This window comes from Cannabis sativa, chromosome 2 (assembly GCF_029168945.1).
Source record: "Cannabis sativa cultivar Pink pepper isolate KNU-18-1 chromosome 2, ASM2916894v1, whole genome shotgun sequence".
In the NCBI taxonomy this organism is placed as follows: Eukaryota; Viridiplantae; Streptophyta; class Magnoliopsida; order Rosales; family Cannabaceae; genus Cannabis; species Cannabis sativa.
Genome location: NC_083602.1, coordinates 23,618,376 through 23,690,464, shown reverse-complemented (window position 1 = coordinate 23,690,464; position 72,089 = coordinate 23,618,376). Strand labels below are relative to the sequence as shown.

General features: G+C 30.8%; 4 protein-coding genes and 1 non-coding gene across 5 annotated transcripts; 1 reads left to right on the top strand and 4 right to left on the bottom strand.

The window, feature by feature from the left end:
• Positions 1-28,945: 28,945 nt before the first annotated feature.
• On the top strand, positions 28,946-29,052 carry LOC133035237 (small nucleolar RNA R71). Its single transcript, XR_009686515.1, has one exon. It is a non-coding gene; the product is annotated as a small nucleolar RNA R71 (small nucleolar RNA).
• An 8,259-nt stretch (positions 29,053-37,311) lies between these two features.
• LOC115722726 (uncharacterized) lies at positions 37,312-46,398 on the bottom strand. Its single transcript, XM_061109253.1, has 13 exons — positions 45,906-46,398; positions 45,708-45,761; positions 45,332-45,419; positions 44,402-44,536; positions 40,532-40,646; positions 39,888-40,442; positions 39,604-39,810; positions 39,434-39,523; positions 39,240-39,350; positions 38,889-39,134; positions 38,682-38,735; positions 38,334-38,596; positions 37,312-37,655 (listed from the first exon to the last, which is right to left on the bottom strand). The coding sequence occupies exons 5-13, from the start codon at positions 40,619-40,621 to the stop codon at positions 37,649-37,651; spliced, it is 1,623 nt and encodes a 540-aa protein (XP_060965236.1). The 5' UTR covers positions 40,622-40,646; positions 44,402-44,536; positions 45,332-45,419; positions 45,708-45,761; positions 45,906-46,398; the 3' UTR covers positions 37,312-37,648.
• On the bottom strand, positions 40,752-41,810 carry LOC133034854 (uncharacterized). The gene is made up of 3 exons (XM_061110310.1): positions 41,717-41,810; positions 41,534-41,639; positions 40,752-41,458 (listed from the first exon to the last, which is right to left on the bottom strand). Exons 1-3 carry the CDS (start codon positions 41,788-41,790, stop codon positions 40,853-40,855), a joined length of 786 nt encoding a protein of 261 aa, XP_060966293.1. The 5' UTR covers positions 41,791-41,810; the 3' UTR covers positions 40,752-40,852.
• LOC133034209 (uncharacterized) lies at positions 41,848-46,484 on the bottom strand. The gene is made up of 8 exons (XM_061109252.1): positions 46,475-46,484; positions 46,187-46,354; positions 46,107-46,114; positions 45,708-45,761; positions 45,351-45,419; positions 44,593-44,630; positions 44,468-44,536; positions 41,848-44,011 (listed from the first exon to the last, which is right to left on the bottom strand). The coding sequence occupies exons 1-8, from the start codon at positions 46,482-46,484 to the stop codon at positions 41,848-41,850; spliced, it is 2,580 nt and encodes an 859-aa protein (XP_060965235.1).
• Positions 46,485-47,820: 1,336 nt separating this feature from the next.
• LOC133034853 (auxin efflux carrier component 5-like) lies at positions 47,821-51,089 on the bottom strand. The gene is made up of 5 exons (XM_061110309.1): positions 50,201-51,089; positions 49,692-49,777; positions 49,449-49,606; positions 48,163-48,239; positions 47,821-48,040 (listed from the first exon to the last, which is right to left on the bottom strand). Exons 1-5 carry the CDS (start codon positions 50,923-50,925, stop codon positions 47,956-47,958), a joined length of 1,131 nt encoding a protein of 376 aa, XP_060966292.1. The 5' UTR covers positions 50,926-51,089; the 3' UTR covers positions 47,821-47,955.
• Positions 51,090-72,089: the final 21,000 nt, after the last annotated feature.

The following is a 72,089-nucleotide window of genomic DNA, read 5'->3' as shown; positions in this document are numbered from 1 at the left end:
ACTAGAATGGGGACCATGGATCTATATGCTGAGCTTCCAATAAGTGAACCAAATTTACCAAGTAAATTCCTACTTATTAATTCTTCGTTGAATCCACTCTTAGAACTTAGAATTGCACTCTCAGACTTATATAGAGCATATTGTATGTTCCACGATATCAATATGCTATCTCATTTAACCATTGTTATAATCTTATTGTGATTTAAAGATCCTCTATATAGATGATCTACATCGAGATGGGATTTCTTTACCGTTCTCACCCCTCAATGTATTTTGCCCCTTAAAACACTTAGCTACCAGTAAATGGTGTTTAATGATCTAATAATTAGTTAGTTAAACAAGAGCTCATCCATTTACTTCTATTTGCTAAGCTCGAAGGGAATCATCACTTGACTTCTATACACCAGTAGAAGCTATAGATTCCATATTTATGTTCAGCACTCCCACTCAATCATACTATCATGTTCCCAAAATATACGTATCACCCTGACCCAAAAGTAAGCTTAACTAATAAATCTAAGAACATGAATAGCACTCCTGAGTTGAGCCTAAGCATATCAGGATTTAGATTCTTTTAATCTTAAGATCAACTACTGATATTGACTTGGAAAGATATGTATAACGGTAAGTTTGTAATATCTTAACTTAGTTGCAATATCGGTCCAGTCCAATGTATACTCCATACATTCGAAACTAGTATACTTTACTAATGTCCTGGAAAGAACATAACACTTACTCCAAGTGTAAGTACACATCATCGCTGATTATCACATTAGTGTAAATCCAATAACACTGATGAAACAGGGACCAAGTCTTTTGATTCATATGATCACAATCACATTCCACTGTGTTGACGATACTGTAATTGTGAATAAACATATGATCTGGATTTAACTGATTTTGTGTGTATGAATGTAATAAACATATCAAACATATTAAACCATTAGCATGTAAAATTCATGCAAACATCAATCACTTCAAATTTCTTATATTGATAACTAATCACATTGTAAAGAGTTTTATTGAGGGCATAAAACCCAACAAACTCCCACTTGCACTAATATGAAACAAACTGTGCAAATAGGTCAATCTGATGTCTTGATCTTCAGATCAAGTGTAGTATATTTGAATCCACCCAAACTTCTGGAAACTAGTTCATAAATACTCTTATGAAACATCCTTTACTATATGATTTACTTATCAAGGGATACTGAAATCTTTTACTGTTTTAAAAGTTCATCTGAATTAACAGAAGACATATCTCTCATATTTTAAAATATGTAATTGAGATAATACAGTGTAGACTTTTCTTCAGTGATATAACTTTCTGGTATTTTCGAATAGACCAAGTTACAATTCTTCTCTGGTAGAGCTTGAATTATTATTCAATAATTCCTCCACCCCCAAAGTAAGCACCATCTCATAGAAATCGAAATTAGATGGTGAGATACAAGGATAACTGATACACAGTTCCTTAATATCTAACATATAGATCACTTTCATAAATCTTTCTTGAATATCTTCTAATGTTCCCTATATGATTACATCTCAGATAGCTCCCACTCAATAGCAGATGTCTGGTTAAATAATACTTTTAACCTCTGATTGTTTAGAGAGTTACCTAGTTGTGACTTTTGTATTAGTCTGAAACTTTAAGTTAAGACTAAGTCATCAACAAAGCAGACTAGTATTTGAAGTGAAAAATACATGCCAGAGATAAAGTAATCAAAAATTAAGATACCATAAAATTTTATGAGGATTAAGAATTCTAAGTTCAAGTCATTCGAATGGACTGAACTAGAGTTCTTTATCTTATTCTCATAATTCTAATAAGCTATTCCTATCCATGTGAATGGTTAGATGTGATTTTCAGTAGTGTTCTTAAGTACCTATCACAAGTATCAACCTAATGAAGATGGGTATAGAACTTTAAAATTCTCCCACTCAATTAAGGTAGTGTGAAACTTTAACAAAGAACTTTCAAAGGTATCAAACTTTTACTTACAACAGTAAAATCGAAATGGAACACACAATCAAGATCAAGAATTTATATTGACAACAGCTAACTCATCATATTACTTCCATGTTTAAACAAGATATGTGTTTCATAGGGAATTGTGGAATGGACTCCACCCCTAAGAATATACATATAGGGTACTATGGATAACCTCCACCCCTAAGTATATAGAGATTATGATCCACCCCTAAAGGTTGTAAAGATCATGATTCTCTTAGTGTGATAGAGTTTATGTGGAGTTGAATACTATCCAGAGTTCATTAGATATAAAAGATCGTTGAACTGCATAGTTTTCTTAACTTTTCTCCACCCCTATCAGATCATAAGATCCTTTTATTAAACAAATTCTTAATAATTGTATTAGAATGAACAATTATTAATAAACATAGAAATAATTTCTAGTGTTTATTTAATATAACTCTATGAAGAGTTGTAAGTATTATAGAATTTGCATCAATAATAAAAACACTTACACATACAAACATACAAATATAATGTGGTAATAATTGATGAAGATAAATTAAATGAAGCTCAATCTCATAATTTGCAATGGTGATTTCGAAAATAAAGAATACTTTATTAATAATAAAATAAAAAAAAAATTTATTGCAACAATATGAGAAAAACAGGGATAAATATCCCTAACTAAAATTTGAAATCCAAATTGTCTTTAAACTAAAACAATTAATTCAAAAATAATTGAAGAACTTCATCTTCATCTGACGATTTCACCCTTTAGTCCAGCTTTTTGATCCAACTCAATTGAGTTCAAGTAGCTTGGCCTATAAGAAGAAGAAAACATATAAACAAAGTTAGTCCAGAATCATAAATCCAATTGGATAATAATTCACTAAAACTCTTAAAGTTTATAAATGGAAATACCTTGTTTCTTTGCAAGAAGTTTAGGACACTGGGGTTTCCAATGACCTTTCTCATTGCAGTAGAAACACTTTCCTTTAAGTGTAGCATCACCAGAAGGAACAACCTTTTTATTCTTCATGGCTTTTGTTCGCTTCTTGGTGTTGTTCTACTTCTTCTTCGATTTGGGTTTTGAAGCAGATGCACCATTTGCTTCGGGTTTGATCGTCCCATTACCATTCCCAGGATTGTGAGGTTTACTCCCTTTCTTCTTGGGTCCTCCAATCAAATTTTCATAAGTTTGAAGGTCATTGACTAATTCATGAAAGTCAATTTCCTTCTTATTCATGACATAATTTGAAGTGTATGGTAGAAATGCTGGAGTCAGGCTATTCAAGATAAGACTTACTTGAGTAGCACTATCCATTTCAGCACCATGATCCTGGGCTTCTTGGAAATAACTAGACATGAGGAGAACATGGTCACGACGTTTTGATGAGGTTCCATCCGTGCATTAATGTACTTCTTAGTCGCGTCAAAGCGTGACTGAAGTGGTGCCTTACCGAATAGCTCATTTAACTTCGTCATAACTTCAGCAGCCTTCTTGGTTTTAGAAAACCGAGTTTTGAGGGTGTCAACCATGCTAGAAAGCATAAAGTATAGAGCTTTGTCATTTGCTTTCTGCCAACGCTCATACTTTTCTTTCACAGCTTTGGAAGCATTGTCCCCAGGCACTTTAGGTGACGGCTCAGTTAAAACAAACAAGGCACTTTCTCCTATGAGAGCAATATTAATGTTCTCATTCCACTTATTAAAGTTAGATCCATTCAGCTTGTTTTCAGTCAACAGTGATAACATGGGATTCATTTTGATAATACAGGATACTACAAAATAATAGAAATCAACAAATAGAAATTAATAACGGTTTAACACAAAATCAATTCAGAAATTATAAGCACATAGCAAGTAGGAATGATATGAGAAAATACTTAAAAATTCAATCCTAAATAATTTCCAAGGTTTTTCAACAAACTGATATCATTGTCCCGTTTAGGCGAGAGTCAAAGCTATCATCCATTGAATAGAGTTGTCAGCTCATCTAAAATGTTAAACATTCTAGCAACCTTTTATTCGATCAAGATTGGAATCCAGCGTTGTCCCGTTTAGGCGAGAGTCAAGGCTATTCTATCTCATGAGCTTCTACCATTGTTTCGCAATTTGCAAGTCAAATATGGTCGCCACCATTAGGGTGATCTATACCATATAAAACACTTACAAACCACTTATCATGCGAGATTAAACGGTGCGAAATTGCTAATGAACGTTCCTCCATTAGGGAGGATTACTCACTAAAACAAACGCGGTGTAAAACCCACAATGGAGATCGAATATCTTAATAATAATAAAGCTCATTCTTTAAAATATATTTTCTTTATTATTCTAATAAATAAATTCGAAATTAAGAATTAAAATTCAAAAATGAGAATTTAATATAATATTTATAAAATTATACTTAGATGGTGATTGAAATAAAATAAATTATTTCCATCTTAGTAATAATCTTAAATATAAATATTAAGGAAATTAATTTAAGTTGAATTAAATTAAATAATTAGCAACTTAAAAATTTCCTTTGAGAATATATTTATTGTATTCGAAAATTGTATTTTTATACTTAATTTTCGAAAATAATAGAAATAGAAAAGAAATACTTCAAGCAAAAATATCACCTATCTAGATTTTCTTTTGACTAATTAATTCAATTTCTAATGTTATATATATATATATATATATATTTTAAATTCATTTATTTTAAATTAATCAATTAAATGAAAAAATCATTGATTGTAGTTGGTCCAAAAATTAATTAAAATAAATAATTAATTTACAACTCAATCTATTTTTCAAAATAAAAAAAATTCGAAAATATTGCATAAATAAAATGCAATTTTCGAAATTGATTAAGAAAATAAAGAAAAATATATATATTGAAAATTATTTAAATTTAAGTTGAAAAATTAAATTTCAACCTAAAAATAATTTTCTATTTAATTAAGTGTCATGAAAAATCAATAAATATTTAAGTATCATGATGAAAATCAACTTAGATATTTAGATTTTTCAAGTTAATTAAATGTATTAAATTCAAGAAATAATAATTAAGTGTAGAGAAGGCTTAATTATTTATTTCTAGTTTAATACTAGGAAAAATATACTTAATAAAATTGTACCAAAATTAATTATTTAAATAATTAATTTCTCAAAGTATAATATTTTCCTATTTAAATATTAGAAATAATAAGTAGTCTAGAAATTACTATCTAGAAAATATCTTATTTGACTAAGTATTTTTTCAACAAAAATTTGAAAAATATCTAATTTAAGTTATATATAGAAAAAATCTAAAACTTAAATAATTTCAAATTTAGATTTAATTAAATATCAAAATTAAGTTATAACCACTTAATTTGAAGATATCTTTTTAAGTTAATATTCGAAAAGATATTAACCTAAAAAATATCTAAAATATTCCATTTTAAGTTAATATTCGAAAAGATATTAACTTAAAAAATATCTTAAGAATCTTTAATAACTAATGCCTAGGATTCCTCAACTTGATTTAAAATTTAAATCAAATATTCAAATTTAAGTTAGATAAGAAAAATCAGTTGATACAACTAATTTATAACTTAAATATGAATATTTAATTAAATAAGCTCCAGAAAGAATCTAGTTAGTTAGAATTCTATATTTAATTAAATATAAGAAAAATACAAATAGTTTGTCTAGAAATAATATCTAAACTAAAGTGTTTTTCTTAAAATTAACTTTAAAATATTAAAATGAAAATAAATTTCATATATTTTAAAAGTTAATTATGTTGCTAATTCAATTTTATTAGGTCAAACTAATATAATTAACCTAGTACAGTTATTCAAATCAGGCAAATGGGCCTTCACAATTGGGGTAGTTCATGTGAGGGGGTGCTGGGTTCAGTATGTCGTACCCACTTCTATGGCTCCCAACTCTCACACAAGGCCCAAAAGAGAGGAATTTAACCTTAAAATAAATAACTGTTATTAATTGAATAGGTCCAATAACTAGATGGACCTAAATAAAATCTATCATGGTGTGACATTTTATTTAGTAACAACCTATATGCATCTATATTAAAACAAAATAAACATATAGGCTCACACAGGCACACTTTGGATGGATCCTATCATGTTGCTAGGTCATACACAGATGAAAGAAGATTGTAAAATTTACCTGTTACAAATTATTAACTTGACCAAGGGAGTCATCAAATCATTAGATCTGGCAAAAAGTAACCATGGCTATTTGCAATCAAGTAATAATAGGTTTTGAAAACTTACACACAAGCTAAAACCACATACTCCTGCAACAAGGTTAGCTGGATAGTTGGAAGTAGGATTTATTTAATTTTAAATAAATAAATTTCGAAAATAATAAATAATTAAATAAATAAATAAAATTTAAAAAATAATTTTTGAAAAATAAAATTTAAAAAAAAATATTTATTTTCGAAAATAAAAAAATATTTATTTAAATTTCGAAATTATAAAAAAAAAGTATTTAAAATTAAACTTACAATTTTGAAAAATTAGGTTTCAACCAACCTAAATATCATTTCAAAATTTGCTAACTACTTTTAAAAATTAAATGTTATTTTATAAATAAAAATTAAATATAAATTAGAAAAGATAAATTAAATATCTTTTTCAGATTTTAAATTTAATTTGAATAAATAAAATAATAAAATTTAAAAGTTAGCAAGATATCTTACATCTATTTAAAATTACTTGATTATAGTTATCTTATTTTAAATTTAAATAAGGTCAAAATATTTAAAGAGATTTAATTTAAAAATATTTAAAATCTGACCTTAAATTTAAAAATAAGATAAGATATAATCAAATTTAAAAATAAGATAGATAATTAAGCAATAAGATAGATATTTACTATTTTAAAATTCAAATTACACTAATATCTTGAATTAAATTTAAAAAATATTAAATTAATTCATAATGATAATTAGAATTGAATTAGGAATAGTAAATCTATTAATATAAAACTACACAAAAAATCGGAAGTTAATTCCATGAAAAAGCATGAAAAATCGAAGAAAAACGAAAAAATTGTGAGTTGTACGGACAGTTTTTCGCGATCGCAGGAAAATTTCAGCACAACTCCGATTTTGTCGAATCTTCAAAAAATCATAACTAATTCAAATTAAATCGAAATTGAGTTCTGTAAAAAAATAACTTGCTTAATTTTTTCCATACTATCCAATAAAAATGATTCCAGAAACAGAATCGCAATTATTTTTCACGAAAATTTACAAACATCAATCAATCATCAAATAACACTCAATACAACATGATACCATCCAAAAACAAACAAACAATCGTTTTAAAGTCCAAATTTCATGCAAGTAAATCAATTACCATGGCTCTGAGGCCAGTTGTTGGAAATTATTTTACCAGGATCTTAGATCTACTCACAAGTATGTTGTTTAAACACCCTAAATATGAACTTTCTAAAACGATAAATTAAACACATATAAAGTTAAGAAAACCTTACATTGATGCAGCGGAATTAATGTCTTCTTCCACTCAGATCTCTAACCCTTGTATCCTTTCTCAGAAAGGTAGTATAATCAAGATCTGAGCCCGAATGTCCTTCTTCTTCAAGTTTGATCCTTCACAGTCTTCCAATCTATGATTGAGTTACTGCTTGCTGTGTGTGGGCACTTACTCTCTCACTAGGGTCACGAAATTGATCAAGGAGAAAAGAAGAGAGAGGGTTTCGGCCAGGTATAGAAAGTAGGGAAGGCTCAATTTTTCTGAAGAGAGAAATTTCTGTCAGATTACTAATGAAAGCATGTGAAAGCATGTATTGTGACTGAGCCATCACTTTCTATTTATAGGCAACTACTAAGTTTAGGTTAGGAATTATTTGGCATTAAAATAATGAAAATATTAATTTGAAATCCCACATTAAGTGGCCGTCCATGGTGTTATAATGGGCCTTACTTGATTTTGCAGTTTTATCAAATTTTATTTCTATTTTCTCAAAAACGCTAATTTTCCAATTCTAACCTTTTAAATGCCAAAACTAATTATTTAATAACTAAAATAGATTATTAAATAATATTGTCATTTAATTTAATTATTAATTAGACATATAAAGTCCATTAATAAATAAATAAACCTAGAAAATCTTTTCTTTACAATTTCACCCCTGCTTAGTGAAAATTCATAAAATTAGAGATAGTCTAACTTTAGAATTATAATTGATCAATCACGAATCAATTAATGAGTCTTACAAGCAGAATGTTCTCAACTAGAATGGGGACCATGGATCTATATGCTGAGCTTCCAATAAGTGAACCAAATTTACCAAGTAAATTCCTACTTATTAATTCTTCGTTGAATCCACTCTTAGAACTTAGAATTGCACTCTCAGACTTATATAGAGCATATTGTATGTTCCACGATATCAATATGCTATCTCATTTAACCATTGTTATGATCTTATTGTGATTTAAAGATCCTCTATATAGATGATCTACATCGAGATGAGATTTCTTTACCGTTCTCACCCCTCAATGTATTTTGCCCCTTAAAACACTTAGCTACCTGTAAATGGTATTTAATGATCTAATAATTAGTCAGTTAAACAAGAGCTCATCCATTTACTTCTATTTGCTAAGCTCGAAGGGAATCATCACTTGACTTCTATACACTAGTAGAAGCTATAGATTCCATATTTATGTTCAGCACTCCCACTCAATCATACTATCATGTTCCCAAAATATACGTATCACCCTGACCCAAAAGTAGGCTTAACTAATAAATCTAAGAACATGAATAGCACTCCTGAGTTGAGCCTAAGCATATCAGGATTTAGATTCTTTTAATCTTAAGATCAACTACTGATATTGACTTGGAAAGATATGTATAACGGTAAGTTTGTAATATCTTAACTTAGTTGCAATATCGGTCCAGTCCAATGTATACTCCATACATTCGAAACTAGTATACTTTACTAATGTCCTGGAAAGAACATAACACTTACTCCAAGTGTAAGTACACATCATCGCTGATTACCACATTAGTGTAAATCCAATAACACTGATAAAACAGGGACCAAGTCTTTTGATTCATATGATCACAATCACATTCCACTGTGTTGACGATACTGTAATTTGGAATAAACATATGATCTGGATTTAACTGATTTTGTGTGTATGAATGTAATAAACATATCAAACATATTAAACCATTAGCATGTAAAATTCATACAAACATCAATCACTTCAAATTTCTTACATTGATAACTAATCAGATTGTAAAGAGTTTTATTTAGGGCATAAAACCCAACAGATGGTTACAATAAAAATGTAACCATTGAAACCTCTTCCATATACACTTATACACACATAAATATACATACACATACATACAAATCCATACATATATACATACGGCCACATACATATATATAAATATTTAAAAAAAAAAATTAAAAATTTAAAAATACCTTTAAGAAATTAGAGGAGGTGGGGGTTGGTGGTCCGCGGTAGTGGCCAGCGGTGGTGGCCAACGGTGGTATTTTTTTAAAAAAAAAAAAAAAAGTGAGAGAAATAGAGAGGGATTGAGACAGAATGAGATAGAGATTGAGAGAGAATGAGATAGAGAACGAGAGAGAGGGAGAAAGAAAATTTCAGAAAAAAAAATGGGGAAGAAAGTGTTGGAAATTATTTTACCAGGATCTTAGATCTACTCACAAGTATGTTTATTAACATCCTAAATAAGAACTTTCTAAAACGATAAATTAAACACATATAAAGTTTAAGAAACCTTACATTGGGTGCAGCGGAATATAATGACTCGTTCCGTTCAGATATCTAGCCCTTGATTCCTTTCTGTAGCAGAGCATTATCAATATCTGAACCTGGATCTCTTTCTCTGAATCTTTGATGCTGAAACTCCTTTGCTGATGATCTTTCTTCATGATCTTCCTCACTATGATTGAGGTATCACTTGATGTGTGTGGGCACTACTCTAATCACTAAGGATTTCGAAATTCAAAGGAAGAAGAGAGAGAGTGGTCAGCTAAAGATAGGGAGAGAGAGAGGCTCAAATTTTCTGAATCAGAAGAAGTGTTTTTCCTGAAGCCTTCACTATCTATTTATAGCATTCCACTAGGGTTAGATTTGAATTATATGGCATTAAAATAATGAAAAAAAATCAATTTAAAATAGCTACAAAGGTGGCCGACCATGCCTTTAATGGATTGGGCCTTGGGCTTTGCAATTTTGCAATTTTAACACCTTTTGTATCTGATTTTCTCAAAAATACCAATTTCCTAATTCAAACATTTAAATGCCAATTCTAACTATTTAATAACTATAAATAATTATTAAATAATATTGTCATTTATCATATTTATTAATTGAACCATACAAAGTATCATAATTAACAAATATGCCCCTATAAACTCTTTCTTTACAATTTCGCCCTTACTTAGTGAAAAATTCACAAAAAGACATAGTCTAATTTGAGAATTATAATTGATTAATCAAAACCAATTACATGAGTCTTACAAGCAATATTATCTCAACTAGTGGGGGGACCATGGGTCTATATAACCGAGCTTCCAATAAGTAGATCAAGAATTTAGCACTAAAATTCACTAACTTATTAATTCTTCGTTGAATCCACGCATAGAACTTAGAATTGCACTCTCAGTTATATAGAATGCTCTATATGTTCCACCATATAGACACATCATTAGTTATCCATTGTTATAATCCTAATGTGATCAATGATCCTCTATATGAATGATCTACACTGTAAAGGGATTAAATTACCGTTACACCCTACAATGTATTTATTCCTTAAAACACTTGACCCCGTATAAATGATATTTCAGCTTATGTGAAATGAGTACTCCACCATTTATGTTCGATTGGTCAAGCTCGAAGGAGATCATCCTTTGCTTACTATTCGCCAGATAGAAGCTATAGATTCCATGTTTATGATAGCGCTCCCACTCAATTGCACTACCGTGTTCCCAAAATGTACGTATCACCCTGACCTAAAAGTAGGCTTAACTAACAAATCAAAGAACACGAATAGCCTTTCAAGATTGAGCCTAATCATAACAGGATTAAGATCATTTGATCTAGGATCAACTAGGCGATATTGACTTGAATAGATTTTACGGTAAGTTTAATTAAATCTAAGTCAAAGTTCAATATCGGTCCCTTCCGATGCATACTCCATGCATCCAACCTGAGCTTTACTTTAACCAATGTTCTGGAAAGAACATAGTATTTCTCCAAATACAAGTAAACTCTTGTTGTAGATTATCATATCAGTAAAACCCTGTGTCTGATAAATCTAGGAAACTTTATTCACATAGTCATGTTTACTTTCCAATGTGTTGACGGCACAATAAACAGGATCAAGTATGTGAAAAGGGTTTCAGATGAATTTATACATTATGTACATATAATCATGAAATAAATCATGTGAACCATGCAACATTAAATGTTATTTCTGATCTATATTAATAAGCAAATCTGATTATATTGAAATGAGTTTTATTTAGGGCATAAAACCCAACAAACTCCCACTTGCACTAATATAAAACAAAAAGTGCGTTTCAAATAATCTCAACACCTTGATATACAAATCAAGTGTAGTAGTAGTAAACTCCTCGTAATAGGATCTGAAAGGTTGAATTAACCACAACCTTTTCTCCACCATTACTCTTCCTTAATCACAAAATCATTAATAATGTGAAATTCCTCTCTATATGTCCACTCTCTTGGGATACTGGATTCTATATCTTTGGCAACTACTTTTGGTTAATCAGGAAATTAACACTAGTAGTTTAAGGCAATTTGGAATGGTGCCAAAGATGTATAGAACTTTCCTTAGACTGAATAAGTACCTTTCCTGCAGCTTTAACATTCAGTCCCTTTCTGGTAGACCTAGAGACTTCAGATAGGTTTTTACACTTCTCCAAAATCACTATTCCACCCCCAGAGTAACCACCATCTTATCAGAAAGATTTACTAGCACAATGGCAAAGTTCGAAATCTGATATGGTGTAGTCTAAGAGTTATAAACACACCCTTATAGACTAACATATAGTTCCTCTTCTTAATCTTAGGATTTACTTGATTGTCTTCCAATGTTCTTCTTCTGGATTAATCTGATACCTACTCATTACTCCCACTCAAGAGCAGGTGTCTGGTCTAAGGCATACAAAAGCATATCTAAGACCTCTCACTGTTGATGTAAGAAATTCTTTCATGGCTTTATCTTTTTTGGAATAGTTAAGACTTTTCCTTAGATAAATAAAATCTATACCTAAGAAGTTGTGAAGCTTCTATAGATTGCCATTAGAAAGAAAATGCTTCAGCATCTTACTAAAGTAAGTTGCTTGCATTAGAGTAAGTAATTACCATGTATACCGCAAGCCATAGGTTTAGATAAACTCAAACCTATAATACTAGGAACAAGAAGTTTGTTAAGTCCATTGAATGGACTTATAAACGAAATTTCCTTTTATGTCCTTGTAATAGAAAGCTTTAGGTTATTCCATGTGAATGGATTAAACCATAGTTCTATTGGCTTTCTTCTTAGTTTCTTATCTTGACAATCCATTACTTGTTTAAACTCACAATGGATTTTAATCACTAGTGTCTCCCAAGTCATAAGAAGGTGAGTTCCTAGAAACTCTCCCACTACGACAAGGTACCGTGAATTATGTCGAAGAAAACTAAATGGTATTAACCTCTTTGGTTGTGACAAGACAACAGAGGTAGTGGGATCATCATATGTTATATAAGATGATAGAACACTTTTTGGAATCAAGAAAAAATATCTCCTTTATTTGCTACTTGTTTTTCAGACTTAGTCATTTTCTTAGAAAAGTAGTATTTGCTTGAACAAACACTTTCTTATCTATTGACAATGGGATTGTCCACCCCTAATCACTTAGAAAAGCTAACAAACCATGGTTAACAGTTCTAGCTTTTCTTAAGATTTTGATTAGGTCATCCATGAATCTAGTAATGATTTACATTAAGTATACAACCATTACATCATTCTGAAATTGTATTACCATAGAAGGAATTAGGCAACGACTAGTAACTAATCATCAACATGCAACTCGAAATTTCTGGGGAGGTAAGTTTGGATATAATTCAAAAATCAATTTAATGATCTTTGAACTGCATATCAACTAACTATTTCTCCACCCCTATCAGTTCGCAAGATCTTTAACCACTTACCTTAATGGTTTTAACCATTGCTAGAAATTTAAGAAATTTTTCAAACATTTCAAATTTCTTTGCATAAGGTATAATCTAGAGTGATCGTTTTAAGAATACAACGGAAAACTCATATCCACCCCTGAATGTACATCCATCTGCGAATGAGATGAACTACTTTCAGTGGATATAGGCATATTAACTCTTTGCAGAGATTGATCTTGTCAAATCCACTATGAACAAGATACAAATGCCATAGATTAAGAAAAATGGTAGTGTCTATTGATGACATAGGTTTAGTTACATCAAAGAGTTCTTAGAATACTGCAAGTGGATCCTGGTCACAGAATACCTAACTCATATTCCATACAGTTTTAATCCATTAATAGAAGATGGATATTAAACACTTGAGAAAGTGTAACTGTATTGTATTCTGGAATTAGAAATATAAGAAAATTTCTATTTGGAATCTAAAATTAAAGTCAAAGACTTAAATTTATACCAAATATTACGAGTAATTCTATCTTGGACCACGACTACTAATACAAACTGTGAGTCAGATTTGCCCATACAAGTAGGAGATTTCTAAGATTGAGGATTTATATCAATTGGGAATAGAATTTCGGGATTATAATCATATGCGTCATATAAAATGACATGTAATGATTTATAGACCATTCATCCAATGATATGTTTTTAAAGCTAATTCGAAATGAATAAGCTAAGAGGAATTAGGATAATTTCGTTTAAAATAAGAATCCAACGATGCTTCGATTAGCGAAAGACAAAGTAATCTTATTTATGTAATCTTCTTGTTTCATATTGTAAAAATACTAGTCTAAGGTGTCATCAATTGATGAACAGTTAGATGTCGCATATACAATACTTATCTTTCGAGATCTTACACTATTATGTATGTCTAATGGTGAAAATCCACTAGGGATTTATCTCATTAGATAAACAAACATGTTGGACCAACAATGAAGATTCGAAATTAAACTACAACTTAATAACAGAAAATAACATGGTTCAATATAAATTCATACACAATTCAGAAATTATAAACATATAGCAAGTAGGAATGACTAGTGAAAATACTAAAACATACAATCCTATATAATTTCCAAGGTTTTCAACAAACTGATACAGTGTCCCGGTAGGCGAGAGTCAAAGCATCATTTATTGAATAGAGTTGTCAGCTCATCTAAAATAGAAACCATTCTAGCAACCTTTTATTCGATCAAAATAAGAATCCAACGTTGTCCCGGTAGGCGAGAGTCAAGGTTATTCTCATTTTATGAGCTTCCACCATTGTTTCATGTTTCATAAGTTTATCTCTAAGTAGTCACCGTAGGGGAGAGTCTAATAGAGACGAAAACTTACAAAACACTTATCAAATGAAATCTTACGGTGTTAAATGCGTTCAACGAATAACCATCCATAGGGGGACGAAGTCTAGCGTCTCGAGGTTATATTGAAAACATTTAACTTTTGTAAGACCAACAATGGAGATCGAATATCTTAATAATAATGAAGCTCATTATTTAAAGTGAGTTGTATTTTCTTTGATTCTCTTTATTTAATTTATTTATTTTAAATATATATTTATTTAAAATTTCCAATTTAGAATGAAAAATTCTAAATATAAATTTTAATTTAATATTTATAAATTTTACTTAGATGAATTATTTCCATCTTAGTAATAATTTCCAATAAATATTTAGAAAAATATTCAATTTAAGTTGTTACAAAATTAATATAAATTAATTTACAACTCAAATTTAATTTTCTATAAATATATATTGCATTTCGAAAAATTAAAGTATTTAAGAATACAATTTTCGAAAATGCATGTTAAAATAAAAAAATTAATCCTGGAAAAATTATTCTAATTTAATGTTGGCCCAAAATTAATTAATAAAATTAATTTACAACAAAAAATATAATTTTCCTATTTAATTAAATATATAAGAAAAATTTCAAATATTTAAGTATGATGATGAAAATCAACTTAAATATTAATTTTCTATTTAATTAAATACACTAGAAAAATACTTCAAGCAAAAATATCACCTATCTAGATTTTCCTTTGACTAATTAATTCAATTTCTAATAATATACTTTAATTCAATTTATTTTAAATTAATCAATAAATGAAAAAAATCATTGATTTAAGTTGATCCAAGAATTAATTAAAATAAATAATTAATTTACAACTTAATCTATTTTTCAAAATAAAATTCGAAATTCTAGCATTTAAGAAATGAAATTTCGAAAATTGATTAATAAAATAAAGAAAAAATATATTTTGAAAATTATTTAAATTTAGTTGAAAAAATAAATTTCAACTAAAAATAATTTTCTATTTAATTAAATGTCATGAAAAAGAAATATTTAAGTATGATGATAAAAATCAACTTAGATATTTAATTTTCAAATTAATTAAATGTATTAAATTCAAGAAATAAATAATTAAGTGTAGAGAAGGCTTAATTATTAATCTCTAGTTTAATACTGGGAAAAATATACTTAAAATAAATTGTACCAAAATTAATTAATAAATAATTAATTTGACAATGTATAATATTTCCTATTTAATATTAGAAATAATAAGTAGTCTAGAAATAACTATCTAGAAAATATCTTATTTGACTAAGTATCTTTTCCACAAAATTTGAAAAAATATCTAATTTAAGTTGTATTAGAAAAAATCTAGAACTTAAATATTTTCAAATTTAAATTTAATTAAATATCAAAAATTAAGTTGTAACCACTTAATTCAAAAATATTCCATTTTAAGTTAATATTCGAAAAGATATTAACTTAAAAAATATCTAAAGAATCTTAATAACCAATGCCTAAAATTCCTCAACTTAATTTTGAAATTTGAAATTCAAAAGATATTCAGATTTAAGTTGGTTAGTTGTAGATAACTAAATATCAACTTAAATAAGAATATTTAATGAAAAATTTAAATTAAGTTCCAGAAAGAATCTAGATGGTTATAATTCTATATTTAATTAAATACAAGAAAATACATATAGTTTAGCTTAGAATAAAAATTCTTTAAACTATAATTTTCTTAAATTAATTTCAAAATAAATGAAATTAATTATGTTGCTAATCAATTTTATTAGGTTAAACTAGTGTAATTAACCTAGTACAGTTGTTCAAATCAGGCAAATGGGCCTTCACAATTGGGGTAGTTTGTGTGAGGGGGTGCTGGGTTCAGTATGTCGTACCCACTTCTATGGCTCCCAACTCTCACACAAGGCCCAAAAGAGAGGAATTTAACCTTAATAAGAACAACTGTTATTAATTAAATAGGCCCAAAAACTAAATGGGCCTAAATAAATTCTATCAAGAACTATGATAATTTATTTTAGCAACAACAACCTATATGTATCTATAATCAAATTAAACACATAGGCTCACACAGGCACACTTTGGATGGGTCCTATCATGTTGCTAGGTCATACACAGATGAAAGAAGATTGTAAATAATACCTGTTACAAATTATTATCTTGACCAAGGGAGCCATCAGATCATTAGATCTGGCAAAAAGTAACCATGGCTATTTGCAATCAAGTAATAATAGGTTTTAAAAACTTGCACATAAGCTAAAACACATACTCCTGCAACAAGGTTAGCTGGATAGTTGGATGTAGGATTTATTTAATTTTAAATTAAATATTTAATTTCGAAAATAATTAATTAAATAAAAAAAATTTTGAAAAATTTTAAAAAAAAATTTGAAAATTCGAAATTTTAAAAAAAATAAAATTTAAAATTAAACCTACAATTTTGAAAAATTAGGTTTCAACCAACCTAAATACAAAACTATACAAAAAATTGGAAGTTAATTCCATGAAAAAGCATGAAAAATTGAAGAAAAACAAAAAATTTCGAAACTGTACGGACAGATTTGCGATCGCAGGAAAATATCAGCACAGCCCCAATTTTTTCAAATCTTCAAAAAATCATAACTAATTCAAATAAAATCCAAATTAAGTTCTGTAAAAGGCTAACTTGCTTAATTTTTTCCATACTATCCAATAAAAATAATTCCAGAGATAAAATCGCAATTATTTTTCACAAAAATTTCACAAACATCAATCAATCATCAAATAACAGTCAATACAACATGATACCATCCAAAGAACATACAAACAATCGTTTTAAAGTCCAAATTTCTTGCAAGTAAATCAATTACCATGACTCTGATACCAGTTGTTGGAAATTATTTTACCAGGATCTTAGATCTACTCACAAGTATGTTTATTAACATCTTAAATAAGAACTTTCTAAAACGATAAATTAAACACATATAAAGTTTAAGAAACCTTACATTGGGTGCAGCGGAATATAATGACTCCTTCCGTTCAGATATCTAGCCCTTGGTTCCTTTCTGTAGCAGAGCATTATCAATATCTGAACCTGGATCTCTTTCTCTGAATCTTTGATGCTGAAACTCCTTTGCTGATGATCTTTCTTCATGATCTTCCTCACTATGATTGAGGTATCACTTGATGTGTGTGGGCACTACTCTAATCACTAAGGATTTCGAAATTCAAAGGAAGAAGAGAGAGAGTGGTCAGCTAAAGATAGGGAGAGAGAGAGGCTCAAATTTTCTGAATCAGAAGAAGTGTTTTTCCTGAAGCCTTCACTATCTATTTATAGCATTCCACTAGGGTTAGATTTGAATTATATGGCATTAAAATAATGAAAAAAAATCAATTTAAAATAGCTACAAAGGTGGCCGGCCATGCCTTTAATGGATTGGGCCTTGGGCTTTGCAATTTTGTAATTTTAACACCTTTTGTATCTGATTTTCTCAAAAATGCCAATTTCCTAATTCAAACATTTAAATGCCAATTCTAACTATTTAATAACTATAAATAATTATTAAATAATATTGTCATTTATCATATTTATTAATTGAACCATACAAAGTATCATAATTAACAAATATGCCCCTATAAACTCTTTCTTTACAATTTCGCCCTTACTTAGTGAAAAATTCACAAAAAGACATAGTCTAATTTGAGAATTATAATTGATCAATCAAAACCAATTACATGAGTCTTACAAGCAATATTATCTCAACTAGTGGGGGGACCATGGGTCTATATAACCGAGCTTCCAATAAGTAGATCAAGAATTTAGCACTAAAATTCACTAACTTATTAATTCTTCGTTGAATCCACGCATAGAACTTAGAATTGCACTCTCAGTTATATAGAATGCTCTATATGTTCCACCATATAGACACATCATTAGTTATCCATTGTTATAATCCTAATGTGATCAATGATCCTCTATATGAATGATCTACACTGTAAAGGGATTAAATTACCGTTACACCCTACAATGTATTTATTCCTTAAAACACTTGACCCCGTATAAATGATATTTCAGCTTATGTGAAATGAGTACTCCACCATTTATGTTCGTTTGGTCAAGCTCGAAGGAGATCATCCTTTGCTTACTATTCGCCAGATAGAAGCTATATATTCCATGTTTATGATAGCGCTCCCACTCAATTGCACTACCGTGTTCCCAAAATGTACGTATCACCCTGACCTAAAAGTAGGCTTAACTAACAAATCAAAGAAGACGAATAGCCTTTCAAGATTGAGCCTAATCATAGCAGGATTAAGATCATTTGATCTAGGATCAACTAGGCGATATTGACTTGAATAGATTTTACGGTAAGTTTAGTTAAATCTAAGTCAAAGTTCAATATCGGTCCCTTCCGATGCATACTCCATGCATCCAACCTGAGCTTTACTTTAACCAATGTTCTGGAAAGAACATAGTATTTCTCCAAATACAAGTAAACTCTTGTTGTAGATTATCATATCAGTAAAACCCTGTGTCTGATAAATCTAGGAAACTTTATTCACATAGTCATGTTTACTTTCCAATGTGTTGATGGCACAATAAACAGGATCAAGTATGTGAAAAGGGTTTCAGATGAATTTATACATTATGTACATATAATCATGAAATAAATCATGTGAACCATGCAACATTAAATGTTATTTCTGATCTATATTAATAAGCAAATCTGATTATATTGAAATGAGTTTTATTTAGGGCATAAAACCCAACAGAAAGGAGCTGCTTCGTGGCCAATGTAATATATACTTTTACCGGTGGAAAATTGAGTTCATGTCTTCAAAATTAATTGACTTGTATGATTTCTAATATGATAGAATTATAATGTGCACCTATTTTGACTTGTTGGAATACATTTCCTTAATGAAATTCACACAAGTTCTAAATAAAGTTAGTAAAATTAAGTGTAATATCCCCACCATTTACTAACATTTATTCTATTTATGGAGATATGTTCCATAATCTTTTGTGCTATAATATAGAAGAATGCTTATTAATAACACATTTCTTATTGTCAGATTGAACTTGCATATCTTTATGAGTGACATCATTTTGTAGTAAAGACCTCTAAATGTGTCTAAATCAAGTTTCAATATAATCTTGGAACATAAAGGTCCTTGCCAATTTTAAAACAAAGCCACTACTATATTGCTTGTTCCTTAAACTTCTAAATGTGAGAACTCATCTTGTCTGTGGATAAGATTTCCTCACAGTTACTGACTTTCTTAGGTTTATTTATAAACCTTGCAAGAAATTATGAATGTGGAATAACAATCTAAAATAATCCACTATGTGTTAATAATCATATTAACTATATTAGAATAAATTCATACACAATAAATTAAAATTTATTGGTGATTATAAAGTGTGGTTGAATTTTCTTAATTATAGAGTAAAAACTGTATATTCTAGACGAAGTTATCAGAATAAATTTTAGAAATTTTTACTTGTATGGTAGAAATTTATAAATAGCGATGTAATAAAATTTTTGCTTGCAAGAAATTTAGACTTTAAAATGATTGTTTGATGTTTTGGATGGTATCATGTTGTATTGAGTGTTATATGATGATTGATTGATGTTTGTGAATTTTCGTGAACAATAATTGAATATCTGTTTCTGGAATTATTTTTATTGGATAGTATGAAAAAAATTAAGCAAGTTACTTTTTTACAGAACTCAGTTTTGATTTAATTTGAATTAGTTATGATTTTTTGAAGTTTCAAAAAAATCGGGGTTGAGCAGCAGGGCTCCTGCGCGCGCGGAAATCATGCAGATTTCCCCTGCGCCGAGAAACCACGCCCAAACAACCCTTGTGCGCGCGTGGACGAGTATGCACAGCATACCGTCCGTAGAGCTCGCATTTTTTTTGTTTTTCTTCGATTTTTCATGCTTTTTCATGGATTTAACTTCCGATTTTTTGTGTAGTTCTGTATTTATACATTTACTATTCCTAATTCAATTCTAATTATCATAATTAAATTAATTAATATTTTTTTAAATTTAATTCATGATATTAGTGTAATTTGAATTTGAAAATAGTAAATATCTATCTTTTTGTTTAATTATCTATCTTATTTTTAAATTTGATTATATCTTATCTTATTTTTAAATTTAAGGTGAGATATTAAATTTTTTAAATTAAATTTTTTAACCTTATTTAAATTTAAAATAAGATAACTATAATCATGTAATTTTAAATAGATGTAAGATATTTTGCTAACTTTTAAATTTTGTTATTTTATTTATTTAAATTACATTTAAAATCTGAAAAAGATATTCATTTATCTTTTTTAATTTTTTATTTAATTTTTATTTATAAAATAACATTAAATTTTTAAAAGTAGTTAGCAAATTTTGAAATGATATGTAGGTTGGTTGAAACCTAATTTTTCAAAATTGTAGGTTTAATTTTAAATGTTTTTTCTTTAATTTCGTTTTTAATTTTTTTTTTAAATTTTCGAAAATATTTTTTTTTATTTAATTAATTATTTTTCGAAATTATTTATTTAAAATTAAATAAATCCTACATCCAACTATCCAGCTAACCTTGTTCCAGGAGTATGTGTTTTAGCTTGTTTGTAAGTTTTCAAAACTTATTATTGCTTTATTGCAAATAGTCATGGTTAACTTGTTGACATATCCAATGATCTGATTTTAATTCATGGCTCCCTTGGTCAAGTATATAATTTGTACAGGTATATTTACAATCTTCTTTCATCTGTGTATGACCTAGCAACATGATAGGATCCATCCAAATTCTGTGCCTGTGTGAGCCTATGTGTTTAATTTCATTATAGATGCATATAGGTTGTTGTTGCTAAATAAAATATCATAATTCTTGATAGATTTTATTTAGGCCCATTTAGTTTTTGGGCCTATTCAATTAATAACAGTTGTTCATTTTAAGGTTAAATTCCTCTCTTTTGGGCATTGTGTGAGAGTTGGGAGCCATAGTAGTGGGTACGACATACTGAACCCAGCACCCCCTCACATGAACCACCCCAATTGTGAAGGCCCATTTGCCTGATTTGAATAACTGTACTAGGTTAATTAAACTAGTTTAACCTAATAAAATTGATTAGCAACATAATTAATTTCATTTATTTTGAAATTAATTTAAGAAAATCATAGTTTAAAGAATTTTATTCTAAGCTAAACTATATGTATTTTCTTGTATTTAATTAAATATAGAATTATAACCATCTAGATTCTTTCTAAAGCTTAATTTAAATTTTTCATTAAATATTCCTATTTAAGTTGATATTTAGTTATCTCTAACTAATCAACTTAAATATGAATATCTTTTGGATTTAAAATTTCAAAATTAAGTTGAGGAATTTTAGGAATTGGTTATTAAGATTCTTTAGATATTTTTTAAGTTGATATCTTTTCGAATATTAACTTAAAATGGAATATTTTCAAATTAAGTGGTTACAACTTAATTTTTGATATTTAATTAAATCTAATTTGAAAGACATTTAAGTTGATCTTTTAGATTCTTCTAAAACAACTTAAATTAGATATTTTTTCAAATTTTGTGGAAAAGATACTTAGTCAAATAAGATATTTTCTAGATAGTTATTTCTAATATTAAATAAGAAAATATTATACATTGTGAAATTAATTATTTAAATAATTAATTTTGGTACAATTTATTTTAAGTATATTTTTCCCAGTATTAAACTAGAGATTAATAATTAAGCCTTCTCTACACTTAATTATTTATTTCTTGAATTTAATACATTTAATTAAATTGAAAATTAAATATCTAAGTTGATTTTCATCATAATACTTAAATATTTCTTTTTCATGACACTTAATTAAATAGAAAATTATTTTAGTTGAAATTTATTTTTTCAACTAAATTTAAATAATTTTCAATATATATTTTTTCTTTATTTCATTAATCAAATTTTGAAATTGTATTTCTTAAATGCTGGAATTTCGAATTTTATTTGACAAATAGATTAAAGTTGTAAATTATTTATTTTAATTTTGGACCAACTTAAATCAATGATTTTTTTCATTTGATGATTAATTAAAATAAATGAAGTAAAATATATTTAATTAGAAAATGAATTAATTAGTCAATGAAAATCTAGATAGATATTATGTGTTTTTTGCTCGAAGTATTTTTCTAGTGTATTTAATTAAATAGAAAATTAATATTTAATTTGATTTTCGTCATCATACTTAAATATTTGAAATTTTTCTTATATATTTAATTAAATATGAAAATTGTATTTTTTGTTGTAAATTAATTTTATTAATTAATTTTGGGCCAACATTAAATTAGAATAATTTTTCTAGGATTTATTTTTTATTTTAACATGCATTTTTCGAAAATTGTATTCTTAAATACTTTAATTTTTCAAAATGCAATATATATTTATAGAAAATTAAATTTGAGTTGTAAATTAATTTTGTAACAACTTAAATTGATTATTTTTCTAAATATTTATTGGAAATTATTACTAAGATGGAAGAAATTCATGTTATTTTCATATCCATCTAAGTTAAATTTATAAATATTAAATTAAAATTTATATTTAGAATTTTTCATTCTAAATTGGAAATTTTAATTAAATAAATATATATTTAAAATAAATAGATTAAAATAAGTATCAATGAAAATACAACTTTTTTTTTAAATAATGAGCTTTATTATTATTATTAGGACATTCGATCTCCATTGTTGGTCTTACAATAGTTAAATGTTTTCATATAACCTCGAGACGCTAGACTTCGTCCCCCTATGGATGGTTATTCGTTGAACGCATTTAACACCGTAAGATCTCATTTGATAAGTGTTTTGTAAGTTTTCGTCTCTATTAGACTCTCCCCTACGGTGACTACTTAGAGATAAACTTATAAAACATGAAACAATAGTGGAAGCTCATAAAATGAGAATAACCTTGACTCTCGACTACCGGGACAACGTCGGATTCTTGTTTTGATCGAATAAAAGGTTGCTAGAATGGTTTCTATTTTAGATGAGCTGACAACTCTATTCAATGAATGATACTTTGACTCTCGCCTACCGGGACACTGTATCAGTTTGTTGGAAACCTTGGAAATTATTTAGGATTGTATGTTTTAGTATTTTCACTTGTCATTCCTACTTGCTATATGTTTAATAATTTCTGAATTGTGTATGAATTTATAATGAACCATGTTATTTTCTGTTATTAAATTGTAGTTTAATTTCGAATCTTCATTGTTGGTCTAACATGTTTGTTTTTCTAATGAGAAAAATCCCTAATGGATTTTTACCATTAGACATACATAATAGTGTAAGATCTCGAAAGATAAATATTGTATATGCAACATCTAGCTGTTCATCAATTGATGACACCTTAGACTAGTATTTTTACAATATGAAACAAGAAGATTGTATAAATAAGATTACTTTGACTCTCGCTAATCGAAGCATCATTGGATTCTTATTTATAAACGAAATTATCCTAATTCCTCTTAGCTTATTCATTTCGAATTAGCTCAATAACATATCATTGGATGAATGGTCTATATATCATTTAATGTCATTATATTTTCTCTTAAGAAATTAAATGACGCATATGATTATAATCCCGAAATTCTATTCCCAATTGATATAAATCCTCAATCTTAGATATCTCCTACTTGTATGGGCAAATCAGACTTAGAGTTAAATTAGTAGTGGTGGTCCAAGATAGAATTACTCATTTTATTTGGTATAAATTAAGTCTTTGACTTTAATTTTAGATTCCAAACAGAAATTTTCTTATATTTCTAATTCCAGAATACAAAACAGTTACACTTTCAAGTGTTTAATATCCATCTTCTATTAATGGTTTCAAACTGTATGGAATATGAGGTTAGTATTCTGTGACCAGGATCCACTTGCAGTATTCTAAGAACTCTTTGATGTAACTATACCTAAGTCATCAAAAGACTCAACCACATTTTTTTTATTAATCTATGGCATTTGTATCTTGATCATAGTGGATTTGACAAGATCAATGCCTATATCCACTGAAAGTAGTTCATCATTCGTAGATGGATGTACATTCAGGGGTGGATATGAGTTTTTCGTTGTATTCTTAAAACGATCACTCTAGATTATACCTTATGCAAAGAAATTTGAAATGGTTGAAAAATTTCATTAATTTGTAGCAGTGGTTAAAACCATTAAGGTAAGTGGTTAAAGATCTTGCGAACGGATAGGGGTGGAGAAATAGTTAGTAGATATGCAGTTCAAAGATCATTAATTTGATTTTTGAATTATATCCAAACTTACCTCCCCAGAAATTTCGAGTTGCATATTGATGATTAGTTACTAGTCGTTGCCTAAATCCTTCTATGGTAATACAATTTCAGAATGATGTAATGGTTGTATATTTCATGTAAATCATTACTAGATTCATGGATGACCTAATCAAAATCTTAAGAAAAGCTAGAACTGTTAACCATGGTTTATTAGCTATTCTAAGTGATTAGGGGTGGACCATCCCATTGTCAATAGATAAGAAAGTGTTTGTTTAAACAAATACTACTTTTCTAAGAAAGTGATCTGAAAATAAAGTAGCAAATAAAGGAGATATTTATTGATTCCAAAAGTGTTCTATCATCTTATTTGACATATGATGATCCCACAGCCTCTGTTGTCTTGTCACAACCAAAGAGGTTAATACCATTTAGTTTTCTTAGACATAATTCACGGTACCTTGTCGTAGTGGGAGAGTTTCTAGGAACTCACCTTCTTGGAAGACACTAGTGATTAAAATCCATTGTGAGTTTAAACAAGTAATGGATTGTCAAGATAAGAAACTAAGAAGAAAAGCCAATAGAACTATGGTTTAATCCATTCACATGGAATAACCTAAAGTTTTCTATTACAAGGACATAAAAGGAAATTTTAGTTAATAAGTCTATTCTATGGACTTAACAAACTTCCTGTTCCTAGTATTATAGGTTTGAGTTTATCTAAACCTATGGCTTGTGGTATACCTGGTAATTACTTACTCTAATGCAAGCAACTTACTTTAGTAAGATGCTGAAGCATTTTCTTTCTAATGGCAATCTATAGAAGCTTCACAACTTCTTAGACATAGATTTTATTTATCTAAGGAAAAGTCTCAACTATTCCAGAAAAGATAAAGCCATGAAAGAATTTCTTATATCAACAGTGAGAGGTCTCAGATATGCTTTAGTATGCCTTAGACCAGACACCTGCTGTTGAGTGGGAGTAATGAGTAGGTATCAGATTAATCCAGGAGAAGAACATTGGAAGACAATCAAGTAAATCTTAAGATTAAGAAGAGGAACTATATGTTAGTCTATATGGGTGTGTTTAAAACTCTTAGACTACACCACATCAGATTTCGAAATTTACCTTTGTGCTAGAAAATCTTTCTGATAAGATGGTGATTACTCTGGGGGTGGAATAGTGATTTTGGAGAAGTGTAAAAACCTATCTGAAGTCTCTAGGTCTACCAGAAAGGGACTGAATGTTAAAGTTGCAGGAAAGGTACTTATTCAGTCTAAGGAAAGTTCTATACATCTTTGGCACCATTCCAAATTGCCTTAACTACTAGTGTTACTTCCTGAATAACCAAGAAGTAGTTGCCAAAGGTATAGAATCCAGTATCCCAAGAGAATAGACATATAGAGAGGAATTTCACATTATCAATGATTTTGTGATTAAGGAAGAGTAATAGTGGAGGAAAGGTTGTGGTTAATTCAACCTTTCAGATCCTATTACAAGGAGTTTACTACTACTACACTTGATTTGTATATCAAGGTGTTGAGATTATTTGAAACGTACTTTTTTGTTTTATATTAGTGCAAGTGGGAGTTTGTTGGGATTTATGCCCTAAATAAAACTCATTTCAATATAATCAGATTTACTTATTAATATAGATCAGAAATAACATTTAATGTTGCATGGTTCACATGATTTATTTCATGATTATATGTACATAATGTATAAATTTATCTGAAACCCTTTTCACATACTTGATCCTATTTATTGTGTTGTCAACACATTGGAAAGTAAACATGACTATGTGAATAAAGTTTCCTAGATTTATCAGACACAGGGTTTTACTGATATGATAATCTACAACAGAGTTTACTTGCATTTGGAGAAGTGCTATGTTCTTTCCAGAGCATTGGTTAAAGTAAAGCTCAGGTTGGATGCATGGAGTATGCATCGGAAGGGACCGATATTGAACTTTGACTTAGATTTATTAAACTTACCGTAATATCTATTCAAGTCAATATCGCCTAGTTGATCCTAGATCAAATGATCTTAATCCTGTTATGATTAGGCTCGATCTCGAGAGGCTATTCGTGTTCTTTGATTTTTTAGTTAAGCCTACTTTTAGGTCAGGGTGATACGTACATTTTGGGAACACGGTAGTGCAATTGAGTGGGAGCGCTATCATAAACATGGAATCTATAGCTTCTATCTGGCAAATAGTAAGTAAAGGATGATCACCTTCGAGCTTGACCAAACGAAAATAAATGGTGGAGATCTCATTTCACATAAGCTGAAATTTTTAAGTCTCTCCCCCCAAACTAAATATTACATTGTCCCCAATGTATATAGTAATATGCAGAGAGAAGAAACTTACCTGAGACCCTCTCAAAAAGGGTTGGGTGGACCCTTTTCATCCAAAAGAGCCCTCGTACTAAATGAAGAAAATTGACCACCAATAGTGTTGATTTCAGATTTTTGCACAAGAGTAAGCTCACCTTCAGAACTACCACACATCAATCTTTTCCAACGACGATGAATCGTTCGAAGTCGCTCTTTAGGCTTTGCTTTCTTCTTATCAGCTTTAACAAAAGAACCCTTCACCATCTCAATCTTGCAACAGGTAGGAATGTCAGTTGGGGCAAAAACATTAAAATTGACCTCTTCATCTTGCACTCTCAACTTTAACTCTCCCTTTTGAACATCTATTACTGCTCGGCCCGTGGCTAAGAATGGTCTTCCCAAAATAATGGGAATAGTTGAATCTTCCTCCATATCAAGAATTAGGAAATCAGCAGGGAAGATAAACTTACCAACCTTCACCAGTACATCTTCAATTATCCCACGAGGATGAGTCAAAGAACGATCTGCCAGTTGTAAAGTCACTGTTGTAGGCTTTACTTTTCCCAATCCTAGCCTCTTGAAGACAGACAAAGGCATTAGATTAATGCTTGCTCCTAGATCACATAGAGCTTTAGTTTCCATCGAACCCCCTATAGAGCATGGAATATTGAAACTACCCGGATCTTTAAGCTTGGGCGGTAGTTTCATAAATTAATGCTTGCTCCTCAGTTAATGCCACTGTTTCATAGTCCTCCAATTTTCTCCTCTTAGACAATATCTCCTTCATGAACTTCACATAACGGGGCATTTGTTCCAAGGCTTCAGCAAAAGGAATGTTGATGTGTAGTCTTTTGAAGACCTCTAGGAATTTGGTGAACTGCTTGTCTAGACTTGACTTTCTGAGCCTCTGAGGATAGGGTATTTTCACATGGTGATCAATGCTAATTGGTGGAGACTGTTGTGTTGGGCTGTCAGTAGCCTTCTCTGATGTTGGTGTTGGGGTTGGCTTTGGTTGAGCTTCATTCTCCTTTTCTCCATTCACTAGTTGTGGCATTTCAGGACCATCATAATTTTTACCGCTTCTCAGGGTAATTGCCTTGCAGTTTTCCTTGGGGTTTACTTCAGTTGTGCTAGGCAAATTCCCTTGAGGACGGGTTGCTACTTGAGTTGCTAGTTGGCCCATCTGTGTCTGCAGGTCTTTGATTGAAGATCTAGTTTCAGTCATGAATTGAAGCAGTAAATCTGTCTGCAAACTAGAATTTCCACCAGAGGTTTGTTGCTGATTAAACTGTTGATTCTGATTCTGGTTCTGATTTCGTTGTTGATAGAACCCACTGTTTCTTCGGTTATTACCCTGGTTGAACCCATAGTTGTTGTTGTTGTTGTTCTGTGAATAATTCCCAATGGCTTTAGCTTCATCCATTGGCAAATCATCCACTTCAGCTTGACATTCTGAAAAGTGATGGCTTCCCCCGCATAATTCACACACAACTTGGGCTTGTTTAGCTTGCCCTGCAATTATCTTTGTCAATGCCTCAACCTGTGCTGTCAACTTTGTGATGGCATCAACCTCTAACACACCAGCTACCTTCTTTGATTGACTCCTCTCAGTTGGCCACTGTTGATTGTTTAGAGCCATCTCCTCCAATAGATCATAAGCCTCATTAGCACTCTTCCTCATAAAGGCTCCTCCAGCTGCTGCATCTATTAAAGTTCTTGTGTTTCCTACCAACCCATTGTAGAAGTTGTGGACCAGCATCCACTTCTCTATACCATGGTGAGGGCACTTTCTGATCAGATCTTTAAACCTCTCCCAAGCCTCATGGAGAGATTCATTATCTTGTTGGCAGAAGTTATTGATTTCTCCTCTCAGCTTTGCAGACTTGGCTAGAGGAAAGAACTTTGACAAGAATTTCGTTGTTAGATCATTCCAGGTGGCGATAGAGTTGGGTGGCAAGGAGTTTAGCCAACTCTTGGCTCGTTCTCTAAGAGAGAATGGGAACAGTCTCAGTCGAATAGCATCGTCACTAACTCCATTAACTTTAAAAGTTTCACAAAGTTCCATGAAGTTAGAGAGATGCAGGTTAGGATCTTCAGAAGGGAGGCCACCAAACTGAACTGAAGACTGCACCATTTGAAGTATGACAGGTTTAATCTCAAAGTTATTTGCATCCACTGCCGGTGGCCTGATACACGACTGCACTCCGGTCAGAGTAGGGAGAATGTAATCTCTCAAGCTGCGGCCATTAGCTTGATCTTCTACTGCGCCACCATTGTTACCGTTATTGCCTCCATTGTTTGCAGCATTAGCAGCCATGATGTCTGAAGTTTTAGCGATTCTTTGAAACTCCCTCTTGCCTCTTGTTCTTTCGGTTTCTCCTACAAGTTTTCTCGATTTCGGGATCAACTGGTAATATCACAGCTTGTCCTTGACGGCGCATACACTTACGATTCCTGAAATAGATCACGAAAATATTGCAAGAAAAAGGTTAGAAAAATCAGCAAGAGAAAATATACCAAAGTAGAAGTTAGTATAATTTTGTGTAATATTAATCTTTAAACAATTCCCCGGCAACGGCGCCAAATACTTGTTACGAAAATTATGTTTATTACGCAAGTGTACGTATCAAGTAGTATCTCACGCAAGTGAGGTCGAACCACAGGGAATTGGATTAAGTACTACTCAACTATACTTATGATTCTATTCGGTAAAATAATAAGTTTGCAATTTAAAAGTAAATAACTCAGAAAATTAAAGAGAAAATAGACGACGATTAATCAAGATGAGAGATTAGGGAGGTGAATCCTGTTGATAAGCTACCTATGTTAATACCTAATTGCTATCCTTATCTCAATGTGAATGACAGATTATAAATTAACCTAACTCTTTTCAGATCTTTTAGGTTCTAAATCTTATGTTCTCTAATTAACTTCTTAACTAGATCAACACAAAATCAGCATTAAGCAATAATCTATTAGTCACTGAGGCTATGTAAATACTTTCGTTTTACATCAGAACCTAGACTATCCAAATTTTAGCATTCTCAATTCTCACTTTTCAGATTTCGAATTGAGATCATTAAACATGTAAAAGGTGATCAAGCTTGCACATGGAATTAAACACAAATAAAGATAGTCTTCACACATAAGATGAAGGAATGGCAATTATTTATTAACTAGGCATAAACTTAAACAACAATCATCATCCTCCCTTATTGGGAAATTTAGTTCATAATAACTCTAAAAACATCCATGATTAATTCAGAAATAAAAACAAACATAAAGAAGAATAAAAAGGGTAAAAGAAAGAAACTAGAAGGTGGTATTGCTCCGGGTCTTCAAGATAGCTTCCTCTCCACTTGCCTCCACTATTAGGTCTGTTTTTACTTTTCTCTGACCTTCAATGTCGTATTCCTTATATAGGGATAAGTGGTGTGCCTCAAATTGAGAGAAAAATCAAAATTAGGTCAAATCTGCGATTTCCGTACCTAGTCGCGACTAGCATTTAAGCTGGTCGCGACTACAGGCAAAACTCGAAAAACCGCGTTTCTGCCAAACTCTCGAAGTCGCGACCAGGGTCGCGACCAGGAAAAAGGGTCGCGAGCTGGCTCTCTGGAGGTCGCGACTACTGATGCGTCTGGAGCCGAATTTTCCAATTTTTTCCAAGTTTGTCCCAGTTTTTCGCCATTTGACTGAATTCGAACTTTAACACCCCGGGAACCTAAAATAATGAAAATCAAGCGTAAAACTGCTCCAAAAGACACCAATAGACGAGATAATGCTAACTTTAAAGACCCAAAATATAGGTTAATTATAACCTAACATATGCATCGGAAGGGACCGATATTGAACTTTGACTTAGATTTATTAAACTTACCGTAATATCTATTCAAGTCAATATCGCCTAGTTGATCCTAGATCAAATGATCTTAATCCTGTTATGATTAGGCTCGATCTCGAGAGGCTATTCGTGTTCTTTGATTTTTTAGTTAAGCCTACTTTTAGGTCAGGGTGATACGTACATTTTGGGAACACGGTAGTGCAATTGAGTGGGAGCGCTATCATAAACATGGAATCTATAGCTTCTATCTGGCAAATAGTAAGTAAAGGATGATCACCTTCGAGCTTGACCAAACGAAAATAAATGGTGGAGATCTCATTTCACATAAGCTGAAATATCATTTATACGGGGTTAAGCGTTTTAAGGATTAAATACATTGTAGGGTGTAACGGTAATCTAATCCCTTTACAGTGTAGATCATTCATATAGAGGATCATTGATCAAATTAGGATTATAACAATGGATAACTAATGATGTGTCTATATGGTGGAACATATAGAGCATTCTATATACTGAGAGTGTAATTCTAAGTTCTATGCGTGGATTCAACGAAGAATTAATAAGTCAGTGAATTTAGGTTGTAAATTCTTGATCTGCTGATTGGAAGCTCGGTTATATAGACCCATGGTCCCCGCGCTAGTTGAGATAATATTACTTGGAAGACTCATATAATTGGTTTTGATTAATCAATTATAATTCTCAAATTAGACTATGTCTATTTGTGAATTTTTCACTAAGTAAGGGCGAAATTGTAAAGAAAGAGTTTTAGGGGCATATTTGTTAATTATGATACTTTGTATGATTCAATTAATAAATATTATAAGTGACAATATTATTTAATAATTATTTATAGTTATTAAATAGTTAGAATTGGCATTTAAATGGTTGAATTTGAAAATTTGCGTTTTTTGAGAAAATCAGATGCAGAAAAGATAAAACTGCAAAATTGTAAAAAGTGAGACCCAAATCCACTATGCATGGCCGGCTACTTTTGTAGGGTTTTCCCTCTGATATTTTCATTATTTTAATGCCAAATAATTCAAACCTAACCCTAGTGGAATGCTATAAATAGATAGTGAAGGCTTCAGGAAATTTACACTTAAATTTTCTACTTTTTCCTTCAGAGAAAAATCTGAGCCTTTCTCTCTCCCTATCTTTAGCCGCCACTTCTTCTCTCTCTTTCCTCTTGAATTTCGAAATTCTTAGTGTTAGAGTAGTGCCCACACACAGCAAGTGATACCTCAATCATAGTGAGGAAGATCGTGAAGAAAGACTTTCAGCAAGAAGGAGTTTCAACAATGAAGAATCAGAGAAAGAGATCCAGGGTCAGATATTGATAATGCTCTGCTGCAGAAAGGAATCAAGGGCTAGATATCTGAACGGAAGGAGTCATTTAATTCCGCTGCACCCAATGTAAGGTTTCCTAAACTTTATACGTGTTTATTTCATCGTTTTAGAAAGTTCATATTTAGGGTGTTAATCAATATACTTGTGAGTAGATCTAAGATCCTGGTAAAATAATTTCCAACAATACACATATGCATACATATATACATATATACATATATACATATATACACTTATACACACATAAATTTACATACACATACATACAAATCCATACATATATACATACGGCCACATACATATATATATAAATATTTAAAAAAAATTAAAAATTTAAAAATACCTTTAAGAAATTAGAGGAGGTGGGGGTTGGTGGTCCGCGGTGGTGGCCAGCGGTGGTGGCCAACGGTGGTATTTTTTTTAAAGAAAAAAGTGAGAGAAATAGAGAGGGATTGAGAGAGAATGAGATAGAGATTGAGAGAGAATGAGATAGAGATTGAGGGAGAGGGAGAAAGAAAATTTCTAAAAAAAAAAAGTGGGGAAGAAAGGAGCTGCTTCGTCGCCAATGTAATATATACTTTTACCGGTGGAAAATTGAGTTCATGTCTTCAAAATTAATTGACTTGTATGATTTCTAATATGATAGAATTCTAATGTGCACCTATTTTGACTTGTTGGAATACATTTTCTTAATGAAATTCACACAAGTTCTAAATAAAGTTAGTAAAATCAAGTGTAATGAATATTCCCACCATTTACTAATATTTATTCTATTTATGGAGATATGTTCCATAATCTTTGGTGCTATAATATAGAAGAATGCTTATTAATAACACATTTCTTATTGTCAGATTGAACTTGCATATCTTTATGAGTGACATCATTTTGTAGTAAAGACCTCTAAATGTGTCTAAATCAAGTTTCAATAGAATCTTGAAACATAAAGGTCCTTGCTAATTTTAAAACAAAGCCACTACTATATTGCTTGTTCCTTAAACTTCTAAATGTGAGAACTCATCTTGTCTGTGGATAAGATTTGCTCACAGTTACTGACTTTCTTAGGTTTATTTATAAACCTTGCAAGAAATTATGAATGTGGAATAGCAATCTAAAATAATCCACTATGTGTTAATAATCACATTAACTATACTAGAATGAATTCATACACAGTAAATTAAAATTTATTGGTGATAATAAAGTGTGGTTGAATTTTCTTAATTATATAGTAAAAACTGTATATTCTAGACGAAGTTATCAGAATAAATTTTAGAAATTTTTACTTGTATGGTAAAAATTTATGAATAGCGATGTAATAAAATTACATATATGGTTTTGAGGTTTAAATGAATCATGTTTTTACCAATGAATAAACATGCTTAAATATGAAATCTTATTAAACAAAAATTGCCTGTGGGCTAAATTTTTAATTTAATAAGATTAGATTTAGATGTAGATTATGATAGATTTACACAATTTATAAAAAACTTAAAGTTTAATATTTCTATCTCAATGAAAGGTATGAAACACTTAATTATTATATTTTATGATAAAATTATTAAATTAAATCTACATAATTCCCTGTGCGATAAATTAAGAGAATTTAATTTAACATATTAATTATGTAAATATAATAAAATCCCTGTAGGGTAAGATTATTATGTTCACATAATTCATGTCCATTATGTGATCTTGATCCACTTAATATATATAATTTTATATAATTAAGGATGCTGTGGCTACTCCCTAATTATTTAAAATTATGTGGTTCACTAGACACCAAATTATAAACCGAAGATTAAAATTTCACTAAATCTAAAAATTTGCCTGAGGGCTAAATTTTAAATTTAATAAAATTAGATGAACCTTATGATAGATTTAATTAAACAATTAGTTTAGAAAAATAAAGGTTTATTATCTATCTTAATTAAATTTGTGATAATACTATTAAATTAAATCCCCATAACTCCCTGTGGGGTAAATTAAGAGAATTTAATTTAACATATTATTCTAATTAATTATACTAATATAATAAAATCCCTGTGGGGTAAAATTATTATACCTATATAATTAATTACAAGTTATGTCTATTAAGGTGAATTTTAATTAATATATAACTTTATATAAATAAGGATGCTGTGGCTACTCCCTAGTTATATAAAATTTTATTTTCACTTTGACATTAGGTATTGGGCTCTACCTAAAAGTAAATTCGTTATTAACATAAAAGACAATCACCGAGATTAGTGCTCTTAGTGTGGTCGTCTGAAGATCATTAAAAACCGTTCTAGATATGAGCATTATCCCAAGTTCATGTTTTCTTATGTCAAACCACAAGATTACTTATATTTTATTCATATTTTATTCATTTTATGAATGTTTTATGAATATTTTATGAATAATATTATAAAATTTTATGAAACTTAATGTGCTATATAAAATATTCAACTTATTTTAATGTTTGAATATTTCTAAATATATCTAGCACTATAAAATGAATTTATGTATAACATTTAAATCATACAAATCTAAATTAATTGTATTAAAAATAAATTTACTAAATAAATACAAATTAATACAATAATTGTATGATAATAAATTAAATGTTTAATTCCATAATATGTAATTAATTATGCATTTATAACCATATAATATCTTAAATATTTGTACTAATAATAAATTTGTATAAAATATACAAATTAGTACAATTTAATTATATGAAATGAATTAAATGCAAAAATTCAAGAATATATACTTAATGGCAGATTTTTCAAAATTTATTAATTTAGACAATAAATTACATATATTTGGTAATAAATAATTAAATGCACAATTATACAAATGACACAATTATTACATGCCTAAATAAATCATGTAATAAATTACCAAATTAAAACAAATTTCTATTTTCAATTTATACTAAATAACATATTAATTCTAAATATATGTATTAAATTAAAAATAGAAATTGAATGAATGTAATTTATTGACCAAATTAACACAAAATAGGAAAATAATTAATATTCCAAATAAATAAAAATTTGGATTTTCCACTTTTTTTTTGAAAATTACTGCCCCAAAAACGACATGTCATTTTTTCTACATAGAAGGCTGCCCACAATGACGTAAAATGACACGTCGTTTTCAATGCAGGCTGGCTGCTCACACGGGAAAACGACACGTCATTTTCCACAAGAGGAAAAACGACACGTCGTTTTATGAATCTGAAGGTTGCTCACAAGACGAAAAACGACATGTCGTTTTCCACAGGGGAAAACGACATGTTGTTTGAACAAACTACAGCAGCCACAAAACCTGAAAAACGACACGTCGTTTTCTACAAGGGAAAAACGACATGTCCTTTGGCTGTATCTTCAACCTCTAGCCGGGTAATTTTTGACCCGTTTCCAGCCACGCGGGTTCGACGGAGCCGACCCAAACCTGAACAGGAAAACGAATTCCGATGATAAAAATTCATGGAATCAATCCTATTTGAATGTCCATGCATAAATAAAGAGATTCATGTAGGTTTTAGGCAATTAAAACACGTAAAAATTGGACATTAATTTTAATAAAAAAATTTCTAGTCCGTATGAGTTCTTAAAAAATAAATTTTCAAATTTTCAATAGTTTTTCACATGTTTAGATCGATCTACGATACTATTTGAATATAATGATGTATATAGAATTCAAAATAAACACCGAAAAAGAAAAATGAAATAAAACAACCAACGGATCAAAAACTCTAATTTTTCATGTTTATATATACACATATATAATGTATATACCGCATAAAAATATCATAAAGGTATGAAAAAGAGTATCACATACAATTTTTATGCAATAAAATTATATATTGAACGTATAATATATATAAACATATATAAAAAAAAATGTATATACGTATATATATACAACAATACTTACAATACTTACGTATATATATAATATATATAAATAAAATTAAAATATGAATATATGTATATGTATATACGTAGATTGAATTAAAATGTATATATATATGATCGGAATTATATGAATATGAATATATATATAAAATATATATAAATTAAGAACCGATCATATAAGTATATATATTATATATGAAGATGAATATGAATATAAATATATATGTATATATATGAAGATGAATATGAATATGAATATGAATATGACTATATATATGTATAAAAAAAATTGAGTACGAATGTATATATATAATCAGAATTATATAATATGAAAGTATATATATAATTTATATAATTTATATTATAAATGAAGAACCCCGTAAAAGTATATATATATAAAACTCAAAATAAATCAAGACAGAGATATATAATCCGCTCTGATACCAACTGTTAGATATTTATTTGTACAAACTGAAACATATGTATGTGTATATAACATGCGGAATAAATGAACATATACACTATATCACTACAAGAAAAAACATTTACGATAACACTGAAAAAATGTAATTAAATGTATTTTATAACATTTTAGCAACTGTTAAGACAGCCCATGTAATTAAAAGTATTGACATTTAATTACATTTTTTCAGTGTTATTAAATAGCATATTATAACATTATATTAGTGTTATATGTTATAATAGTTAACATTAATTTAGTGTTATGGTTCATTATGTTACATTTATTAATAACATTTGTGAAATGTAATTGTATAGATTTTAATTACATTATTATTATGTTATATATAAAGAAATATTACATTTTAATATTGTTATAATTTTTTAATAATAACTATTTTTTAATGTTATCGTTTCTCTTATGTTATATTTATTTAATAACATTTTAAAAATGTAATCATATAATTTTTAATTACATTATTATTATGTTACATATTAAGAAATGTTACATTTTAATGTTATAATTTTTTAACAATAACTATTTATTAATGTTATAATTTCTTAATGATAACACTTTGTTAGTGTTAACTTTTGTATGTTCTTTTAATTAACATTTCTAGAATGAAATTATTAAATCAAATAATGCTTATTATTTTACAAATAAAATCTAATATAATTCTTATATTAACCAAAATATCTATGTCACAAATGAAATTGTAACATAATAAAAACTCCTTACTAAAAAAATATAATAAAAACTTATTATGTAATGTCTATTAGGTTCTTCCAAGCAAACACCACATTAATCTTCTTGAAGTTAAATTGCACCATTGTTGCGGAATCCCCATCGTTCATTATCTTGACAATGTAAAATCCTTTCCAAACTGCTTGTTTACACCTCATCAACATAAGAGACCAATTCAAGTTCTGAAACCCAAATAAATAAAATGTAAACATTTAATACATGATACTCTAAATTTAAGACTTGAAATAATTCATTTTTCTCTTATGGAGAATTGGGTTTCTAAACCAAAGACACCCTGATGCATTAGAAAACGAAACAGGAACCCAAGTTCAAGGTACAACAATAAACAACAAACTCTGCATATCAACAAGAGTAAACCAGCTAAAGGGAAAAAAAGATATCAACTCAATCAAGTAATTCATAAAACCAGTATTTAAACACCATAAAGATATCAGAATTCTCACACAGCAAAAGAATATCAACAGAATGGTAGTAAATGAAGAGAAATAGGAAGCTACCTCCTTCCTGCATTAGGGAAGCTATCAACAGAACAGTATAAGTAATTCATAAAACCAGAGCTTTTCACACATAAAACCAGAACAGTATAAGCTATCAAAAGAATATCAACAGAACAGTAAATGAAGAGAAATAGGAAGCTACCTCCTTCCTGCACAAGTGGTCAACCATGATAAAATAAAATAAAGCTATAATTTTTATTTTTTAAGACACTTCATTGAAAAGAAAGAAAGCAGGCATGAATTATGGTAAGTAGAAGAAACACAACAAAAACAACTAAACAACTAAAGCAACCAAAAAATAAACAGAACCAAATATCCCATACAGCAGTTTAAGTAATTTACCTCATTATAACTTTGTCAGCCGGCCAAGCAATAATATTTCCAACGCTTTCTTCAATGCAAGTTAATCCTGAAGTAGGCCTCCATAGAAATGCATTAGGTTCCCTTACAAAATCAACACCAACCTTCATGGCAAATGGTCCAAGAGGAACACCAAGAACTGAATCTTGTGGATCATCTGAAATGAAATATCCAACAGCAACAATATTCCCAGAACCAGTCCAATCCAAAAGGTCGCACTTTTGGCCTTGAATTCCAACATCACCCTATAATTATGCAAATATTACAATAGTTTGGCAACAATAAATCAACTTAGAAATATATAAATAAATGATAATACTAAAATCTTACCCGTGTAGGACGATTATGTGCATTGGACTGCTCTCCGCTCAAGTTAGAATGAGACTAAACATCACAAACAAAAGTTTAGATACAATAAGTTAGAATGGGACAACAAAAATCAACCCATTAATCAATTCTCAGCACCAAAAGAAACAAATAACCTAGCATTGTTTAATCAATCTAACAATAGATAAAAGTAAAAATATTTTAATTTACCTTGGAATTTATGAAAGAGTTAATCAATTGCTCCATAACAGCCACTTTTTCTTTTAACTCTTTATACTCATTTTCAATTCTACATATATGTTCTTCTTTTTCCGATGCAATTGCTAACTTAGTTTTGGTAACTCCTTTACCATAACCTCTCACATAGGAACCCTTTTCAGGACCTAATATATTTGAAAGAAGATCTCCTTTTTCCTTTGGAGTCTTAGAAGGTAATGAAGAATCACCTAATATATCCTAACAAAATAATCAGATTTGAAAAATATATAAGTAAATTCATATTTCAAAAAATAATTAAATATAATCGAAAATAAAATATAAGCTGAAATTGATGATTCATACGAAAGTTTCAAAGCAACATAGGAATTGACGGAGTTCTCCATTTTTTTTTGTGTGTGCCTTAGTCCACACATCAACTCTCGAAGGTTCTTCATTTTTTGCACTACTATTCATCTACATGGAGAAGAAAACATGTTATAAATATAGTATATTAGCTACGATTAATATTAAATGATACAAGAAAATTAATTATTTACCATATCATCGATTAATCGAGCATATCCTTTGCGGCTACAAGTATGGGGAAGTCGTTTATTTCTTATCTCTTTGAACTTGTCACTTTTGGCCTAAAAATTAAAACAATTATGATTTTATCTCAATCTTAAACAATTATAATAACCCATTTATTGATTAAGCTACTATTAACCTGAAATTCCAAACTGGTTTTCTCTTTGATGAACGCCCTCCACTCAATTACAGTTTTGATGTTGTCAGGCTTTAATTTCAGCCTTTCGTGTTCATTTGGCGCTTTTTTGACTTTAGCAACCAACCTTGATTTAGAAGCTCTCCAAAGATCACCCATGGACTGAAATATATAGTTTTTCTTCCATTCTTTGTCAACTATATATCGTGCCTAAGAAATTGAAACATGTTAAAAATATATTAAAATAAGTAAATAATTTTTAAATCAATTAAGCACAAGCAACATACCTGAATTGATCTCCACAAAACCTCCTTCATTCCAAGAGTAATCTTTCTCCAATCAGGTAAAGTTACTGGTACGACTTCCCTCACAAGTGGTCCCAAAAATGAGGATAAGCTAATTGATGCTTTTCCAATTGGTTGGCCCAATGCGTTGAATTTGACCGGTAATCGACCCTCACTACTTGTAGCAACTGATTTCATTTTAGTTTCACCTCTTTTTTTCTTTTCCATAGGCTCTTCTAAAGGGGGAGCAACATCATCAAGAACAGGTGACGAGCCTATGGACCTCCTTCTTAAAGAGCCCCTAGTGTTTAGTGCAGGGGAGTCTATGGTAGGCATTGTAATAGAAATTTGAGGTGTTTTGGACCTAGTATTTACTGTTGGAGAATTTGAGATGGGAGTAAGAGATATTGGAATGGGTGTTTTGGACCGAGAGGCTTTCTTCCTAAGAGATCTCTTTCTCTTAGTGGAACATATCTCTTTCTCTTGTCCGGGTGTTTCCTCATCTTCAGAAGAGTCTCTCACTATCATTTTTCGACGTGTCTTCCTTTGTAGCAATACCTGTTGAATATTATTTAAGCAATATAAAAAATATACATATTATTAAAACAAGAAGACTGAAAGTATTTACATATGGAAAAGAAACTTACAGAGTTTTTAGCTTTGAGAAGTTCATCTTTTTGTGTCTCTTGTATCTTGCTCTCTTTATTCTTCTTGACGTTTTTCAGCTTCATGGTCATCTTCTCTTGTAGCAAAACTCCAAACCTTTACATATGAAGTACGCTTCGAACAATATAAATATAAAACAAACAAAAATATCTTATAATAATATAAATACAAAAGAAACAATGCATAAACAAAAAAGAGGCATCAATATAAACATTAATAGCATTATGAAAATGTCTGAGAAAACAAAACTCCTAAAAGAACAGTACAAAAGACATCACACGAGACAAAAACAACAACATTATTCAAACTAAGGTGCCTTCACAATCCACTCTCACATATTGGTCTTCTTCAACTACATCATCCAACCTAGTTTCAATATTATTTTCTAAAATGATGGGCATATACTCATGCCTATCATAATATTCCAATTCATAAAATCCTCTTGGGCGTGCCATCATTACTACATGCCAACTAGAATCACGTTCTCTAGAGTAGAAAACTTGTTTAGCTTGTGAAGCTAAAATGAAAGGGTCTTTAACAAATTGTGATTGACTTTCCTCTAAGTTAACTAATGTGAGGCCATCTTCGATCCTAATACCATTAGGAACATTAGCCCATAGACATCTAAAAAGTGGAATTTGAAATGTGTGATAATCTAACAAGATTATCTCTTTTAGGACTCCATAGTAGGAAACCACATCTGCAACTTGTGATTGATCTTTAGCACTGGATCTACACATGGTTGTTGCATCAATAGAAACACCACTATTCTGTGTTGTCTTTTTATCATCTTCTACATTGAATCTTTGACCATTGATGATGAATCCTGTGCAAGATATTGCTTGTTTCCTAGGTCCATATGCTAACCATTTCAACAAATCATTTTCTTCACCCTTATCAATAGGAACCTGTGAGAAATAGTTTTCAATTAGTTATATTAATCAAAACTATAAGAAATATTGGTTAGGAAATAACCAATTTACCTTTTCCTTCAGCCATTTTGGAAATGTCTCTACATGCCTTTTCCAAAGCAAGCCACTATTTCTTGCATAAATTTGGTTGGTTTTCCTTAACTCGTCCTTATGCATCCTAATTAATTTGATAAAATGATTAAAAATTACTATTTTAACATAAAGATAAACAATTATAATCCTTCAGGGACATACTCTAGAAAAGGCTCCACAATAGATGTATTCAGTAGAACGTATCGGTGTGCAATTTCTAACCACTCATCTGTCATTGTAAATTATTAAAATATATCATAAATAATATTGAAAATATAAACTTTCATAATGATTTACCTCTCAAAGGGATACATCCATCGAAATTGAACAGGTCCACATAATCGTGCTTCTCGGCCAATATGAATAACCAAATGAATCATAACATCAAAAAAGGACGGTGGAAAGAATCTCTCAAGCAAGCATAATGTTTCAGCAACTTCATTTTCAATAGCAATTAAGCTCTCTCTATCAATAACTCGTTGACAGATTTGATTAAAGAATTTACATAATCTTAATATAGCATCCCTTGGACCTTTAGGCATCAATCCTCTTATTGCCATAGGTAGTAATTGTTGCATCAATATGTGACAATCATGTGACTTAAGGCCCGTAAGCTTGCATTCTTCCAATGAAACACAATTTTGAATATTTGAACTATACCCATCGGGTACTTTTAACAAGGACAAACGTTCACAAAATAAGTGTTTCTCGTCCTTTGATAGTGTATGTATGGCTGGAGGAAGATACTTCTTAGTCCCTCGCTCTTGAGGGTGTAGTCCACTCCTAATACCCATTTCTTGTAAATCTAACCGAGCTTTTAGTCCATCTTTTGTCTTACCAGCCACATTTAGCAGTGTATTAATGATGCTTTCACACACATTCTTCTCTATGTGCATCACATCCAAATTGTGACGAACATGTAACTCTTTCCAATAAGGTAACTCAAAAAAGATTGATCGTTTTTTCCACCTTTCTTGATCATCACTACTCCTTTTTCTTTTCTTTGACTTGGATTTACCCCATACATTTGCAAAATTTTTGAGATGTTCAAAAATTGTGCTCCCATTCATTATCCTTGGTGCATGGCTATGCTCTTCTTTTCCATCAAACCAATTCTTTTTAGTTCGAAAATGATGGTTTGTTGGAAGAAATTTTCGATGGCCTCGAAATGAAAACTTTGAGCTATGCTTAAGCCACTCTAAATGTGTATCGTTACCACATAAAGGACAACTACAATACCCTTTAGTTTTACATCCAGCAAGGTTCCCATAGGCTGGAAAATCTTGGATGGTCCACATCAAAATTGCTCTCAATGTAAAAGTTTTGTTTACAAAAGCATCATGGAGCTCAACTCCCTCATTCCATAATGTATTCAAGTCCTCGATGAGTGGTTCTAAATATACATCAATGTCATTCCCAGGTTGCTTCGGTCCTGGAATTAACAATGACAATAAAATATTTTCTTTTTTCATGCATAACCATGGGGGTAAGTTATACATAACGATCATCACAGGCCAAACACTATGTTTACTACTCAAATTACTAAAAGGATTAAAACCATCGGTAGAAAGTCCAAGTCTGAGATTTCGTTCTTCTTTGGAAAAAGCAGGCCATCTCTCATTCACTAATTCCCAAGCAACAGAATCTACCGGGTGACGCATTTTCCCATCGTTACTCTTATTATTGTGATGCCATCGTAAATCCTTAGCCATTCTTTCAGATTTAAACATTCGTTTGAACCTTGGAATTATAGGAAAATACCTCAAAACTTTTGCTGGAATACCTTTTCGAACCTTGTTAGTAAGTTTATCTGTCGCCCAACGAGAAGTTCCACATGTTGGACATTCTTCTAACTTCTCCTTATCTTTTCTAAACAAACAACAATTATTTACACAAGCATGAATCTTTTCATATCCTAAGTCAAATGTTTGAAGATATTTCCTAACTGAGTACGTGGACTTGAGAAGCACGTTATCACATGGAAGCATATCATGAAAAAGATTGAGAATCTCATCAAAACTCTTGTCAGACCATCCATTAGTTGTCTTAACCTTATATAAAGCAATAATAGCTGACAACTTAGTGTAATTTGTGCACTGTGGATATAATGCGATTTGTGCATCTTCTAATTTTTTGATGAAGTTGTCATCAGGGCCTTCTACAGGTTCTTCAGAATCACAAACATCAATATTTGTAGCACTAAACAAATTAAAAGCATCAAAAGAATTCATTTCCTCAATATCATCACTTCTAGGTGCTTCTTCCCCGTGATGAAACCAAATTGTGTATGTAGGATCAATTCCATTTATGACCAAGTGCTCATAAAGCAAATTGACCTTTTGGTGACTTAAGTTTCGACAAAATTTACATGGACATAATAACTTTTCTGGATAATTAGCCTCTTTCTCTATTGTCTCTACAAAACTCCTAGCACCTTCCTTATACTCATTTGAGGCTCTACAATTGAATGAAATATATAAATATATATATTAAAAAATATTAGAGAAATGCATAATCTAGTTGAATCTATACATTTAATAAGTTGATATTAACTAAACCCTTAATTCTTATTACCTGTTGAAGCGTAACCAACTTTTATCAAACATGATGTCCAAATTATTTAACTATTTTTTCTCTGAGAAAAGACAACAAAAACTAACATATATAAAATAAAAATTATGGAGAACTTAGTATCTCAACCAAAGTGAGATAGGAATAGCATATAATTTTCTCACATAAGCATTTTAATTGAAAAAATTTAAGGACCAAGAAATTGTATTAAAGCAATCCACAACAATACAATCAAATAAAACAATAATTAACAATATAAAAATTTAGGAAACTTACCAGCTACAAACTAGCCTTCAAGCAAAATCTTTAAATGATACCACCACGATTATACACTTAAACCACCTGCCAAAAGTCTCCGTGAATGAATCGATTGCCCCACCGATCGATTTCCACGAACAGAGAATGATCAAGCTGCAAAAAGCAGAGAAAAAATCAAAAACTAAGCACAGTATGTTGAGAATGCTTACTGTACACTGATACCATGCAAATTCTTCACCATTTGGACCTGTAATCAGCAACCCCAAAAAGATTGCTTTAACACAGAGTGATCAACTACCAAAAGCACCCGACAAGAAAAAAATAGCAACAGCTAACATTAATGATTAGTATACAATTTCGTATATAGTCTCACTTCATATGTTTTGTTCGATCTGTCCCTTTGCTTGTTTTATCTTCCATAGCTAGACTTCTTTATTTGCCTTATTTATATATATCAGCAGAACATAATTAAAGGAATAAAGAAACTCAAAAAGAAAAAATTGATTAAGAAGGAAAAAAGAATACATGAATATATTTGCCATTAATTACCACTAGCCATGCTATTAAAAAATGTTCATTATTACCTTCCAAAATAGACACCTTTATTAAGCCTCTAATTTTTCCCACTCTTTTAATGATACATTATTAATTAATGCATGGGATATTTGTGTCCACTGCCACTCCTCTCTCTCTCATCAAGATAACTAACTAAACACAATAGATTGTAATGTTTCATATTGTACACCAATCACCAGTGGTTGAACATTTCGTATATTGTAATTATTCTTCTAGATGAACATACATTGCAATAAAGTAATAGAAATAACAATATAACAATTTGCAAGCTTGTTCTACAAGACTGCAGTGAGAACTTAGAGAATGTATCAAGAAACCACAAACACGGAATGAAGAGGTAAAAAAATAAAGAAATGGAAAATGTCCCTTTACCTCTATTTGTGACCCTTACAGTCTTAAACTCCACATCATTGGGATCATTGATGTAGACTCTACGGGGATCAATGCTTACAACCACAGCCTGCAACATTATGTTTAAATCGACATATTTGAGAGCAAACAAAGGACACAGGACATAAAGAATAAATATATAGCAAGAAGAGAATGAAAGATAAAGCAAACTGACACCAAAATTGAACTACAGATGATCCAAAAATTAGGCCCAATAAAATGTTGTGTATTTGTTATGTTCAGTTCTGTAGTCAGTAAACTTTAGACATATCGTTCCCTCATTTTCAATACAAGCTACTGTTCCATATTAATAAAAAGCATGGATTAGCAGATATCTATAAAATAGAGAGTGAATTACTTGATTTCCATAAACTTTAGATATCTGTTCCAAACTGCTCTTTCCAGTTTTTACCTACAAGGCAACGACATCAGAAGGGACAGATACATTAGTAAAGTCCAAATGCACAGAGATGCAAAACCGTAAGATAAATATTGCAATCAATAATGTAGTGCCTTTTGTTTATGAGTAAATTAGGAATGGGAAGAAGGAGAAAACCTTGGGAGGAGGGCTTTAGTGATCAGAGAGGTAGAGTAAATTGAGAAGGAGAAGTGAGCGGTGATTCCAGTGGAGTGGTCTTCAGATGCTTTGCCAGAGAGATGATTGGGTGGAAGCCATTTTCAACCGGAGTAGATGATCGGAAATGAACCGCGGCAGAGTACAATCAACGGAAATAGAAGAATGGGTGAGAAAGCTTACCGTAAATACTGAAATAATTTCACACATACTGAAAAAAAGTTTACAGTAAATACCTTGGATCGCCGTTCACCGGAGGAGACCTAGACACTCGAAATTCATGTCGTCGGAGGAGTTGAGCACGAAGCACCAGCGATTATCCTTGGGGGCGCTGAGCTGAAGCACGAAGAAACCTAGCCTTTCTTCTTCAAGGCTACTGTACCCAACAATAAGAATGCCCAATTCAAATGAGCCCAATTTTGAATAACTCTCTAAGGCCCAATAATTAATAAGACCCAATAACTATTAGATAACGTTTTTTTAAAAACGTTATTGCTGAATGTAATTAAATGTTAAAAGTGTTGTAGTGTATGAATATAGGATTGAAATACCTCCAGCCATTGAATCTTAGAGCTTTAGTCCCACATAAGCTTTATTTGCAAAAGAAACCGATTGATGTGGGTAATCGGGCTTCCTCGCTCTCTCAAATTTCTTTAGATGGAATTTGCTGTTATGAACAGAATGAGTGAGGAGCTCGGGGATCGAGACCCTATATTTATAGGTGAGATACTCCATCAGTATCTGCGCCACATTAATTGTCAGAATAATTTGACAATTAATTCAGGAAATCAAATCGGGTAATAAATATAGAAATTTGACCATATATAGAGTATTACGTAATTGATTTTTTCCAGATTAAATGAATATAAAATATTCATTTATCACAAAATCAATTATTTATTTTATTTCCTTAAATAGAAATATTCTAATAAGAATGAGATAGAGATTGAGAGAGAATGAGAGAAATTGAGAGAGAATGAGATAGAGAACGAGAGAGAGGGAGAAAGAAAATTTCAGAAAAAAATAGAAGAAAGGAGCTGCTTCGTGGCCAATGTAATATATACTTTTACCGGCGCAGTGAAATGCGCCAATAAAAGTGGTTCATTTACCCTAAATCAAAACGAACCGTTTTGATTATTACTTTTGCTGGCACAATATAATGCGCCGGTAAAAGTGGTTCATTTACCCTAAATCAAAACAAACCGTTTTGATTATTACTTTTGCCGGCCCAATAATGCGCCGGCAAAAAGTACCTCCACCTACCAACAAATTCAATGTGGAATTTTCCCTCCAATTTTTTTTTCCAGGCGGTCAAGATTGCCCCCAATTTTCGGATAGACTTTTACCGGCACATTTGTGCGCCAGAAAAAGCCAAAGGGACGTGGGAACATTCTCGCGCCTTTTGGCAGTTCATTTTAGATCTTTCACCGGCGAATATTTAATAATACGCAGGTATTAACAACTTTTGGCGGCGCAATAATGCGCCGAGGCAAAAGTTATGACTGAGTCAAAGTAGAGAAATTCAGCATTTTATTTATGCTGTCAGCTTTTATACCAGCGCGTTTGACCAAATGCGCCAGGAAAAGTATTTTTTCTTGTAGTAAAAACAGATGGTCCAATTGGTAACTTTTGCCTAACACAAGGTTCAAAATAATTTTTAGCTATTACTTATTTACCCAAAATTATGATGTATGTTGTAATGGAACAAAAACGTAAGCCTTCACGTTAATTTATAATGTATTAATTATTACATTAAGGGCTCGTTTGGAACGCCGTATTAGGTCGTATTGTATTGTATTATATTATATTGAATTGGATTATATATCATATTTTTATATAATACTATGTTAAACTTTAATTTATACTAAAATATTATATATTTAGGTGTCCATAAAAGTTAATACCACATATAGTTTTACATAAAAATATTACATAAAATACAATTCAATATAATACAATACAATACGACCTAATACGGCGTTCCAAACGAGCCCTAAGAGAAAAATGGAATTTAACCAAATTAATTAATCAACTATAGAAAATGCAAATGTAACACATCTAGACCGATATAAAAAGCTATGAGCACTGGAACAGACACCATCGTCCCAAAGATAACCCTGCAATAATAAAAGAAGAAGTGTTTTAGTATAATTTTAATAATCTTATTTATTTATTTATTTCTTATTTTAAAATTGGGAATAAATTATATTCTCTTCAGAAGTTTTTTAAGCTAACTTACGCTGTGCTGAGTACTTCAGCATGCAATCCGTATTCTTTGGCAAAGATAAAAGATGCAATCGCTTGTGGTAGTGCTGACTGAAAAGAAAAATAATAAATAAATAAGTTCATATATATATCAATATACACCGCACAATAAAAATTAGGATTTGTGTCTTTCCAAATTTTAACATATATATACAAAAGTGCCTAGAATCATTTCTTTTAGGATGTCTGAGAAAACTTACAATCAATTTTACTAGTAAGATGTCTGAGGTGGACAGAAATTCGGGTTAAATATATGACATAATGAAAGCTATATATATATTTACTTATTCTATTACCACCAAATTAAAATCAACTAATTGACCATCTTTATTTAAAAGTAGTCCCATCTATTTCAATGTAATTTATATGTACACATCTTTACTATATTAAAAAACACACACTGCTCCTAGTTGACTTGAGATCTAGTCAGTATATACGAAAGAAGTAGTATGTATGAGTATGAGCCGTGCAAACCCATCGAAATAAGAATCTACTAACTTTATTTTGCATATTAATTCAAAACCTCTTTTTTATATTCTTTTATTATCAGTAATCTACAAAAGCTGTTTTGGCAGCTGCTATTAATTATTCTCAATTACTTTCCACACAAGAATAAAAAAGTCAAGCCACTAATACTCGTGTTACTAAACTTTATTTGAATTTAATAGTAATAGTGCTGATATTAATTAATTATAGAAAATTGCTAAATGCAGATTAAACTGACATAAGTGATTAGCGATTACGTACACAAAGTCAAAAAAATTCAATTCCAAAATAATACATTCTAAAATTTTTTAAATTTAATCACAACAAAATTTATAATTTAAAAAAATTATAACTAATTATACATAATATATTATTACTTAATAAAATTAATGGAGACTATTAGTTACAAAAATCAAAATTCATTGTGAGTAAATGTGTTTTTAGTCCATGTTATTGTGACTAAAATTAAATAATTAGTAACAACTTGTAATATTATTATATTTTATTATAAATAATTTTTTATTCTGACTTAAAATTAAATTTAGTTACAAAAAAAAATTTATATTATTACTAAAACTATTTTTGTAGTGATATATAAATATCGAGATGATATGGCATTTTCCACAAATAAAATCAGTAGAGAGAATTTTATAATGTTTTAAACAAAGATCACCCTTAATAAATTCAAATAAAGACCTTAATGGTGATCTAATTAATATTTCTTCTTTTTAGATTAAAGCATTAATATAATATATAGTTTAATTAATCTAATACCTGAACGATAGCTACACGTAGAATATCACCATGCAAGCCGGCGGCAATACATCCGATAGCCATAGCGGCGGGTCCGGCAATAAACCTCAATACCATTCCAAACACTGTTAATCTCAACCCACATGCAATTATCTTTTTTTGTAGCGCCATGAAGATCCCTACATGTTATTTACATATTAGCCATTAATGTATGTTAATTAATTAATTTATTATAACATCACGTATAATTATATAAGTACGTACCCATACTAAACATGGCAGTGCCTGCCCCAGCTTTTGACATGATCGATATGGACCCTTCAATTATGCTTGGCATCTTAATATGACACCTGTACAATGTTCCAAACAAAAATATATTAATACGTAGACATTATAAAATTAAGCTATATATTTAGCAAAAATATTATTTAATTTGTACATATATAATATATATTTTAATAGTTCATTGTCAAAACCATACAAAAAAATAAATAATTTGTTGTAATAAAATAATATTCTAGATAAATTTCGCACGCCAATGTTAAACATACTCCAATAATAGATAAATAAATAAAATTATATATCTATTTTTGTTCACATTATTTCTACAGAAAAAAAAGTTGCACTACACATTTCAAAGTTTGAGAGGGCCTATAAAACCATACCCACTAGACACATGCATTTGGAAAAGAAAAAAAATATTGACAAAAGAATATATATATGTGATCACCAATTATTTTACTCTTGTAAAGATACTATATCTTATATTATACCTGCTGGCGATGATAGCCCAAATAAGGCCAATGAATACCGCATAAGAGTTGGGGTTCATAGCCACTTTAAACCCCACAACCTTAATCAACGACCAGTAAGACTGTGGAGTATCACTACTACTACTTTTATCACCAACACACTCTTCCACCGCGTTTATTTCCAAATCCTTTGTGGTAGCAGCAGTCACCCCATTATCATTCAAATCAGCAACGACACTAATTTTTTTGTCGTTTGACGAAATATCAATCCCGGCCGTACGGTAACACTCGAGCACAATCAAAAGAAGGGTCATCCAAATGATGGCTTGTACGACAGAAGACTGAACGACAATATCAACACCTATTTGACCGTACATGGCTTTCATTAGAGGCACTCCAACGACAAGAGAATTTGTCAAAGTGCACAAAGAAAAGCTTGTAATGGACCAAGCATAGCTGCCTTTGTTACTCAACTTGGCCCAAAAGGCCAAGATCACAACAATGATCACCTTCGATATAGCATCGGCTGCTATGAACCGATAGTTCCACTTGAAAGGGTCGACGTGGGCTGTGAAATCGAATGTGTAGAGGGGAAGAGTGAAGAAACAAACGAAACGATTTATAGCACCACACTGGTCAGGAGTGAAAATTTTCCACCATTTCACTGACCCATAACCTAATATTAAGGCCACGTAGAGTGGAGCCGTGGCTTCCACCACCTTGTAAACATCTTCCCACTTTATCATGAGTTTTTGGCTATGCTACCGATTAAAAACAGTATATATGATAGGTAGTAACAAAAAGGAAGAAGAAAAGAAGAAAAGAAGAAGAAGCGAAAAGGTTTTTTCTTTCTTATTTTTACGTACGTTTGAGAAATATTGTCGAGCAAACAAGAAAATGTAGTTTGTTGTGATATTTTCAGCTCTATTTATACTTGCTCGAATTTGAATTAATGGTATGATTTAAATCAGAATGGGGCACTCAAGTCAAGTGGGCTAATCCCTTTTGACTGGAAGTTTCGTTAAATAATAGATTAATTAGTAAAAGTTACAAATGACTATATAAAATTATTATTGAGGATATTAAATAAATTAGTTAATGGTTACGTACGTGTACGATTTTATGCGTACTTGGTTGGGTTGTTGAAACCGGACATGTGTAATATATATAAGTTAATTTGGATTTGGCTTTGTATTGTTATTTGAGGATCACTAGTTCTTAGCACCTCTAAATGTCCAGTATTGTAATTGTGTAGTAATATTATTTAAAAATTATTATATTATACTATATGAGACTTTATAATTAATTGGACCAATAACTATATTAACACATAAAAAGGTGCTACGCTCTACTTGTACTTTTTAGCATTTCTCCAAACTTTTACATTTAGTGATATACAGGGCGGGCCCTAGGCATAGGCGGGCTAGGCCTGTGCCTATGACTCACAGTTTTTGGGAGCGTAAAATAAAAAATAAAATTTTTTATTAAGTTTTTATTTAAATAAAATTAAATGTATTAAATACAATAAATGTTTATAGTTTAATTGATTAGGGTGTATGATATATTATGAGTATTGCTATTGGGCACCAGTGGTGTCTAGCACTCTTAAGACGTGTCGCCTTGCGATTGGCTAGCGATACTCCCTAAAAGCTATTATATTAAACTATATGAGACCTGGTACTTAATTAGACCAATAGTGATATTAACACGTAGGAGGGTGCTTGGCACCACTAGTGCCTTTTAGCATTTCTGATATACTATACAATGTTATGGGTTCAAATCCCATAACACTCATTTTTAATAATTTTTTATAAATATTTTTGAGAGTGAGAGCCCAAAAGTCTAAGTCAGCTTAGAGCATCTCTAATAGTAAAATTTTAAAAGGATGCTTGGTGAGGTGGACATATTATTATGTGGAAAAATATTGAGATGTTATACCATTGGAGAGAAAAGATGTCATTCCAGAAATTTACATGGATGTTGTGGCATTGATGCTATTCATTTTTTTTAATAAAAAAATTGAAACCAAAAAGTTATTGTAGCTAAAAATTAGGATATATATTAAATAATAATGTGTGATATCATAATTATAGCACTTTTAAAGAGTGCTATACATTGGAGTATTTTTAAAAGTAAGACTGCCAAAAATGATGCGTAAGAGAGATAAAATAAGATATTATATTTTATTAGATAATGTGTGTAAATTTTTAACATCCTTAAAAGATGCTACTATTGGAAATGCATGGTAATATTTTGGAGAATGCCTGATGATGAGATGGAAAGCTTAGGTGGAAAATTATAGGGATGTTATACCATTGGAGATAAAAAATTGCTATTCTTAAAATATACATGGATGCCACACAATGACATTGATGCTATGTTTTTTTTTACAATAAAAAATTAAAAGTGTAATATATATTATAGTTTAATAAAGAAAAAAAATTATATATATAATAATGTGTGATATCATAATTATAGCATATTTGATAGGTATTATACCATTAGAATATTTTTAGAAGTAAAAGTGCCAAAAATGAAGTAGAAGAATGATAAAATAAAATTTTATATTTTTGGATGATGTGGAGATATATAACACCTTTAAAAAATACTACCATTAGAGATGCTCTTAGGTCAATATATGGTCGATCCTTGTGATATATTCTCTCTAAACTTTTTATACTATTATAAATTTAAATGGTTTAATTTATGAGGAAATTACATTTAGTATGAGATTTTAAAAGTTCTTATGATAAATATGGCACATTTAAGTTTGGCCAATTTATATGGTATTTTTTTGTTTTTAGGTTTTTTTATAGTATTTGATATGCCATATATATGTAATTAGGTTTCTAAATCCCATATTTAATGTTTTTATTTGTTTAGAAAGTTTTATGTGTCATTGATACCGAAAAAGTCACCGGAGTTTGCTACCGGTGCCGGAAAAGTCACCGGAGTAGCGGTCGGTGCCGAAAAATTCGTCGGAGTTGCTGCCGGCGCCGGAATATTTGTCGGAATTAGCATTGTCGCCGGAAAAATCACTGAAAAATCACCAAGAAACCGGTTTCTTGAAGTCTAAGAAACCGGTTTCTTGGTGATTTTTCCGTTGACAATGCCAATTCTGACAAATTTTCTGACGTTAGCAGCTACTCCGGCGACTTTTCCGGCATCGACAGTAAACTTCAAAAAAGTCACCAGAACTGGCATAGTCGCCGAAAAATTACCAAGAAACTGGTTTTTGGTTTCTTCATGAGGAAACCAATTTTTTGGTAATTTTTCCGGTAATTTTTCTGACGACAATGGCAATTCTGACGAGATGTTTTAGCGTTGGTAGCAACTCTGACGACTAATACACCGGTAGCTACTCCGGTGACTTTTTCAGTACCGACAGTAAACTCTGGGAAATTCGTCAGAATTGGCATTGTCGCCGAAAAAATTATCAAAAAAATCACCAAGAAACTGGTTTTTTTCTGTTTCTTGGTAATTTTTTTTGTATTTTTTTTTCTCTATTTGGTTGATTGATGAAACTGGTTTCAATTATTTTCAATGTATATCATTTTTGTTTTGTTTTCATAATCTTTTATTATTGTTGTGTAACAAAATTAGTTCCTTGATGAAGAAACCACTTTCTTGGTGAAGAAACCAGTTTCTTGATGAAAAAATCACTTTCTTGGTGATTTTTCTAATAATTTTGCTGGCGACAATGTCAATTCTGACGACTTTTTTTACGCTAGCAATAACTCCGGCGATTTTTCCAACACCAGGAACTACTCCGGTAACTTTTTCGGCACCGACATCAAACTCCAGAATAGTCGTCGGACTTGGCATTGTCACCGGTAAAATTACCGGAAAAATCACCAAGAAACCGGTTTCTTGATCAAGAACAGTTTCTTGGTGATTTTTCCAGCGACAATGCTAATTCTGACGACTTTTTTGGCGCCGGCAGCAACTCCGGTGACTTTTCCGGTACCGACGGCTACTCCAACGACTTTTCCGGTGCCGGCAGTAAACTTCGATGACTTTTCCAGCAAAAGTGACAACTTCGGCAATCATTATAGTTTTATTTATTTTATTTTTTTAAAAAAATAAATATGAAGGGAATTTTAATATTTTTTATGGTAATTTAATTAAGTTTTTATTTTTTATAAATTTTAAATTCAGATTTCTTTTTAATGTTTTATATGATTTTTTTTTTAGAAAAAAAACCATATTTTTAGTTTGATTGGTTAGATAATGCTATATTTAGTAGCATTTACTTTTTATGGCATATTTATCATAACCTTAATAATTTTTCCCATATTTTTGAAAATAGCCCTTAATTTATAGACTCTTGTTCAATCTTACTAATAAAAGTCTATCGTTTGGACACGATGTAGTACATGTTAGTTCGGGAACATAATTTAGTAAATATCAAAATTTAAGAGGTACATTTTAATATATGAACAATTTTTTATTGATAAAATTAAATAAAATTAGATAGAATTCTTGAATCAACAATCTCAATAATTTACAAAATTTTTTAACGATTCTAAAAATTTAAAAAAAAAAAAATTAGCCTATATTATTGAATAATTGGCCAAGCCTATAATACATATTTATGCTACATATTTGTGAGTGCATATATAAATGTAAAAGGTAATTGCTTTCGTAAGGAGCGATTATGAAGTCCAGCGAATGTTCCACTAATCTTTGCAGAATAAAGAGTTTTGTTTATTAGTTTAATAATTTCTTCAATAAGAAAATAGTAAAAATACTTGATTTTAATTGTATCCTACGGTGCATGTGATAAGAACGTGCATAGTCTGAAAATGAAAATCCACTAACAAATACTTGCCCACAGAAAAAGAATAATTCTCAGGATGAAATCATGCATGTTGCCAGTTACATACATTTTTTATTTAAAACATGACCGCATTTAATATAAATAATGTTAATCAATGTTGGGCCATCAAACGTTTGATAACTTGTCTAGGTAAGATAATTCTCCAGCAAAGTAAGAATTCAAAAGACATTATTTAGAGCGTCTGTAAAAGTATTCAGCAAACTTCTGGACAATTAACTCTGTATCATGCTCATTAATTACAAGATCCCACAATATTAGAATTTAATTCTTAAGATATCGCCTCCGGATTGTATTTTCTCAGTATTGAAATATAGTAATTGGGTATTAAATTAGAGAAATGCTAAAGGGCACCAATAGTGCATAACATCCTCTTATGTGTCAATCTCGCTATTGCTCCAACTAAGTATCGGGTACCATATAATTTAATATAATAGTTTTTAAAAAGTATCGCTAGCCAATCGCAACGCGACATATCGAGAAGGTGCTAGGCACCACTGGTGCCTAATAGCAATGCTTATTAAATTAATGTGTCTTTATTATCCTTAATTGTAAGATACGAATTGGATAGCTATTAATATGGTGTGGCATCTACATCAGCATACAATCGTCACCTCATGGGTCGGGCTCCACCAAATAGGTCCAAATCAATATATTATTTGTATTTACCCTATCAGTCGGCAAAGTGAAAACGAATAAGAACCATATCACTATATATATATATATATATATATATATATATAAGAGCACCAACCCATGCAAATTGTCGAAATCTCATTCCTCAATTGCTCATGAAAATTCTAAGGTTCGAACACTTCTATATATCCCAAGGCTTTTCCCGTCTTAGCATAATAATATTAGCTCGTGGACAAAAACTCATTAATGCTCCAACCACATAAAAAATTTAGCATTATTTATCTATTACTTTATCTTTCGTTTATATTTTATCGGTTACTAAAGATTTGGGTTAAAATTTTGGTGCTTTGATTGAGAGTTGACAGAAGCAGTGATACCATGAAAGGTTGCATACTGCAACCATGGTACTCACCCTAAACAGAACTGTCGGCCGTGATGGAGATGCTCTTATGGGCAACGTAGATCTTGCATCCAGGCGAAGACAGTAGTCGATGGAGATCCAACAGAAGCAACAAAGCATCCTGCGAAAAAGACTAAACGAAATGAAATGTACGTTGATGAAAATCTCATCAATGAGGGACAGGAGGAAGGTCCCGAAGACGAAGATGATGGGAAAGAAAAAGATGATGAGCGATATTATTACGAGCCAGATCCCGCAGTCATTGAAATGGCCAAAGAACTCGCCGAAACCAAGCTAAAACTGGTGGCACAAGAAGAATTTTCTCCCCAAATGCAAGCCACCTTGGCAAGACTCACTACAAGAAAGCCTAGTTTTACCGGCGCAATTGGTCAATTACGCCAGCAAAAGTTGTCAGCATAAATGAATTGCTGAACTTCATATTGGATTCAGCAATAACTTTTACCGGAATGAACCGCTAAATGGCGAGAACACATGTCCACTTCTGTAAGGCTTTTGCCGGCGCAAAATTGCACCGGGAAAAGTTAGCAAATTTTGGTGAGAATCTTGATCGCCCACGTGAAATTTTGGGGGAAAAAATCCCGCGTGGAAAGTGGTGGTAGGTGGGATTACTTTTACCGGCGCATTAACGAAACGGTGGGTTTAAGTTTAGGGTTATATGACCACTTTTTCCGGCGCAATTCAATGCGCCGATAAAAGTGTTCATATATGCCCCTTCGACGAGCAGACCCCATTTCCTTTTTTTTTTCAGAATTTTTTTTTTCTCTCAATTCCTCCTTCATCCCTCTCTTTCAATCTCACTCATTCTCACTCAATCTCACTCAATCTCACTCAAACTCTCTTAATCCCTCTCATTACTCTCAAAATTTTTGATTTTTTTTTTAGAAAAAAAATCACCACCGGCAGCCACACCACCACCGTCTGTCGGCCACCACCACCGTCCGCCAATAGCCACCACCGCACACCACCCGAAGCCCCACCTCCTCTTATTTGTGGAAGGTATTTTTTAATTTTTTATTTTTAATTTTTTTTTTTTTTGAAGTGTCACTACAACAATTTATGTTATTAGCGGCGGACTTATTAGCGGCGGGCACTCTCCGCCGCTAATAACAGGGGTATTAGCGGCGGAGAGTGGGGTCCGCCGCTAATAGTGGGCAAAATTTTTTTTTTTTGAAGAGTATTAGCGGCGGGCAGTCCGCCGCAATTGCTCCGCCGCTAATACTAGTAGCGGTGGGCCCGCCGCTATTAGTATTAGCGGCGGAGGCGACCGCTAATACTCCGCCGCTAATAAATGGGCGGGATAATTCCCGCTCATGTATTTCAAACTATTAGCGGCGTACTATTAGCGACGGGGGTCCGCCGCTAATAGTATTTTTTTTTTTAAATTTAATACTATTAGCGGCGGACCCCCGCCGCTAATAGTCCGCCGCTACACATATTATAAATACGCCCATCAGCCCCACTTCTCCAACTTTTCTTTCCATTTCAAAATTTAAAAACCCTTCAACCCCTCTTCCCCCCCAAATCCGAGCTTCCCCATCAGCCCCACCCCGAAGCACCCCACTCGGCGCACCACCATCCCGACGCACTCCGACGCACCAACAGCACCATCCCCACGCACCACCGGCTTTTTAGTAAGTTTTTTTTTTTAATTTTACATTTGTATATAGTTTTAGGTTTTAGATTTGTATTTGTATGCATATCTTTGATTTAAAATCTGGGTATATATTTATGTTTAGATCGGATTTTTTTTTGTTTTTGTGATAGATCTGTATATGTATATTGTGTATTTGGGTGTATAATTAATAATATGTGTATATGTATATATTATTTGGGTATTAATTTTTTATTTTTTTGTATATATATATATTGTATTATATAATTTATTTCTGTATATATATATTAATTGATATATATATTTTCTGTGTATTTATATAATTTATTTGGGTATTTATTATTTTATTTATTTATATATTAACTGTATATAAATATTTGTGTCTATATATATTCACTGTATATATATTTTTTATGTTTTATTTGGGGATAAATATATTTTATTTGTATATTAATTGTTTTATATTAGTATATATTTTCACTGTATATATATATTAATGAGATATATTTTTAAAATATAATTTATTTTTTTTGTATATTATATATATAATATATATTTTTTATGTTTATATATATGTAAATTTAATATATATAATTTTAGTGAGTGTAAATACTAAATAAATATATTTTGTAAAATTTATATATTTATTTTATTGTTGAAACCAATCCCTCAAACTCAATCAACGGTGCCTCCCCAACCAACTACTGAAATGATGAGCACTGTGGCAGATATATTCTCAGCTATGCGTGCCACTTGGGGGGGTAATTTGACGCCTGAACAACGTGCCCAAATATTTAACCCACGTTTTGACAATTTCATTCAAACGTATAGTCAGTCGCAGTCGCCTGGTGGTTCGTCTTCTCAGAGTCATGCCGCTCCTCCGGAACAGCAACAACAACCTCCTTCGCAACCACAATTTCAGCCTTGCTCGCAACAACAATTCCAAAATTTTTCACAGCAGCAATTTGAAAATTTTTTGCAGCAGCAACCCCAATCTTTTCCTCAGCAGTTTCCTCAGCAGCAACAACAGTCTGCTCCGCCAATGGGAAATCAGTTCTTATACCGAACACCGTCAGAGTCTCCTCCGCTCGGCTCAAACTTTGCTGATTTTGGATTATTTGGGAGTTCATCGCAGGAGAACCAATTTTTTTCAACTCCCATTTTCAACCAAGCTGAGCTCGGTAATTTAACGCTGGGTTTATCATCAGACCAAGCGTATGTGCCTTCTCCGCCACGGGCTTCGGGGACTCGTACCGAAAATAATCCAGATCAAGACTTCATAATTAGAGACCTGAATGAAGATGTTAATGAATAATTTATTTATGTTTTGTAATAATTTAGTTTAATTTTGAGACAATATTTTATTAGGATTAATATGTTAAAGTTAATTACTTTGGAGACAATTTTAAATTATTAATAAATTTTATTAAATTGTTTTAATTATATTAATTAGATTTATTTATTAAATATTCGTATAAATAATTAATTATTTATTTATATATAAGATTAATATATATTTATTATTATTTATTATTTATAAATATTTATTATTTTTTTTTATTCTAATGGGTATTAGCGGCGGAGCAATAGCGGCGGGACCCCGCCGCTATTGCCCTTTGTCAGTCTCGAAACACGAAACTGACAAAGGGCAATAGCGGCGGGATCCCGCCGCTATTGCTCCGCCGGTATTAATATTATTAGCGGCGGACCCTGTTTTTGGCCGCTAATACTATTAATAGCGGCGGACCAATAGCGGCCGAGGTCCGCCGCTATTACCCTTTAGCGGCCAGAAATGAGACTAATAGCGGCGGAGAGGTCCGCCGCTATTAGTGTTAAATGTTGTAGTGTGTTTATATATAGGTATGGATTAGTGTAATAATGTGTATGTATATGTGTTTATTAGTGTACAGATGTGTATATGTATGTAACTCTGTATGTATGTGTATCTATGTTAATGTGGGTATAAATGTATATATGTGTATAAATATATGTATGTATGTATATGTATGTGTATATATGTGGGATTATGTATATATGTGTATGTATGTATGTGTATGTGGATGTGTGTGTATGTATATATGTATGTATGTGTTTGTTTGTGTATGTTGGTGTATGTATATATATATGTATATGTGTATGTGGGTGTATGTATATATGTATATGTGTATGTGTATGTGGGTGTATGTATATATATGTATATGTGTATATATGTGTATGTGAGCGTATATGTAAATATGTGTATATACGTATGTGTTTATGTGTGTGTGTGTATGTATGTGTATGTGTTTATGTGTGTGTGTATGTATGTGTATGTGTATATATGTAATGTTTAAGTGTAAGTGTATGTATATATATTTATGTGTGTATATGTATGTTGATATTTTAATTGGGTTTTATTTTTATGAAATTAGGTCTCGTTTACTGGCCCGAAGCACCGCTTCCTGCTTGTTGTTGTTACTTTTGGACTGCTTCAGGTTTTTTTTTTCTTTATATTAGCATTGTAAATTTAATAGTTTTGTTATAAGTTAGTATGTCTATCCATGTTAGTGAAGTAGGTTCTGTGATAAAATACTGCAGTCTGATCGGTGGTGTGATTTATTGTTTTTCATATGTTGTTATGGAAAGTTTGTTTGTGCTATATTCATAGGTTTTGAAAATTTTGGGTTTACGCTTTTTAAGCTGTTATGCTGCCCAAATTTTGGTAGATAGTTAAATAATTTAATTTTTGATTTAAATAAATTAAATAAAAATTTGTTAAATAATATATATCATAAAATGTCAAAAGTATGCAAAAAAAAAATATTTTAAATTTATAAACTTTATAATATTTAATTTAAATAAATAAAATAAAAAAATATAAATTAGTATATATTAAAAAATATAATAAGTAATCTAAATATTTGTTTTAGTAATCTTTAATTTAAATAAATAAAATTGAAAATTATAAATTAGTATATATTATAAAATATAATAGGTAATCAAAATATATTTTTTTTATTTTAAAAAATTTGTATTCTTTAATTTAAATAAATAAAATTAAAAATTAAAAATTAGTATATATTATAAAATATAATAGGTAATCAATTTTTTTTTTTTAAAAAAATTTAATCGTTAATTTAATTGAATAAATGTGAAAATTATAAATTACTATTTATTGTTTAATTTTAAAAAGTAAGTAAGTGATATTATCAACTTTAAAAAGGTTGTAATTTTTAAGTTAAATAAATAAAATAGAAAATTATAAATAAATATTTATTACAAAATTGAAAATGTAAGCAAATGATAGTTTGAAGATTAAAAAGTTTGTAATTTGTAATTTAAATAAATAAAATAAAAAATTATAAATTAATATTTATTATAAAATTTAAAATGTAATGAAGTGATATTTATAAATTTTATAATATTTATACTTATAATTTAAAAATAAAATAAAATAAAATTTTAAAGTAATTGTAAGAATTTAATCTAATTATCATAAAGTAAGTGTAATTATAAAGTAAGTACAAATGAGCATAAGATATTAAAATAGCATAAAATTAAATTTTTATTATCTTTTCTTGATCTCTTTGGTTATACACCAAAGATATGATAGAACAATTGTATTTATATTTGTATTATCACATAGTGATAATTTATTTTTTTTTTAATTTTACACATGCACGAAATACCTTAGACCCGTTTGGAGAGGCTGAGTCAGTAAGCACTCTTAAATACGCTTCTCCAAATTATCCAGGACTGTTTGTCCGCATGGATAGTTTGGGCTTGTTTTAGACTTATAGTATGATCTATTGCTTATTTGATTATTTCATTAGTAGATATTTTGGTACGTCTTCTTACACGTTCTTGTAAGTCGGCAAACTTAATTACTACAAATTTGCTAACTTATAAGAACTGTGGGGAGGTGCTGCCGAAATTTTTACAAAAATAAATAATCTTAAGAGCGTAGATTGTACTATATGTATATTACAAACCTGAATGGGATAGGTTCTTTACCCTTTTAGTAATGGAGTGAGAAGGTGGATTAGGACACTTGCACATTTTCTTGTTTGTTTTTAAATTTTTTTTTTTGTTAATTACTTCATAGTGGAAGATGCCTACCAACCGAAGTTGGATGAAGGGGCACCGGCGCTCTGCAGAGTTTTGAAGTGGCGTTGACGAGTTCGTTGCAGTAGCAACGAACCACATGAATTCTGACGGATTAGCTCGATGCCCATGCATGCGGTGTTTGAATGTGAATTTCCACAGACCTGCAACTATAAGGGTTCATTTAATTGTCAGCTGGATCCAACCTTCGTACAATCCCTGGTATTTCCACGGGGAGACTTTTTCTCAGCCCGCAGTTGAACTTCCTGAAAATGACGAAGAGGAAATGGCAGATGTATTGGCGGACATGTTAAGAGGGGACCCTGGGTTTGATGAATCTGCTAACACTACTGATTCTTTCAATGAACCCCCTATCAATGACAACAACAAGTTTGATGACTTGTTTAAGGAGATGGAGGCTGAGTTATATCCAGGTTGCAAAAAATCAGCCCTCAATGCACTGGTAAAGCTTATGCACTGTAAGGTTTTGAATAGGTGGAGTAACCACTCTTTTGATATGTTGCTGTCCATCTTGATTGATCTATTTCCAGAGGGGACAAAATTACCGAAGTCGCATTATGAGTCGAAGATGCGATTGCGCAATCTAGGTTTGGGTTACGACTTAATAGATGTGTGCAAGTATAATTGTGCTATTTTCTGGAAGGAGAATGAGAAGAAGGAGTTTTGCCATGTATGTGGCGAATCACGATGGGTGAAAAGAAAGTATAAGGGGAAAAAAGTTCCTCACAAAGTTATGCGTTACTTCCCACTCACACCGAGACTAAAACGATTATATTGCTCAAGACACACTGCGGAGGATATGCGGTGGCATTACTAGCAGAGACCAAAAGAAGACGGTGTGCTTAGGCATCCTGCGGATGCTGAAGAATGGAAGTAGTTTGACCGCCTTCATCCGTCTTTTGCTATTGAACCTAAAAATGTCAGACTGGGATTGGCGACTAACGGTTTTAATCCATTTGGCAACATGAGCAACTCTTACAGCCTGTGGCCAGTTATTTGTGTCCCATATAATTTGCCATCGTGGAAGTGTATGAGTTCTGAATCGTTGTTGTTGGCCTTATTAATTACAGGTCCATCATCTTCTGGGAAAGACATAGATGTATTCATGAGACCGTTAATTGATGAACTGAAACAGTTGTGGGAGACGGGTGTTGAAACCCGAGATGCCTACAACGGAACTGTGTTTTCAATGCGTGCGGCAGTGTTGTGGACAATAAATGATTTTCCTGCTTATGCTCTAATGTCTGGTTGGAGCACAAAAGGGTATATGGCGTGTCCCACTTGCAATAAACATACTCCTTCCATTGGCCTTAATAGTAAGATTGGATATGTTGGCCACAGGCGTTTTCTCGAAATGAGTGATCCGAGAAGAAGAAGCAAAAAGTATAATGGTAAGCCTGAGAAGAGAGAACCACCTCCTGTATTGACGGGGGATGATATTTTATCTCAATTAGACCGAATTCCATTGAGTTTTCCTGGAAAACACAAACAGTTCGGGGGTGTGAAACAGAAGCGTTCTAGTGAAGAGCTAAATTGGTCTAAAAAAAGTATTTTTTTTGAGCTCGAGTACTGGAAGTCAAAGTCCTTTACGACATAATCTTGATGTAATGCACATTGAGAAAAATGTGTGTGACAGCTTAGTAGGTACTCTTCTAAGTATCGACGGGAAGTCAAAGGATACTGACAAGGCGAGAATGGATTTGCAAGACTTGCAAATACGACGTGAGTTGTGGTTGTATGAAGACCGAAATGGGAAGTGGAAAAAGCCTCCAGCTAGTTACACACTTAGTGTTCAAGAACGGATTGAATTTGCAGACTTCATAAAGTTTGTACGATTTCCGGACGGTTTTGCAGCAAACTTAGACAAAAATGTAAATTTGGATACGGGCAAGATTTCCGGGCTCAAATCACATGGTTGTCATGTGTTGTTACAACATTTACTACCGGCAGGTATCCGTAAGTTCTTGAAAAAAGAAATCCGGGACACAATCATTGAGCTGTGTGTGTATTTCAAACAATTATGCTCAAGAACACTTAATGTTTCAGATTTAGAAAAAATGCAAACAAATTTTTCCACCGTCTTTCTTCGACATAATGGTTCACGATGTTATGCATCTCCCTAAAGAAGCTATACTAGGTGGACCAGTGTAGTACAGGTGGATGTTTCCCATTGAGCGGTCAATGTCTGTGTATAAGCAATATGTCAAGAATCGTGCCCGTCCGGAAGGCTCTATTGCTGAATCTTTTGTGGTTAATGAGGCATTAACCTTTTGCTCAATGTACTTTCGAGAAGTGGAAACTCGATTCAACCGTCCTGACCGGAACAATGACATTGTCCAAAACATGCCAACTTGACAATTTTCTGTATTCAAGCATGTTGGCCGACCCCTCGGTACGAGGACAGTCGACACCTTACCCATGCAAAGCAAGCGTAAGGCGGAGTGGTACATTTTGAATAATTGCACAGCGGTTGAGCCGTATATCAAGTAAGTATAAATTCCATAAACACAAACACACAATAGTCGACTTCATCTAAAAAATTCTTAACTTACTAAGTGCATTATATTATATAGTGAGCACAAGGAGTTGCTTCAAACAAGGAGTGTAGGCAATATTGAAAAAGTGCAAGAGACTGAGTTCCCTGAATGGTTCAAAACTCGAGTAAGCCTTGTTGCCTCTCAATACTCTTAATCTTGTTCTCAATAACTGTTAAACTTTTCTTAATTTAATATTTTTTCTGATATGTAGATTAATGAACTACGGTTGAGCAACCAGGGTGCAGTATCAGATGAGTTGTATGCTATCGCTAACCCAGCGAATGCACCAATTTATTTTTATCCAGGGTGCATAGTGAACGGTATTAAATTTTTGGTCAAGGAAAGGGATGATAACCGCAAAACACAAAATAGCTATGTTATGGTGCCCGGTGAAGATGGACAAAATTTTTACGACACACTTGAAAAAATTATGGAGTTCCCTTATTTAAAAGACTGCAGTGTTCTCTTATTTTTGTGTAAGTGGTTTGACACTAACAGGAGTAGAATGGATAGTGACGATGTTATTACTAGCATTTGCGTCAACCGACAGTGGTACCGAAATGAACCGTTCATACTTGCATCTCAAGCAAAATTGATCTATTACATTCCTGATTTGAAGAACGGTAAAGACTGGCTGATTGTAAATGAGTACATACCGCGAAATGTTTGGGACTTCCCGGAAACTGATGGGGAGACACCCATTGTACAGGAAAACAATTCATCTGAAACCGAGTTCGTTGTTCAACTTCCACAGTTGGATGATGTTGACTATGTTCGCCATGATGTCGACCCAACTGAAGTTGCAAACATCCATCGTGTGAATTCACAGCCTCAACAATTAGATGGTTTCATTGTCGATGATGACAACGAGGGTCTAAATACCGAAGAAGACAACTCCTTAGAATTAGAGAGTGACAGTGATGATAATGCTGTATATGTAACTGATGATGAGGATGATAAATTGTAATTAAAATATTATTTTAAATAAAATAAAAATTACAACCCTTCTTCTTTAATATGTTTTCAATATGTTAGTTTATTTTAAATAAACAATATGTGTTGTATATGTAGTATGTCTACACCAGGTGGTAGCAGTTCGAAAAAGAAAGGGGTCAGAGGGAAATACAAAGGCAAGAATATTGAGGAGGAGCTCTCCAAAACACAATCTGCCAAGTTACAGACTGAGTTGCACGCAGAGACTGGCACCCCGTCGGCAAAAACGGAAAAAAATTCAACAATATGGCTAAATGGATGACTCGGATGTCTATCCCCATCAATAAATTCAAATGGGAAGATGTCAGTAGAGCTGACATCAATGCACTCTGGGATAGACTTGAGGTATGTTGTAATAATTTTTTTAATTTCTAAATTACTATACTCTTATTAAATTGTAATTAATGTATTAATGTGTAACTTTTTGCAGACCAAGTTTGTCCTCCCACGAGATAACCCTACATTCGTAGACTACGGTGAGTACGAGATGTCAAAGGGTTTACGTGACTGGAGGGCAGACTGCAAGAAAAAGTGGATACAAAACATTGAGGAGCTTGGACAGGAAAGGGCCGACATGTCACCTCCTGAGGGAGTAACTCAAGAGGTGTGGAGTGACTGCATCGCTTATTGGAGCACAGACAAACAAAAGGTACATTTTTTAAAATGTTTGATGTATAGTCAATAATAAATAATTAATTGTTAGAAAAATTATTAATTTCAGGCGAGAGCAGCGAAAAATAAAGAAAGTCGAGGTAAGATGAAACTCCAAGGAGGCTGGGGCTCCAAGCCTATTGTTTCACATGTTGTCGAGGGGGTAAGTTTATATTTAACTATCATTCATTTAAATTTTTCTAGTACAATAACAATACTAATATATTTTCTCTTGAAAATAGGCTAACCCCGACACAGGAGAACTGCCAACTGCGGTGGAAACTTTTCAAAAGTTTCATCATAAAGGCAACAATTGGCGCAACGAGTTCGCTCAACGAGTTCGCGCAACAAGCTTACGTAAGTTTACATTTTAATTCAATTTTTATTTATTTCTTTCAATTTATTTTGTAATAAAATTAACCATTTAACTTGTTTGTTTGTTTTAGGAGCAAATGGTTGAAATAGCGGCAACTCAACCAGCGCCCACTGAAGATGAGCCCGATGAGCCTGCTGTCGATCCTACACAGTACCCCCGAGACTTACCTGTTATGACGCAAGTACTCGGGGAACGATCTCGACATCTTAGAGGCTTTGGCCATCTCCCAGACTGAAGGGAGTTGGGGCCAAAAGAGCACCTGCCACGCATGCTTCATGTTGGGTTTTATGCCCTAAATAAAACTCATTTCAATATAATCACATTTGCTTATTAATATAGATCAGAAATAACATTTAATGTTGCATGGTTTACATGATTTATTTCATGATTATATGTACATAATGTATGAATTCATCTGAAACCCTTTTCACATACTTGATCCTGTTTATTGTGTTGTCAAAACATTGGAAAGTAAACATGACTATGTGAATAAAGTTTCCTAGATTTATCAGACATAGGGTTTTACTGATATGGTAATCTACAACAGAGTTTACTTGCATTTGGAGAAATGCTATGTTCATTCCAGAGCATTGGTTAAAGAAAAGCTCAGGTTGGATGCATGGAGTATGCATCGGAAGGGACCGATATTGAACTTTGACTTAGATTTATTAAACTTACCGTAATATCTATTCAAGTCAATATCGCCTACTTGATCCTAGATCAAATGATCTTAATGCTGTTATGATTAGGCTCAATCTCGAAAGGCTATTCTTGTTCTTTGATTTGTTAGTTAAGCCTACTTTTAGGTCAGGGTGATACGTATATTTTGGGAACACGGTAGTGCAATTGAGTGGGAGCGCTAACATAAACATGGAATCTATAGCTTCTATCTGGCGAATAGTAAGTAAAGGATGATCTCCTTCGAGCTTGACCAAACGAAAATAAATGGTGGAGATCTCATTTCACATAAGCTGAAATATCATTTATACCGGGTTAAGTATTTTAAGGATTAAATACATTGTAGGGTGTAACGGTAATCTAATCCCTTTACAGTGTAGATCATTCATATAGAGGATCATTGATCAAATTAGGATTATAACAATGGATAACTAATGATGTTTCTATATGGTGGAACATATAGAGCATTCTATATACTGAGAGTGCAATTCTAAGTTCTATGCGTGGGTTCAACGAAGAATTAATTAGTTAGTGAATTTTAGTAATAAATTCTTGATTTGCTTATTGGAAGCTCGGTTATATAGACCCATGGTCCCCGCACTAGTTGAGATAATATTACTTGTAAGACTCATATAATTGTTTTTGATTAATCAATTATAATTCTCAAATTAGACTATGTCTATTTGTGAATTTTTCACTAAGTAAGGGCGAAATTGTAAAGAAAGAGTTTTAGGGGCATATTTGTTAATTATGGTACTTTGTATGGTTCAATGAATAAATATGATAAATGACAATATTATTTAATAATTATTTATAGTTATTAAATAGTTAGAATTGGCATTTAAATGGTTGAATTTGAAAATTAGCGTTTTTGAGAAAATTAGATGCAGAAAAGATAAAACTGCAAAATTGCAAAAAGTGAGGCCCAAATCCACTTGTATAGGGCCGGCCACTTTTGTATGGAATTTAAACTGATATTTTCATTATTTTAATGCCAAATAACTCAAACCTAACCCTAGTGGAATGCTATAAATAGATAGTGAAGGCTTCAGGAAAATTACACTTCTCATTCAGAAAAACCTGAGCCTTCTCTCTCCCTATCTGGCCGACCACTCCCTCTCTCTTTATTTCCTCTTAAATTTCGAAATTCTTAGTGTGAGAATAGTGCCCACACACAGCAAGTGATACCTCAACCATAGTGAGGAAGATCGTGAAGAAAGACTTTCAGCAAGAAGGAGTTTCAGCACCAAAGAATCAGAGAAAGAGATCCAGGTTCAGATATTGATAATGCTCTGCTACAGAAAGGAATCAAGGGCTAGATATCTGAACGGAAGGAGTCATTATATTCCGCTGCACCCAATGTAAGGTTTCCTAAACTTTATATGTGTTTATTTCATCGTTTTAGAAAGTTCATATTTAGGGTGTTAATCAACATACTTGTGAGTAGATCTAAGATCCTGGTAAAATAATTTCCAAAAACTTGCCTCCGAGCCATGGTAATTGATTTGCTTGCAAGAAATTTGGACTTTAAAACGATTGTTTGATGTTTTGGATGGTATCATGTTGTATTGAGTGTTATTTGATGATTGATTGATGTTTGTGAATTTTTTGTGAAAAATAATTAAATATCTGTTTCTGGAATTATTTTTATTGAATAGTATGGAAAAAATTAAGCAAGTTACTTTTTTACAGAACTCAATTTCGATTTAATTTGAATTAGTTATGATTTTTTGAAGTTTCGAAAAAATCGGGGTTGAGCAACAGGGATACGCGCGCGGAACAGGCTGCATGCAGCCTCCTGCGCGCCCAGGGACAGTATGCTCAGCATACTGTTCGTACAACTCACATTTTTTTTGTTTTTCTTCGATTTTTCATGCTTTTTCGTGGATTTAACTTCCGATTTTTTGTGTAGTTCTGTATTTATAAATTTACTATTCCTAATTCAATTCTAATTAACATAATTAATTTATTTAATTTTTTAAATTTAATTCATGATATTAGTGTAATTTGAATTTGAAATAGTCAATATCTATCTTTTTTGCTTAATTATCTATCTTATTTTTAAATTTGATTATATCTTATCTTATTTTTAAATTTAAGGTCAGATTTTAAACTTTTAAATTAAATCTTTTTTTAAATAATTTGACGTTATTTAAATTTAAAATAAGATAACTATAATCATGTAATTTTAAATAGATGTAAGATATTTTGCTAACTTTTAAATTTTGTTATTTTATTTATTTAAATTACATTTAAAATCTGAAAAAGATATTCATTTATCTTTTTTTTTTAATTTTTTATTTAATTTTTATTTATAAAATAACATTTAATTTTTAAAAGTAGTTAGCAAATTTTGAAATGATATTTAGGTTCGTTGAAACCTAATTTTTCAAAATTGCAGGTTTAATTTTAAATTTTTTTTTTAAAATATTTCGATTTTTTTTTAATTTTTAAATTTTTCGAAAAAATATTTTTTTTATTTAATTAATTGTTTTGTTGAAATTATTTATTTAAAATTAAATAAATCCTACATCCAACAATCCAACTAACCTTGTTGCATGAGTATGTGTTTTAGCTTGTTTGTAAGTTTTTTAAAACCTATTATTGCTTGATTGTAAATAGCCATGGTTAACTTGTTAATAGATCCAATGATCTGATGGCTCCCTTGGTCAAGTAAATAATTTGTAACAGGTATATTTACAATCTTCTTTCATCTGTGTATGACCTAGCAACATGATAAGACCCATCCAAAGCGTGCCTGTGTGAACCTATGTGTTTAATTTCATTATAGATGCATATAGGTTGTTGTTGCTAAATAAAATATCATAGTTCTTGATAGATTTTATTTACGCCCATTTAGTTTTTGGGCCTATTCAATTAATAACAGTTGTTCATTTTAAGGTTAAATTCCTCTCTTTTGGGCCTTGTGTGAGAGTTGGGAGCCATAGTAGTGGGTACGACATACTGAACCCAACACTCCCTCACATGAACCACCCCAATTGTGAAGGCCCATTTGCCTGATTTGAATAACTCTACTAGGTTAATTAAACTAGTTTAACCTAATAAAATTGATTAGCAACATAATTAATTTCATTTATTTTGAAATTAATTTAAGAAAATCATAGTTTAAAGAATTTTATTCTAAGCTAAACTATGTGTATTTTCTTGTATTTAATTAAATATAGAATTATAACCATCTAGATTCTTTCTGAAGCTTAATTTAAATTTTTCATTAAATACTCCTATTTAAGTTGATATTTAGTTATCTCTAACTAATCAACTTAAATCTGAATAACTTTTGAATTTCAAATTTCAAAATTAAGTTGAGGAATTTTAGGAATTGGTTATTAAGATTCTTTAGATATTTTTTAAGTTAATATCTTTTCGAATATTAACTTAAAATTGAATATTTTAAATATTTTTTAAGTTAATATCTTTTCGAATATTAACTTAAAATGGAATATTTTCAAATTAAGTGCTTACAACTTAATTTTTGATATTTAATTAAATTTAAATTTGAAAATATTTAAGTTCTAGATTTTTCTAATACAACTTAAATTAGATATTTTTTCAAATTTTGTGGAAAAGATACTTAGTCAAATAAGATATTTTCTAGATAGTTATTTCTAGACTACTTATTATTTCTAATATTAAATAGGAAAATATTATACATTGTGAAATTAATTATTTAAATAATTAATTTTGGTACAATTTATTTTAAGTATATTTTTCCTAGTATTAAACTAGAGATTAATAATTAAGCCTTCTCTACACTTAATTATTTATTTCTTGAATTTAATACATTTAATTAATTTGAAAATTAAATATCTAAGTTGATTTTCATCATGATACTTAAATATTTCTTTTTCATGACACTTAATTAAATAAAAAATTATTTTTAGTTGAAATTTATTTTTTCAACTAAATTTAAATAATTTTCAAAATATATTTTTTCTTTATTTTATTAATCAAATTTCGAAATTGCATTTCTTAAATGCTGGAATTTTGAATTTTATTTGAAAAATAGATTAAAGTTGTAAATTATTTATTTTAATTTTGGACCAACTTAAATCAATAATTTTTTCATTTAATGATTAATTAAAATAAATGAAGTAAACTATATTTAATTAGAAAATGAATTAATTAGTCCATGAAAATCTAGATAGATATTATCTGTTTTTGCTTGAAGTATTTTTCTAGTGTATTTAATTAAATAGAAAATTAATATTTAAGTTGATTTTCATCATCATACTTAAATATTTGAAATTTTTCTTATATATTTAATTAAATAGGAAAATTATATTTTTTGTTGTAAATTAATTTTATTAATTAATTTTGGGCCAACATTAAATTAGAATAATTTTTCTAGGATTTATTTCTTAATGCATTTTCGAAAATTGTATTCTTAAATAGTTTAATTTTTCGAAATGCAATATATATTTATAGAAAATTAAATTTGAGTTGTAAATTAATTTAAATTAATTTTGTAACAACTTAAATTGAATATTTTTCTAAATATTTAATTGAAATTATTACTAAGATAGAAGAAATTCATATCCATCTAAGTAAAATTTATAAATATTAAATTAAAATTTATATTTAGAATTTTTCATTCTAAATTAGAAATTTTAATTAAATAAATATATATTTAAAATAAATAGATTAAATAATGAGAATCAAAGAAAATACAACTCTCTTTAAATAATGAGCTTTATTATTATTAGGACATTCGATCTCCATTGTTGGTCTTACAATAGTTAAATGTTTTCAATATAACCTCGAGATGCTAGACTTCGTCCCCCTATGGATGGTTATTCGTTGAACGCCTTTAACACCGTAAGATCTCATTTGATAAGTGTTTTGTAAGTTTTCGTCTCTATTAGACTCTCCCCTACGGTGACTACTTAGAGATAAACTTATAAAACATGAAACAATGGTGGAAGCTCATAAAATGAGAATAACCTTGACTCTCGCCTACCGGGACAATGTTGGATTCTTATTTTGATCGAATAAAAGGTTGCTAGAATGGTTTGCATTTTAGATGAGCTGACAACTCTATTCAATG

Coding starts and splice junctions, on each gene's coding strand:
- LOC115722726 (XM_061109253.1), bottom strand. CDS start 40,621: ATGACCATGAAGCTGAAAAACGTCAAGAAGAATAAAGAGAGCAAGATA. Junction 39,351..39,433: donor CTCGATTAATCGATGATATG/GTAAATAATTAA, acceptor TTCTCCATGTAG/ATGAATAGTAGTGCAAAAAA. Junction 38,597..38,681: donor CACATAATCGTCCTACACGG/GTAAGATTTTAG, acceptor GCATAATTATAG/GGTGATGTTGGAATTCAAGG.
- LOC133034854 (XM_061110310.1), bottom strand. CDS start 41,790: ATGACAGATGAGTGGTTAGAAATTGCACACCGATACGTTCTACTGAAT. Junction 41,640..41,716: donor ATTGTGGAGCCTTTTCTAGA/GTATGTCCCTGA, acceptor CAAATTAATTAG/GATGCATAAGGACGAGTTAA. Junction 41,459..41,533: donor CAAAATGGCTGAAGGAAAAG/GTAAATTGGTTA, acceptor TATTTCTCACAG/GTTCCTATTGATAAGGGTGA.
- LOC133034209 (XM_061109252.1), bottom strand. Junction 44,537..44,592: donor TTGCATGGTATCAGTGTACA/GTAAGCATTCTC, acceptor TGCTTTTTGCAG/CTTGATCATTCTCTGTTCGT. Junction 44,012..44,467: donor TTCACGGAGACTTTTGGCAG/GTGGTTTAAGTG, acceptor ATTCAATTGTAG/AGCCTCAAATGAGTATAAGG.
- LOC133034853 (XM_061110309.1), bottom strand. CDS start 50,925: ATGATAAAGTGGGAAGATGTTTACAAGGTGGTGGAAGCCACGGCTCCA. Junction 49,607..49,691: donor CACTGCCATGTTTAGTATGG/GTACGTACTTAT, acceptor AATAACATGTAG/GGATCTTCATGGCGCTACAA. Junction 48,041..48,162: donor GCTGAAGTACTCAGCACAGC/GTAAGTTAGCTT, acceptor TTATTATTGCAG/GGTTATCTTTGGGACGATGG.